General features: G+C 44.2%; 3 protein-coding genes across 8 annotated transcripts in view; 2 read left to right on the forward strand and 1 right to left on the reverse strand.

Annotated features, from left to right (window-relative positions):
* Positions 1-739, forward strand: part of MAVS (mitochondrial antiviral signaling protein) — a 12,710-nt gene extending 11,971 nt beyond the window's left edge. For all 5 annotated transcript variants that reach the window (XM_039223944.1, XM_039223973.1, XM_039223966.1 and 2 more), the window contains one exon: positions 1-739. This exon is cut by the window's left edge and continues 774 nt beyond it. The gene's annotated coding sequence lies outside the window, so the exon portion shown is untranslated.
* Positions 740-24,645: 23,906 nt separating this feature from the next.
* Positions 24,646-58,415, forward strand: PANK2 (pantothenate kinase 2). The gene is given in 8 exon segments (XM_039224102.1): positions 24,646-24,843; positions 24,845-25,361; positions 41,029-41,381; positions 45,798-46,051; positions 47,105-47,281; positions 49,426-49,549; positions 51,165-51,290; positions 54,641-58,415. Coding segments are annotated over 8 exon segments (1,800 nt in total). The 3' UTR covers positions 54,692-58,415.
* A 5,066-nt stretch (positions 58,416-63,481) lies between these two features.
* RNF24 (ring finger protein 24) overlaps positions 63,482-71,336 on the reverse strand; it is a 74,515-nt gene continuing 66,660 nt past the window's right edge. For both annotated transcript variants that reach the window (XM_039224408.1, XM_039224411.1), the window contains exons 5-6: positions 65,170-65,249; positions 63,482-64,121 (exon numbers count right to left, since the gene is read on the reverse strand). In XM_039224408.1, the coding sequence (XP_039080339.1) occupies positions 63,983-64,121; positions 65,170-65,249 (219 nt within the window). In that variant the 3' untranslated portion in view covers positions 63,482-63,982. The remainder of the gene's footprint in view (positions 64,122-65,169; positions 65,250-71,336) is intronic.

A 71,336-nucleotide genomic window follows, 5' to 3' on the forward strand; every position in this document is an offset into this window, starting at 1 on the left:
GCCCTGTGCCTGGCAGCCAGCAGATGTGCAGGGTGGGGGACCCCCCAGGACCTTGCTCGAGACCCTAAAAGCCTCAGGAACGTCAGCACAATCCATCTCCAGGGATCCGGCTGCTTGAGGTCCCCCAAGAAGTGGGGGACGTTCAGAGGTTCCCCTGGACCCCTGGGGAACCTAAGGCAGCTGCTAGGCCTGAGGACTGTCTCTGAAGCCCCTCTCCAGCCTTCTCACCCCCGTCTTCCCTTTCCCTCCCTCTGGTCTCCATGGTCTTTAGCTTGGTGGTGGTGGGGAAGGGGGTTTGGGGAGGAGACGCCTGCCAGGGTGAGCTCAGGCCAAGGTTTGGATTTCAGCTCCACCCCTTCCTGTGCTGTGTGGCCTTAACAGGATGATCAGACTTCTCTGGTTTTGCTTCCCCACATGGCCAGTGAGTATCATGGCTCATTTCCACTGAGCTCTTCTGAGATTGAAGCACGCAAGTTGTTTGTCAAGTGCCTGCCTTCCGCCAGAGTAGGTGACTGCTGATAGCTTCCCGTACCTCTCCCCTGCTCAGCCCGGGAGACATGAGGGTGTAAGAGGCAGAATGGCTGGTGGGTAAGGGTGCAACTCTGTAGTGTGGGATGGCCTGGGCCTGCACCCACTTGAAATTTCACTCTGTGCTCTGTCACTGTGCTCTCTATTAACTTCTCTGTGCCTCAGTTTCCTCAGCTGTCAAACGAGGATGAATAGTAAAATTTTATATGTAGATGAAAATAAATTTTCTAGTGTGATGAGGATTAAATGAGTTTATCTATATGAACCTTAGAATGGTTCCTGGCATTTATTAAGTGTTGGATGCATGTTGCTGTAAATGTGGAGGGGCTGGAGAGCTTGGCTACACCTTATGAGGCAGATTCAGACCCTGCTACCTTCTCTCACCCTCTTTATATTTGCTCCTTACTCATCCCGTGCATTGAGGAGTCGGGGAGTGGGGAGGGAGTCATGTCTACAGGCGAAGCTGTGCAGGGTGGGGGTTGGGGCCCCAGCATATCTTCATGGGTTCTTTTCAGGCAGTCCTCTCTGGATAAGAAGCAGGCATAGGAGCCCCAGAAGCCACTTCCAGTCCTGTGCTCTGCAAGAGACAGACAGCACCCTGGGGAGATGCTGGGGTAGTAGCTGTGTAATTCCCCCTCCCCAAACTGTCAGCTGGTAAGTTTTGTACCAGACTTTGGCTAGTATGGTCTTTTTTTGTACTGCCCTAGGGGGCTTCAGTGACCTCTACCTTAAATGACCTGTCCCTTTCCCTCTGAATTTCTTTTCAACCCTCCCGCCCTGCACCCTAAAATCAGGAGAGGTCCCTACCCAAGCTGTCTGCACCACTCCCCATCACCCTTCCTCTCAACCAGCCCTCTGTGCCCTCCTTCATTATCAGATACCCAGGTCAGTAAGCAATTCATGGACAGGTACCAGTTTTAGTATTTTTTAAATTTTCATTCATTCATTCATTCATTCATTCATTCATTCATTCATTCAGAGTAATCTCTACACCCAACATGAGGCTCCAACTCATAATCCCAAGATCAAGAGTCACATGCTCTACTGACTAAGCCAGCCAGACATCACCCCCGGTACTAGTTTTGATGTGTAACCGTCCCAGGGTAGTTTTGGAAAAGAGTATCTCAAGAAAGTAACGTGTAGTCCCAAAGGATTCTACTCAGCTGGTGGAATTTCAAGCACAATGACCAGCCACATGGGAGATACCTTTGCATAAGGTGTGTAGGAATCATTCAGGGACCTACCAGGCAATTTTCAGATTTTTAAAAAATTTTTTGAGAGATTGAGAGCACATGAGCCAGGGGAGAGGGGCAGAGGGAGGGAGAGAGAAAGAGAGAGAGAATCTTAAGCTGATAGCCCAGAACCTGACATGAGGCTTAAGCCCAGGGCCCTGGGGAAATGACCAGAGCCAAAATCAGAGTCAGATGCTGAACTGAGTGGGGGGTTTTTCAAATGATGCTGCTGAGAAGCCCTAATCTGGCCTACATGGAACAGCATCCCTATTTTGGCTGCTGTCAACTGAAGGCCTCTAAAATGCCAACTTGAAGCAGGGTTGGGAATTGGCCAATGTAATGAAGCCTGTGGCCAGGAGAGGGCTTGGGATAGTTGGTAAGATGTGTGAGATGTCAGGAATCTTGGGTTTGAAGTGTGACTTTCAGCTGCAGGAGGATGACACAGGTTACTCCCACCACCATGGCCTGGACCATGTGGAGGTCAGACCCCCGGGAAGGGACAGAGAACCTCTACCCTCAGTGTCAGGCCCAGCCACCCATACTGGGAGACTTAGGAAAGCACACTTCACCTCAGGGTGAAGGCCGGGGTGGGGCCAGAGGCCCAGTGCCATCCTGATCCATTGGGGTGGACTCACCAGCTGTCAAAATACATTTATCAATCCTTCTCTACCTTGTCTCTCCTGCTAAAACATTTCCCTCAAAACCCATGAGCCACTATGGCTTCTCTCTCCTTGGGAGACACAGACCTTGCTTGATAACGTACTGAAACCAGACCAGTGCCATACCCTCCCCTTATTTTCCTTGCTGGATACACTCAGATTTCGTCGGATTTAGGGGGACTTTCTGGTCAGAGCCCAAGAAGATGCCCTTTACTCTGCCAGGCTTTAGATTATTCACAGCTTCTTTTAAGGAATGTTGTTTATGATGGAAAGCTTTCAAACACACAAAAATAGAATGTAAGAAATGTATATAAGAAGTATATATACGAGAAAACAGAAGGAGAACCTGCCATGTGCTTATCACCCAGCTTTAATAATTATGGACTCACAGCCAATCTTGTTCATCCCAGCCCGATTCCCCCTTTTCTGTACGGGCTCCTTTTGTAACTCAAAGTGAGGGGTTCAGAAAGCCAAGGGGCACACACGGGTTGGGAGAATTTTGTGGGAAAGGCCCTCTATTTTCTCCCAAGGCAGCATTGGGCATTCCCATGTTGGTTTCTTGGCCATGGGTGGCATCCCATTTGAACCAGTTCAAGGAGTGAGCAGAACTGGGTCCCTGTCTTAGTGAGGGGGGACCGATGGAGGTTCTTCCAGTGACCAGCTCCTTGGAGGCCTCTGCCTACTGCTCCTGTCCCAGGGAGTCAACAGTTGGGTGTGTCCAGTGGCAGCTTGCCCAATGCACCAGGGGCCTCCTCTAGGTTCTGACAGAGCCCTTCCAGCAGGCAGAAATTACCCAGCTGGGCCGATTCAGATTGCACAGCATGTCTTCTGGCCTAATAAGAGTCTCCTAGGAATGGAGTCACGTAGACCTTGAGGTCATTAGCTTTCCAGGAAGCACCGTCACTAAGCTGATGGCCAAGCACCGCCTCCCACCTCCTCACAGGAAAACTAATTGTTGGCATTCCTAGTCTAATCAGTGGTGGAAGTGATTATATGGATGAAGATCACACGCTCTCCCTGTGCTCAACTTCTGCTCTTTTCCTTGTAGCCTAGGGCCATGAAGTTCATGGTCACCCAGCCTTCCTCACTCCTGCAGCTGCTGTTAATAACAACAGCAGTAATAAAAAGGGCTACTGCTTACCCTGTACTTTGCTTTGTGCCAGGCACTGGGCTAAGCACTTCATATATGTTAACTCATTTAATCTCCAAACAACCCTATAAAGGGGTACCATTATGTCCCAATGTATAGCTAGTCTGCCTGACTGGGAAGGAGGAAGGACCAGAGGAGACAGTGCAAGGGAAAACTCTAACCTCCAAGCCCTAGAGCTAGATGTGGTCTATGCTCAGGCCCCACAGCTTATTGGATGCCTGGAGCCTGGACCCCGTTTGAAGTGAGCTTTCACACCAACACATTCCTGCCCAGTGTGCCAAGATCTGCCCCACGTTGTAATAGGGTAATAATGTGCCATATTTATAATTAATAGTCTCAGGGATATTGTAACAATTGGACTATAATCATCGTGTGTGTGTTCAGGCTTAATGGCCTGGGGCTGTGTGAGGCAGGGCAGTGGGCGGGAGCCTCAAACGCCAGGCCTCCAGAGGCCAGTCTGGTGTAGCATACACTGTTTATTAAACGATTCTCCAGTGCCAGGTCTAAGGCCTGCTATGAGTTAAGACCCTTGCTTGCCCTCCAGTGGTTGGGAATGGCTCACAAAATGGGGTGGAGACAAACGGATGGGCTTTCGTATCATACTTTCATGTATTTATACAATATTTTGCACCTCCTGTGTGCAGAGTATTGGGAAAGACCTTGGAGACATAGAATAACAAAGCAAAATCCCACCCTAAGCGTCCCCTTCCACCACCTATTGTTTCCAATACAATAGTGAGTGGTCGAAAGGGGCGTGCCTGAAGCAAAGGTGGGGGTAGGGAGGAGGGATAAGTGTTGTTTTGATCAGTTATGTACTATTAATCATTATAATAACTAGGGTTGCCTGGGTGGCTCAGGCAGTTAACTGTCCAGCTCTTGGTTTCAGCTCAGGTCATGATCTCACGGTTCGTGAGATAGAGCCCAGCGTGGGGCTCTGCACTGACAGTTCAGAGCCTGTTTGGGATTCTTTCTCTCCTCTCTCTCTTTCTCTCTGCCCTCTTGCACACATGTGTGTGAACTTGCATGCTCTCTCTTCCGCTCAAAAATAATAAATATTTTTTAAAAATTGCAATAACTAAACCCAGGAAAACAGTAACACTTAGAGCCTATAGGGAATAAGAAGAAAATGAAGTGTAAATATACAAAGACACTCAACAAGAAAGGCTACAGTGAAAATGTCTGACAAGATCAAGTGCTCTGGCCCCTGGATGGCTCAGTCAGTCAAGCATCCGACTTTGGCTCAGGTCATGATCTCACAGTGAGTTGGAGCTATGCGCAGGGCTCTCTGCTGGCAGCACCGAGCCTGCTTCGGATCCTTTGTCCGTCTCTCTCTCTCCTTCTCAAAAATTATAAATAAACAGGGCACCTGGGTGGCTCAGTCGGTTAAGCATCTGACTTCGGCTCAGGTCATGATCTCACAGTTTGTGGGTTTGAGCCCCGGGCCGGGCTCTGTGCTGACAGCTAGCTCAGAGCCTGGAGCCTGCTTCCGATTCTGTGTCTCCTCTTCTCTGACCTTCGCCTGCTCATGCTGTCTCTCTCTCTCTCTCAGAAATAAATAAAACATTAAAAAAATTTAAAATAAATAAATAAAAAACATTAAAAACAAGTGAAACAAGATCAAGTACTGATGAAAATCTAGAGCGACTGAAACTTTCACGGATGTTTGTGCATATATAAATTGGTAAAAGTATGTTGACAAACTGGCAGTACCGTACTGGCCATGATCATACGCATAACTTAGGATGTAGCAATTCCGCTTCTGGGCATGAACACAACAGAAACAAGAGCTTACGTCTACCGGAATATGTGCAAGAATGCTTCTTTTTTCTTTTCTTTCTTTTCTCCTCCCTTCGTTTTTTCTTCCTCCTCCCTCTCCCCTCCTTTCTCTTTTATTTGTGCAAGAATGTTTCTAACTGCACTGTTCATAATAGCCCCAAACTGGTATGAGTCCAAACGTCTCTCTGAGGCAGATCCGATAGGTAAGCTGTGGTAAAGTGACAAAGTAGAATACCAGCATGTAGCAAGCAGCACAAATGAGCATATTGCTCTACACAGCAACATGGATAAATCTCACAGACCTGATGTGGAGCAAAAGAAGTCAGTACATACCCAAAAAGTCATCGCTGTAGGATTCTAGTTCCATAAAAGTACAGAAGTTAGCAAAAATGATCCATGGCTTTGAACGTCAGGCTGGTTACCTTTGGGAGGGACAGGAAGGGACATTCTGGGGGGCTGCTCTACCTCCCGATGTGGAGGTACAGTATGATTCCTGAATATGTTCGGTTTGTATCCAGATTCCCTGCCGGAGATACAGAAATAAACCAAGATCACCCACATGAGAACAAACAGAGGCTGTTCATTCAGAGCTTGCAAAAGAGTCAGCCACTATCAGTTCCGTTTGGCAAGAAGGGACTCAAAGGCAGGGAGGTGGAAAGTGTTATGGTGGAAAAGAAAGGGAGCTCCAGGTGTGTTATATTGGAGGTTGTTCGTCCTGGATGCTGGAGGCTGGGGGCACCTGGGTGATTGGCTGGGGAGCATATTGGCTTCCTCTGGTTGCTCCTGAGTTGGAAGACTAGGGACTGGGAAGAAACTGGCAGGCACTGAGTCCTGATTGTTCTGAACCCCCTGCTGCAGGAATTGTGGTTTGGCTTCCCAGGCTGGTTACTACAGACGTTTGGGGTAAGAATGCTGGTGTCGTATATGGTCTGGCCATTGTCTGTTTGTATATTCAGTCTCTCAGGGCCCCTCTGAGAGGGGCCTCCGCTGCTGGAATAGGAGGAGGGCGGGCACGCACACATTACCCCCAGTTCCTTATCCCTCCCTGGGTTAGCTGCTACTGGAAGCCTTCTTTGGTTACACCCCTCTCATTTTTTAGGCATAAGTTCCCATGGCTTGCCTCAAACCCTGCAGTGTAAATTCCCATTTACTTGCCTGTATTTTATTTTATCTTTTCAAGTTTATTTATTTTGAGAGAGAGTGATTAGGGGCAGAGAGAGAATCTCAAGTAGGCTCTGCATTGTCAGCAGAGAGCCCGACTCGGGGTTTGAACTCACGAACCGTGACATCATGATCTGAGCTGAAATAAGGGTCGGATGCTTAACCACTTAACTGACCCAGCCACCCAGGCTCCCCTACTTGCCTATGTTTTAAAAACCTATACTGAATATCTTTTTTCTATGTACTCAATGCTGTATCTATAAAACAAAACAAAACAAAAACACACAAAAAACAGGGGCTCCTGGGGGCTCAGTCGGTTAAGCCTCTGACTCTTGATCTCAGCTCAGGTCTTGATCTCACGGTTGTGAGTTCAAGCTCCACATCAGGTTCCACGCTGGGCGTGAAGCTACTTAACAGCAACAGCAACAACAGCTCCCACCAAACACCGCTATTTATTGAAGTAAAACATACGTAGTGGAGAGTGTACTCAGCGAGGAGGCAGGGAGCTGCGGCAAGAAGGTGGAAGTGGGCAGAGAAAGCTGGTGAGGTGTGAACGGCGAGGCAGAGGAGGAGGCTCTGGCTTCTAGTTTTGGGTCCACAGCCAGCTCCTGTCATCCCTTATCATTCTGTACCCACAGACGTTGAGGCTGGACCAAGTGATGTCACCTCTTTCCTCCTCCAAGCCTCAGTCCCGTCTGCCCTTGACTGTCCTTGGCACGGATGGCTGTATGGGCCTCCTCCCCCTTCTGGTTTCTCGTCCCCCATCCCCAGGTGCCATTCCATGCCATCTGAATCGCTGATTTTCTAGCAATCAGACACTGTCTTCTATTTAATCAATTCACTTGTATTTAACATAAGAAGAAAGAAAAATCCTCTCATTATCACATGCAGCTGGAAATCGGCTTCTTGTAGGAGGCCGATCCAAAGGAACGGGGAAAGAGAGAAGCTGGTAATTGTTGAGAGAATGACTTTTTTCCCTACTTGCTGTCACAACGTCCTTAGAATAGTGAGTCCATGGACACCCGTCTGCAGTCATTCAGCTATCATTACTGCTAGAACTTCAGATCCTTGGGCGTTTCCTCCATTCAATCTGCAGTTATGGGGTCTACCATGGCCAGATGTCTGCTTGCAGCAAACCTACGGAAGTGAGCAGAAACAACTTTCAAGCTGGGGGGCTTGTCCAGGACCTCTCCACCTTTTCCCTCCTACCTTCATTCTCAGTTTTCCACTCAAGAGAGCTGCACCTCGGCTCTCTGGGTATGAGACAGCTGGTTTCCTCCTGGACTGGCTCTATGGACTCCTTCCTACCTAGTCCAGCAGGGGTCAGTCTCCTTCATGAATTTTCACCTTCTTTATTATCTAGTCTCTCTCTCTCTTTTTTTTTTTTAAATGTTTTTTATTTATTTCTAGGAGAGAGGGAGAGACAGCGTGAACAGGGGAGGGTCAGAGAGAGAGGGAGTCACAGACTGAAAGAGGCTCCAGGCTCTGAGCTGGCAGTCAGCACAGAGCCCGACGCGGGGCTCGAACTCACGAACCGCGAGGTCATGACCTAAGTGAAAGTCGGACGCTTAACCGACTAAGCCACCCAGGCGCCCCTTATCTAGTCTCTTTAAAACATCTTTTAATTACAAAGGTAATACATGAAAATGTGCTTGCTGTAAAAAATTAAAACTCCCAACCACACAGAGTTATGTAGGCCGGAGCTTCTCAAACTTCCGTGAGGACATAACTCGTCTGGAGATCTTATGAAAGGCAAGTGTGACTCATGGAGTCACTGCGTTTCTAAGGAGATTATTTTGAATAGACAAGGGACAGTAATTGAAAATGTCTTTCACTCCCCTACAAGTTTGAGAAATGTCATTCTTTGCCTTTGTCTATATGCTGTGCCATTTGGTAATCCTAACTTAATCTCACCCTTGGCTTGGGAGTGAGGACTCTCTGAGGTCCTGTTCATAGCAGTAAGGGTGTGGGGAGTTCTAGCATCTAGCTTCTTCTGTAATTCCTTGTATTATCCCACAAAGTAAAGCTGCCAAGCTTACTAGGTCTTTGTTGAATTGAATCTAGTTCATACAATAATCCAAACAATTTGGTCCTTGTTTCAGTTGGTTGAGGTTCCTTGGGTTGTGGATTTCCCCCCCAGCATGTGCAGGATGAGCCAAATCACTGATGAAATGGGGAATGGGGCAGAGCCAGAGCTAGAGCCCCACACAGTGCTACTCAAGACCGTTGGCCAACTGCCCTCATCAGTTGACCTCACTACTACTCAATTAATCATGACTCTACTCTCCCTACAGTCATCCAGCAACTAAGAGTATATACAAGGGGTGCCCGGGTAGTTCAGTGGATTAGGCGTCCAACTTCAGCTCAGGTCATGATCTCACAGTTCATGGTTTCAAGCCCCGTGTCAGGCTCTGTGCTGACAGCTCAGAGGCTGGAGCCTGTCTTCGGATTCTGTGTCTCCCTCTCTCTCTGACCCTCCCCTACTCATACTCTTCTCTCTCTCTCTCTCAAAAATAAATAAAACATTAAAAAATAAATAAAACACAACCTTTTACAAAAATAAGAGTATATACAACACAATTCCTGTAGGGATGTCTCTGCTAATGAATGCTGCATATAAGACATGACACCAAAATCGAGTCGCTTAAAACAACACATTTAGTATTTTGTGGTTTCTGTGGGTTAAGATTTCAGGTGCAGGCTCCATGGGTCATCTGGCTCAGGGTCTCGCAGGAAGCTGCCATTGAGGTGTTGGCTGGGGGCCGCAGACATCTTAGGGCTCAACCTGGAGAGGATTCACTTGCAAACTCACTCCTGTGGTTGTTGTAGGATTCAGTTCCTTGCTGAATTGTTGCTCTGTGGGCCTCACTTCCTTGCTGGCTGTTGGCCTGAGGCTGCCCCCCCATTCCTTGCTGCACCAGCCTCTCCGTAAAGCAGATCCCAACATAGTAGTTTGCTTCATTAGAGCATGCAGGAGAAAAGAGCTAGAGAGAGAGAACAAAACAGAAGTCATAGTCTTTTATAACTTACCATTGGAAAGGCTATCTCATAACTTGTAAATTGCACTCAATTTACCAGGGGCAATTTACCAGGACACGGGTGACGCTGGGAGCATTGCTGTAGAAGTTTTCTAATACAGAAGGGGAAGTTAGCTCTGACCTGCAGCAGGGCATATATATTAATTCTTTGACCCAACAATCCCATTTCTAGAAATCTAAGCCAAAGATACATTGGCAAAAATAAACAAAGATGTATGTACAGGGCTAATTATTGTGGCACATTTTGTAAATGGCAAAGATCTGGAAGTAACCCAGCTGTCCATTAGTAGGACACTGGCTGAATGAACCATGGTATCAGTGCTCTGCAGCTGTACATAAGAATAAGAAATATCCATATACTGCTGTGGAGTGAATTAAATGTTTAGTTAAATGAAAAAAAAGTGAAGGGGTACCTGGCTGGCTTAGTCAATAGAACATCTGACTCTTGATCTGAGGACCATGAGTTCAAGCCCCATGTTGGGCATGGAGCCTACTTAAAAAAAAGAGTGGTGACACCTGGGTGGCTCAGGTGGTTAAGCATCTGACTTTTGGTTTTAGCTCAGGTCATGATCTCATGGTTCATATGGAGCCCCACACTGGGCTCTATGCTGACTGTGCAGAGTCTGCTTAGAATTCTCTCTCTCCTTCTCTGCCCCCCGCCAAAATAAATAAACATTAAGAAAAAAGTGGGGCACCTGGGTGGCTCATTTGGCTGAGCATCTGACTCTTGATTCTGGCTCAGGCCATGATCTCACAGTTGTGAGCTTTAGCCCCACATTGGGCGCTGTGCTACGTGTGGAGCCTGCTTAAGAGTCTCTCCCTCTGCCCCTCCCACCTCAAGAAACTTGAAAAAAATGTATAATCTTTTATTTAAGAAAAAAAACAAAGCTTTTAGTGAAAGAATTGAGGCTTGGCATCCCATGTGACTTTAAAATCTTGGGCCTGGTTTCCTCTGGCCTCTTCTCCACACAGCTTTCCCTATGCTGATTTTGCTTTGCATGTTTTCCCTGTAATAAATCTTAGCCATGAGTGTTACCAAAACCAAAAGAATTTGGACTGGAATCTCTTATCTATTTTCATGAAAGGGTAAACAAAAGCTAATTGAAAAAATGGTTACCTGGGGTGCCTGGGTGGCTCAGTTGGTTACGTGTCCGGCTTTGGCTCAGGTCATGATCTTGTGGTTCATGATTTTGAGCCCCATATCAGGCTCTCTGCTGTTGGCATGAAGCCTGCTTTGAATCGTTTGTCTCCCCCTTGCTGCCCCTCCCCTGCTCATTCTCTCTCTCAAAATAAATAAATAAACATAAAAAAATTGGTCACTTATACAGAAAGGTCTGGAACAGAGAAGAGGGTTCAAGGATAGAAGCTAGACTTTTCTGGATGTGCCTTGTTTCGTAGATTAGATTTTGGAACCGTGTTACTATTTTACATAATTATATAACAAAGTTAAATTTAAAATTTTTTATATCTCTAAAAATTGAATCAAAATGGGGGAAAAAATAACTCAATTGTGTATGGAATTGATGCCTGAATCACACAGAGAGGAATTATTTCAACTTTAAAGCACAACAACTTGATTTTTTCATCCCTAGTGCAACATATCCCAAGGACAAAAAGAACTGCAATGAAATCTTAAATAGTATTTTAAGTAATCACATTGTTGGTAATGTTGATATTTTTATCCCGAAATCATTATCTCTAATGATAAAGCAAATAAGTAGTGAATGTTGTTAAGAATTTAGATTTTCAGGGTAAGATAAAACCAAAGAAATTAAGAACTCTATAACCTTAAAAAGAAATGGAAAAATATTAGTATAAATTTATGATACAGTTTTCTCTTTAAAATACATTTTCTTGGGGTGCCTGGGTGGCTCAGCCGGTTAGCATCTGACTTCGGCTCAGATCATGATCTCATGGTTCGTGGGTTCGAGCCCCGCGTTGGTCTCTGTCTGACAGCTAGCTCAGAGCCTGGAGCCTGTTTCGGATTCCGTGTCTCCCTCTCTCTCTGACCCTCCCCTCTTCATGCTGTCTCTCTCTTTCTCTCAGAAATAAATAAAAACATGAAAAAAACACATAAAAATATATTTTCTAGCTCTATCTGCTAAAAGGGCCTAGAAACAATGAACAACCCAGTAGTAATGTGCATGCCTAGTGTCCGAATTGTGGCCTCTAAACATCATTTTCCATGGATAGAAATAACTACTCCTTGGAGAAATGTCTGATTCAAGATCTGGGCAGGAAATTTACAGAGCTGAGGCTAGACTTCCCTGTCATACCAGAGAACAAAAAAGCTATTTAAGACTACTAGAGGGGCGCCTGGGTGGCTTAGTCGGTCAAGCGACCGACTTCAGCTCAGGTCATGATCTCACGGTTGGTGGGTTCCAGCCCCGCAGCGGGCTCTGTGCTGACAGCTAGTGAAGAGCCTGAAATTAGGTCCTCCATTCAGAGCAACCTCGGGCTGCATGTAGCCCAGTTCCAGGAAAAGCTTCAGCTGAAGCCACCCTCAGGACCACCCAGATCAGCCAATCAAAAGAAATGTGTAACATTCCTGTGTCTGAGTCAGGGCTGGGAACTGCAGGTAGTTACTCTGTACAAACTAGCCAATCACTCACTGCTTGCCTAAGCCCCAGGTAGGCCCTTTGAGCTCACCTTATAATTGGTCATTTTCAAAGAACTCTCAAAGGTCATGATTGGGTCCCGCCAAAAGTAACGGACGCCTCACGGATACTGAATGGTCAAAACTATAACCATGGGTGCTGTACAATTATGACTGGTGCTTATGTGATGATGCAAAACGTACAACGTGTGCACTGTAACACCCCCGTCCCTTACCCCATAAAAACCCTGCTCGCTATTGTTCGAGGCTTCTCCTTGCTGCCGCTGCGCCGGTAGACAGGCGAGCCCCTGCTCGAGCTTGTAATAAAGACCCTTATGTGCTTGCATCGGTGACAGCTCCTTAGTCTCAGGGGACTCACAATTCGGGCACAACACTAGCTGAGAGCCTGGAGCCTGTTTTAGAGTCTGTGACTCCCTCTCTCTCTGACCATCCCCTGCTCACGCTGTCTCTCTCTCTCCTAGAAATAAATAAAACATTAAAAAAAGAAATAAATAAAACGTTAAAAAAAAAAAGACTACTAGACTAGGGGCACCTGGGTGGCTCAGGCAGTTATGCATCCAACTCTCTCTCAAAATAAATAAGCTTATGGAAAAAAAACGACTACTAGAATCATGTTGAAATGACTACAGAATCAGTATGAAGACCTTCCATGGGCCAATTTGAACATCAAAAAGAATGACTCCAATGGATTGAAATTCATCAAATGTTTTTAAAATGCGTGAATTCATAACAATACTAAAAAGAAAAAAGATGCTAGAAAACCAATTCATTCTGAAAACTGGCCAATAAGGAGAAAGAATTAATCCTGCCTTAAAAAAAGACTGGGGAGAAGTGTGCCGGGCTGGGTCAGTCAGTATAGGATATGACTCTTGATCTGAGGGTCGTGAGCTTGAGCCCCATGTTGGGTATGGAGCCTACTTAAAATTTAAAAAAATTTTTTCAATTAAAAAATCAATCTTGCTTTTTCTATACAAGTTGTACTTCAGGATACCAAAGTGTTGAAGGTTCTTTATAAGAGAATTCCAGTTAATTAAGTGAAGAAGAGACAAAAGAATTAGAATATCACAATTTTGCAGCCTCTAATAAAATAATGGCTGTATCACCATTAGGCAATATCACCAGTAGTTGCTAAAACCGTAGGTAAAAAGCTGATGGAGAACCTTATAATGGATGGACCAATCTGATGAATGACCAATCTTAACATCTCAGAAAGAGATAATAATGCAAATCATTAGTTAATGTTAAGAAATAGGATTTTCCTGTTCTCCTGATCAAATGAGGAAGTAAAGAGTACCACCTATGATGAATTGTGTTTTTTTTTAATTTTTTAACATTTATTTATTTTTGAGAGACAGAGTATGAGCAGGGGAGGGACAGAGAGAGAAGGAGTCACAGAATTCAAAGCAGGCTCCAGGCTCTGAGCTGTCAGCACAGCACCTGATGTGGGGCTCGAACCCACGAACGGTGAGATTATGACCTGAGCTGAAGTTGGCCGCTTAACTGACTGAGCCACCCAGGCGCCCCATGAGTTGTTTTAAATAAAGCAAATCTCAATCTAATCAAGCTTTTAACACAAGGATTGAGTCCTCAAAATCTGGAATGAAGAAATTCTTCAGGACAAACAACCTGGCTTCTTCAATAAATACAGTGCAAGAAAAATAATGGAGAAAGAACTTACAGGTTAAAAAAGATTTAAGAGATGAAGCAGTGAAATGCAATACGTTGACCTTGTTTGGAAAATGAATTTGCCACAGCCATTATAAAAGCAAGATTGACGATCAGGGAAATTTAAATAATGTGATGGTTCATGATACTTGAGTTCTGTACATTTTTGTTTTCCATAATCAAAATGTAAGCCACATTTTTCTTTTGTGTCCCGATAGCATGAGACTTCGCTACGTGTGTTACTGAAACTACAGAGCCATGGCACCCACATCATTTTTTTGAGCTACCAGCTAGTAACTGCATCAACAAAGGAATAATAGCTGATATTTGTTAAACACTTGCTATGTGCCAGAAACAATTCTAACCCCTCCACATATCTTATTTAACTTTAACCCAAAGCCCACTACATTTTTTAATCTTTCTGTTAAAATAGACAATATATATTTTTTTCAGTGTATGCTGTGGGAATCACTCCACAGTATCTAAAGATGTTACAGATTCCTTTTGATGGCTTCACAGTTTTCCATTGTGTGGACCTGTCATCGGTTATTCAACTGAGGTTTAGCTAGGTTAAGCAGCTTGCCCCAAATTACTCAGCTGCTGCGGGTAGAGTTAGAACCGAGGTCTGGCTGGGCTGCCTGGGTGGCTCTGTCGTTAAGCGTCTATCTGACTTTGGCTCAGGTCATGATTTCATGGTTCATGAGTTCGAGTCCCACATTGGATGAGCTGGAGCCCTGCTTCTCTCTCTCTCTCTCACTTTCTCTCTGCCCCTTGCTCTCTTATACTCTCTCTCTCTCAAAGCAAAACAAAACAGAAACAAGGTCTGGCTGGAGCGCCTGGGTGGCTTAGTCGGTTAAGCGTCCGACTTTCGCTTAGGTCACCATCTCACGGTTCGTGGGTTCGGGCCCCGCGTCGGGCTCTGTGCTGACAGCCAGCTCAGAGCCTGGAGCCTATTTCCAGTTCTGTGTCTCCCTCTCTCTCTGACCCTCCCCTGCTCACGCTGTCTCTCTCTCCTAGAAATAGATAAAAACACTGAAAAAAAATTAAAAGAAAAAAAAAAAGAAACAAGGTCTGGCTGACTCCAAAGCCTGTATTCTAAACTAGTGCTCCCCCAAACTTTAATACATATATGAATCACCTGGGGTTTTTGCTAAACTTGCAGACTTTAGGTGGGTCTGGAGTGGGGCCAGAGAGTCTGCATTTCCTACAAACTACTAATTGTGCCAAAGTAAGGCCAGCCTAGAAAACTTAACCTGGGAATTAAAAACTACTGATGCCTGGGTCCCCCCCCACCCCCCTGCCCCAGAGAGGCCAACTTCATTTGCCTGGGATGTGGCCTGGCGTTCTTTACCCCCCAAAGTTCCCCAGGTGATTCTTGGGTATAGTCTGGACTGAGAACAACTATCTCAGAAGCCTGTTTGTTTTGAGGAATTCTTCCACCATTACTAATCTGCACCTTATCAAGCTGGCTCCTGGGCAGGAGTTGATTGGCATCAGGTGCTTTAAAGCAGCCTGGCGCCACACTGCAGCCTACTTCAATGACCTTATCTGGGGTTAGTTCTACTTTTACGTCTGATGGCCCACTGTGTGGCAACTACATATCTATTGGGCTAGGGGAGAGTACTGAAAAGTGATAAAGTCATGGCTCCTCCTCTCAAGGTGTTTACAACCCAGCTGTTTTTACCTGTGGGTAAGCCCCAGAAACAGTAGAAAGAAGAGAGAGTGTTGAGGTTTATGGGCCGAAAGCACCATACCTATCTGTGCTTCTCTGAAAGACTGATAGGAGTCAGATAGTGATCAAAAAACTTCAGAAGTTTTTCAACTTTTGAAGCTGTTTGGAGAATATGGTTTTAGGTCTATAGCTAGGTGCTTTAAGCCTTGAATTTGACAGTCTTGTCTACCTGTTCGTGGTGGTTCTGGGTACTTCAGGCGTCCCCTCGATCCCCACAGGGTAGGCTCTTCTGTGATTGCAGACAGCAGACCGGAGAGCCCACACCCCACAAGCCCCTGACACCCGCAGGGGAGGGAGTTAGGGCCCAGCCAAGCATGCCCACTTCCTTCTTTCAAATTTACCAATTAGATAATGCATTCATCTTCCTGTGGGGAGGGAAGAGTCCTTACCTTGAACCCAATAGGCGGCTGCTTTCTCTGGCCGCACTTACGGCCAGCCCCAGTGCCACATGATAGTTGTGCACATGAAAGGAGCTCAAGGGTGCTTTGGGTCTGTCAGGTTGATTCATTGGTTTCCCAGAACCCCAGCTGCTCCAACTTCTACAGTCTCCAAGGGAGTCAGGTCACTATGCATACCTTGTCATTCCGTACTGATAGGGTTGTTTTAAATTCCTTTGGGCTTACAGTTAAGGCTTCATTCATTTGGAGCCCTTTGATTTGAAGATATTTCAGGCAGGGAACAATATGATTTTTGTTTTATTCAGACGTATACTCGATCAAAAGTATTCAGTAAGAGCCCTGTGCTAGGCCCTCTGGGCACAGTGACAAACCAATGACACAGGGTCCCTGCATCATGCAATTGCAGTCCAGTGGAGAAATGGGTGTGAGAGGAGAAAATAAACAAGTATACAATAAAAAAGGTTTTGGGGCACCTGGGTGGCTCAGTTGGTTAAGCGTCAGACTTTGGCTTGGGTCATGATCTTGCAGTTTGTGAGTTTGAGCCCTGTGTCGGGCTATGTGCCGACAGCTCAGAGCCTGGAGCCAGCTTCGGATTCTGTGTCTCCCTCTCTTTCTGCCCCTCCCCCGCTCATGCTCTGCCTCTCTCTTTCAAAAAAAAAAAAAAACCACCAAAATAAATAAATAAAATAATAAAAAGGGATTGAGTTCCTTGAAGGGAACTATGGCAAAGAAGAAATGAGGGACATTTTCTTACAAAGTTCAGTAAACACTTACCATTTGACCCATTCCAATAGATGAGATCCTGTGTTCCCAGAGAGACATGTACACACATTTCAGAGCAGTTTTATTCGAGATAGCCAACAACTGTTAGTGACCCAAATGTCCACCAGCTGGCGAATGCATAAACGAAATAAGGTATTTCCATATAATGGAGAGCTATTCAGCAATAAAAAAAGAACAAACTCCTGAGACACCAACAGCCTGGATGAATCTCAAAAACATCATGCTGAAAGAAGCCAGATTCAAAAGAATATATACGAAATGATTCCATGTATATAAAACCCTGAAAAAGACAAATATAAGCTGTAGAGATAGAAATCGGGTCAGCGGCTGCTTGGGACCATGGCTGGCGAATGCTGGGGAAGAGGCACAGGGAACCTTTGGGATGATGGGGAAGTTCCGGATGTGGTGATGGTGCCCACATTTATCTACACTCCCCAAACTGTGTGCTTAAAATGGATGCATCTTATTATATATAGTAAATTGTGCATCGATAAAAGTTGATTAAAATGTAACTGGAGTAGAGACGAAGGAAATAAAAAATAGAAATGGGGACGAGCAGGAAGGAGAAGGCACATGTACTTAGAGAAGGTGGGGGGGGGTACGCTTGGAGCGAGAGGACATTAAGCTGAGGCCTACGCGTGGAGAGGGCCAGAGGAGGGAAGCGTGAAGATGGGTGGTGGGCTGGGGCCGGGGAAGCTCTCCAGGCAGTAGGAATAGCAGATACAAAGGCCCTGAGGTAAGGAAGAGCCGAGGAAAACTGCTTTTCCTATGATAGTTAACTGGATTGAGAAGGCTGACCTGGGGATTTTTGGCCTACCTAAAAGTAACAAAGTACCTTTGAAGAATTTGAGTAGCACCCCCCCACACAACCTGCAAACATTAATAACTAATAACTAGGCATCCTCTTCTATGCATTGGTCCAGGACCCATTATGACCTCTTGATGACACTTTATGAGCCATTCATTTAAGTCGATGTATGAGGGTATTGGTGCGTCATGCAGTGTTTCCCTGAAATGCCTAACTTCACACTTTCTTGAATGTATATTGGTGTTCTCTTTCAGTGAATCTGACCAGCGCCAGGGATTCTGAAAGGACAGCACAATACAGTTCTATGGTAGCCTCCATCTGCCACAATAAGATAGATAATTCTTCCTGTCTGCATTTGTCTTTTCAGCTGCATGAAATCTAAGGATCCTTGAGAAATGGGCTCTCAGCCCTTATGTTAGGAAAGTTATAGTTCAGGACGTTGGATCACGGGAGAGGACAGGATGAGTGGCCTTGATAATCAGGGCTTAGTTTCCATCATTATTGTTTTAAGACGCTGGTTCCAAGTAAGAGAAGACAATGTAAGCTTGATTAAGATAAAAAGGAGTGTTAAAAAATTGTTTTTAGTGTTTATTTATTTTGGGGGCAGAGGGGCAGAAAGAGAGGAAGACACATGATCCAAAGCAGGCTCCAGGGTCCGAGCTGTCAGCACAGAGCCCGATGCAGGGTTGGAATCCACAGACTACGAGATCATGACTTGAGCAGAAGTCAGATGCTTAACCGACTGAGACACCGGGTGCCCCTGAAATGTTTTTTAAAATTTAAATGTTTATTGGGGTGCCTGGGTGGCTCAGTTGGTTGGGCGTCCGACTTTGGCTCAGGTCATGAACTCACGGTTTGTGGGTTCGAGCCCCACGTTGGGCTCTGTGCTTGACAGCTAGCTCAGAGCCTGGAGGCTGCTCCAGATTCTGTGTCTCCCTCTCTCTCTAACCCTCCCCTGTTCATGCTGTCTCTCTCTCTCAGAAATAAATAAAAGCATTAAAAAAATTTAAATATTTATTTTGAATTTTTTTTTTTTACTGTTTTATTTATTTCTAGGAGAGACAGAGAGAGAGCGTGAGCAGGGGAGGGCCAGAGAGAGAGGGTGTCACAGACTGAAACAGGCTCCAGGCTCCGAGCTGGCAGTCAGCACAGAGCCCGACGTGGGGCTCGAACCCACGAACCGCGAGATCATGACCCAAGCGAAAGTCGGACGCTTAACCGACTAAGCCACCCAGGCGCCCCTATGTTTATTTATTTTGATAGAGATATGTGAGTGGGGTAGGGGCAGAGAGAAGAGGAGAGAGAGAATCTCAAGTAGGCTTCATACCATCAGCACAGAGCCCATTTCAGGGCTGGAACTCACCACAAGATCATGACCTGAGCCAAAATCAAGAGTCAAATGCTAGGGTGTCTGGGTGGCTCAGTCAGTTAAGTGTCTGACTTCAGCTCAGGTCATGATCTCATGGTTTGTGAGTTCAAGCCCCACATCGGGCTCTGTGCTGACAGCTTGGAGCCTGGAGCCTGCTTTGGATTCTGTGTTTCTCTCTCTCTCAAAAATAAACAAACACTAAAAAGAGAAAAGAGTCGGATGCTTAACTGACTGAGCCACCCAGGTGCCCCAAGAAATCTATTTTAATGTTACAGGAAGGGACCCAGAGACAGGAAAGTAATCAGCCCAGGAAAGGATGGAAATGAGCAGGCCTGAATGAAACAGGAAAGCACCCTCGTTTTCCTGTTTTGCTCAGTGCATCTGTCATTCTTGGGTGTCTCTGCAGACCAACTTTCTTGGTTCTTTTGCCTGCATGGGGGATGTGGGATCACACTTTGAGTCCCCACTCCAAGCTTGTGGGGTTATGCAGTACGAACATAGCTGTTGGGGCCTGATCTACAGGTGGGTAGAGGGATTTCTGGGAGGAGTGGTTGTGAGGTGGCAGGTACCAAACATTGTCTAGTACAAAGGTTTTAGTATTTTAAAGGATCCTGAAATTGATATTGCCACTGTAATCATTTGTTAACTTGTGTGTGTGTGTGTGTGGGTGGGTGTGCGCGTGTGTGCCTGTGTGCGTGTGTGTATTACACTGTGAAAGGCACTGTGGGGAATATGAAGATGCAAACTCTTATTCGAATACCTCTCATAATCTAGTTGAGATTATAAAACATGCATACCAAGGATGTTAAGGAAGTGATGTATGTCATTTAGGGTGACATAAAAGATTGGAAGGTTCATGCCCAACTGTGGTCGTCAGTGAAGGCTTTAAGGAGGTAAAACCATGGGCTAAACCATGGAAGTTGGGTTGGATTTGGATAAGCAGAAATGTGGTGGGAAGGAATTTCATGTAGGGATGAAGGATGAGGCTTACAGCTGGATAAGAGTCAAGTCTGTCTGGAGAACTAGGAGATTCATTTTGCTAGAACAAGCTACATAATGAGTGTGTTCTGTAATGAGGAAAAGTGGAAAGATGCTAAATGTGGGGCTCCTTGGATTTTTTTTTAAAGTTTATTTTGAGAGAGAGAAAGAGTGAGTGGGGGAAGGGTAGTGAGAGAATCCCAAGCAGGCTCTACACTGTCAGCAAAGAGCCCAACATGGAGCGCAAACCCACAAGCTGCAAGATCATGACATGAGTTGAAGTCAGACGCTTAACCAACTGAGCCACCCAGGAGCCCCAGATGTTCAGTGTTGTGGACTTTGTTCTATAGGCCAAGAAGCTATCAAACCCTTTTAAACAGAGAGGAGATTATACCAGAACAGTGGTTTAGTATGATTAACCTGGGAGCAGTGGGCCTGGAAAGTAAACCAGAGGCAGAACAAATGTTTAGGAGCCAATGGAACTAAGTTACTGAGTAGAGCTTTTTTTGGGTCTAATTTGATAGCTACTAGACATTTGTGGCTATTGATCACTTTTTTTTTTTTAGTTTATTTTTTTGAGGGTGGGCATCTGGGTGGCTCAGTCTGTTAAGTGTCTGACTTCAGCTCAGGTCATGATCTCATGGTTCGTGGGTTTGAGCCCTGCTTTGGGCTCTGTGCTGACAGCTCAGAGCCTGGAGCCTGCTAAGGACTGTGTCTCCGCCTCTCTCTGCCCCTCCTCTGCTCATGCTTTCTCTCTCTCTCTCAAAATAAAATTAAAAAAATAAAGATGGTGATTTTTATATATAGAAATGAATTTCCCAGTGTGTCTAAGGGAAAATTTCTGTGAAAAAAGGGTTCCAAGGTCAACTACATTTGGAAGATAGCTACATACCTCAGCTACCTCTTGGAGGTTCATCATGCCCTTCAGAATACTAAAGCTTTAAGAAAATGACTTAAGTTTGCCTTATATTTCCCAAACTTACTTGAGCACAGTGGTAAGCTATTCGTTGCTATCTGGTAATAGTATCCAAATCAGGGATATTTAGTTAAAGATAAGTAGGCCTTGAGCTTGAAAACAGAAAAAATGTTCAATCCTTTCAATATTTGGGAAAGTCTGAATTGTTCTAAATTCATTACATTTCTTCTTCGATTTTCTGTCTCTGTTCTCCTGAGACAAGTTGAGCTTTATTTCTGAAAGCAGGTAACATTCATATTGCCTGTGAACTCTGGTGAGACCAGAATGCCACATGCTAGCTATTCTCTGTGTGAATGTGCACATGCACATATAACACGCATCTCTATCCCTCTTCAGTAGTGGATTCTGGGCCAGGGGCCAAGCCTTGGAAGAATGTCTAGGGGCTTAACAACTTCATGTTCTTACAGTTTTTTGTCCTTTGGGAGAGATAATAGGCAAGGTTTTCCCAAATTCTCCATGCCATTATACTCTGGAAAAAAAGACCTGTGCCTGACAGGGGCCTGATCCTATGCTCTTCATTTCCCTGGCACCAATATAGCCCAGTGAAAGGAGAGAGAACTTGGTCTATAAACCTCTGTGGCTTGGGACTTTTGTGGTCACGCATTTAAGTTCTTTTACACTCCAGTTGCTCTACTTTAGCTGCACAAGACCTCACAGGCAACTCAGGGAGGGTCTGTCCCCTGGCTCTTAGAAAGCAGTAAAAGATGAGGATGTGAATCTACTCACATCCTCTGGGGTCCAGAGGGCAGACTGTGGGCCCTAAGATCGCCTCCAATGACTCTCTCCCTCCTGCTATTCATGTCCTTGTGTAGGGCCACTTTGAAGAGGGCTGATCTGCATAATAATAGGGTATTGGCTATTACAATAGGCTGTTGCAGAAACAATGGAAGTATGACTTCCCAGGCTAGATCTTAAAAGATATTGCAACTTGTGCATGTTTTTCCTTGAATCATTAGCTTTGGGATCCCTGGTGTCATGTTGTGAGGACATTCAAGCAACCCTATGAAGAGGCCCATGTTGTGGGAGCCGAGGGCTCTTGCCAACAGCCAGGACCAGCTTGCCAGTCATGTGAATAAGCCATCTTGGAAGTGGGTCCTTCAGACCGTATGCCCTCAGCTGACTGCAACTTCATGAAAGACCCGGAGCCAGAGCCACCCAGCTAAATCACTCCCAAACCCTTGACCTACAAAAACTGAGATAGTATATATTCATTACTGTTCTCAGCCACTAAGTTTTGGGGTTATTTCTGACCTAGCAGTAGGCACCTAATATGGTCGATGTGTATTCTGTATGATGTTTTGTCACTGAAATGGCACTACATTTGCAAATCATTACTTTAGAATTTGATTAGTTCCTCTGAAGCACTGTGCTTATTATGATCTCTGTGCTTATTCCGATGTGTATTCCAGAAAACTGGTTTCTCCCTACGGGTAAATAACAGACAAATGGTAAAAAACTTAATGATGCTGTCCCTCTAAATGATGCTGTGTGTTATAATAACTGCAGAGAAAGGAAACCTTTTTTTTTTTTTTAATTTTAATGTTTTTTATTTTTTGAGAGAGAGACAGAGTGCTAGCATGGGAGGAGCAGAGAAAGAAGGGGAGACACAGAATCCAAAGCAGGTTCCAGGCTCCGAGCTGTCAGCACAGAGCCTGAGGTGGTGCTCAGACCCACAAACGATGCTGAAGTTGGGCACTTACCCGACTTGAGCCGACCAGGTGCCCCAAAAAGGGAACCTCTTAATTGCTACTTTCACTGACTTTTGGGGGGAAAAATCTAAGCTTAATTATGGGCTTACTTTGCTCTAGGACAAATCTTCATTTTTTAAAATAAATGCTTTGTTAAGTATAAGACACATAGAGAAAAGTGCACAAGTGAACATCTGGATGAAATATTGCAAAGTGAACACACTCACGTAGCCATCACCTAGACCAAAGAACCTGAACAATACCAGCCTTACAGAAGTCTAATCTGTTGCCCTCTCCTGACCACTCTCTTCCCCTTCCCCCGGCCCCCAAACACCATCATTCTGACTTCTCACATTTATTAACGTTGAACTTCATGTCAATCACATGGTATGCATTCTTTAGCGTCTGGTTTCTTTTGCTCAGTTTGTTTGCATTTTTACTTTTAGGATTATAAACATCTTGCCTAACTGCCATTAGTATACGTTTCATCTGTTATTTTGCATAAGCTTTAATGATAGGCACACACTAAGTTTACACCAGGGAATGAAGAAACATACATTTATTTAAGATGACAAAAAGCCTTCCAGTAATTTATGGGAATTTTACTGAATCTGTGCCTTTTGGTAACTGTAATGCAGAGACTGGCTGAACTTCTCAGGAATCGGGGCTCTATCATTTTTTAAGCTGTGTGCCTCTGCTTAAGTTGCCTCATCATCCAAGTGTTGCTGGGAGGATGAGATGACATGTAAGGGCACTATGTACACGGCCAAACAAAAAAAACCAAAATACCACAACCCCCCCTCCAAAAAAAAACTACACCTATTTTGGTTGTTTTGATATTGGGGTTCATCTTGGCAGCCTTAGGTGATGATTCTTGATTCCTCGGGATGATCGATCAGAGCTCACAGACTTGGATGAAAGCTCCCTCAGGTCAAGGAGGACCAGTGTGGTGAGGTGTAGGCAGAAAGATAAGCAACACTAGGGACTGAGATTTTGAAGGCTAGGTACAGGTGTTCTTAGTTCTTGTAGGATCCATCTGGGGTGGCTTCTTGCAGGAGCAGGGATTTCCAGTTTTGGATGTAGGGTTTTCAGGGTTATTCCTACAATGAGGGGAACTAGTTTGGAGTGAGCATGGTTAATTCTATTCAACAGACAAGGGAGAAGCTCATCTTCCTCGTTCGTCAGCCGGCTACTAGCAGTTATTACGCGAAAAGTAAAGAAAATGAGGGCTATCACTCAAGGGACATTACAGTGTCCTGGGGGTGGGGTCGGGTGGGGAGGGGAGGCACTTATGAAACTCATAGTCCTGTTAAACTTCATGGAGAGAGTGCCTTGGGGTACAGAGCAAGGTGGGATCATTTGGAGAAGGGACGGTTGGAAGGGCCTTTGGTAGGTGTGAATGGTCAGTATCTCAGGCCTGGAGGGGACTGTGATCTCGCCCTCCAAAAGGGAATATTATTAGCGCGCGGAGACGCACTACCCCCCCCCCCCCGCCTCCAAACCCACGTTTCAAGGCAGTCACCAAATCCTCCATGTCCCCCGAGTGGACCGTGATCTCGCCCTCCAAAAGGGAATATTATTAGCGCGCGGAGACGCACTCCCCCCCCCCCCCCGCCTCCAAACCCACGTTTCAAGGCAGTCACCAAATCCTCCATGTCCCCCGAGTGGACCGCACAGAAAAGGAATCCAGAGTGTCCTTCAAAACGCCAACCCTACTCCTGGACTCTCACACCCCCTCCTTCAGCACTGGAGGGTGGCGTAGGATTTATAACCCACCTCTTTCTTCCAGTTGCCATGGAGACCAGCCCCAGACCTTTCTTTCCTTCTGGTACCGGGAACATTTCTCCAACGCAGGCGGAATGGAGGGGGCTTGGCCCAAATACGCCAGTGGCAGTGCTAAGGGAGAGGGTGGTAAAAAAGAGCGTGGAGGGCCTGGCGGTCTCGACGGCGGCGGCGGCGGCACCAGGCCGAGGGACAAAGGCTAAGGTCAGCCGCGGTTCAAACCCTTCTGTCTGCCAACAACTAGTGGCCAGACGCTTGGGGGACACACTGCTGGGCTGCAAGAGGGCGCGGGTAGAAGGAGAGGGATGCAGCAGCGGTGCGGGACTCTGAGGCCAGGTCCCCCCCCAGGGTCTTCCCCCCTCCCCCCGCCAGCCGTCAGCAAGTGCGGGCGGGTGCGCCGACCCCTCTACCCACACGTCCATTGGGCGGCGCCGCCATCGCTCTCCGCTCAGCAACACCGCCTTCTTCGCGGCCAAGCTCCGATCCCCTCCCCCGCCACTCTCCGCCCCTCCCCGTCCTGGGAGCCTTTCATTGGACGGGGGCGCGGTCGATCCGCCTCGAGTGAGGGAGACGATTGGACGCGAGGCCTTCGGGCCGCCCCCAGCCTATTTGGATTGGCTTGCGGCACGTTGGCGCAACGGAAGAGGCGGCCGGCGGAGGGGGCGCTTCAGCTTGCGCTGGACTGCCGCGGAGGAGGCGACGAGGGTTTCGGCGCTGGGGGACTGGCTGGCGCGGCAGCGGTGGCTGCTGCGGATGGGAGCGGCCCGGCTCGGCGTGCCCATGGAGCGCCACGGCAGAGCGGCCGACACCTCCGCCTCATCGGCGGGGGAGCCGGGGCCCGAAGGGCCTGATGGGCGGCGGCGGGAGCTGCGGCGCCGGGCGAGTAGCGCGTCGGAGCCCCCCGTCGGGTCCTCTGCCTCGGCTTCGGCAGGGGGCATTAGGCGAAACCGGCCCGGCTCCTACAGCGGCGCTCCCTCGGTCTCCCGCCAGCGTGTGGAAAGCCTCAGGAAGAAGCGGCAGCGTAAGTGCCCGGGGGGTCGTCCTCGCGGCTCGCCCTGCCCCCTTCCGGCGCGGCCGCCGTTTTTCCCGCGCGCTCGCGTGGGGACAGTGCCCCCGCACGGTGGTCCCAGGTTGGTGCACGGGCTGACACCCGGCTGGAGGCCTCGGGTCCAAGTTTGGGGGGTTGGGGTCGGGCCCCCGCCCAGACCTCGCGCGCAGTGGTCCGCTCTTGCGGGTGGTGGAAGTGGAGGGTCTTTACCCCGGACCCTTTCTCCCTCTCCTTAGCTCTTTGGGCATTCTTTGCCCGAGAATCACATGATTTTATCGTCGAGAAGGCTTCTTTTGACTCATTTCCACCGCCTCCCCTCCCCCCGAGTCCTTTGAATCCCCCATGTCTGTTTTCCGTGGGTCCCCAAGAGCTATGTCCAAGACGTTAAATCCCGTTAATCTGTAGATTTCGCCCTTCCTGGAAAATGGTTAAGTGGCCCTTGAGTTGCTGCAGGCCTAAAACTGGATTCCGTGTTCTGTGCACTTAACCTTTGTCTGCTTTTCCTACTGTGAGAATTCGGGTCATCTCTCGTCCAGATATCTTTATTTTCTTTGTACCTATTTGCTGATACTCACGATTCAGCCTGTAGCGTTCTGGGCATTAAGGCTTTTTCTTTTGAGGGAATCTCGCCTTGGCAGTTGCACATGCTCTTTGCGGAGGGAGAATCGGTTTCTCCATTTTCTTATCAGGCTGCTTTTTCCTGCGTTGTGACCTAGTCCAAATATTTTCAGCCCTTTAAAGGTGACATCCTCAGTCTAGTAGCTATTGCTATTGTTGAAAGTATCCACTGTCTTAATACTCTAATATAAGCTTTATCATTTAGTGACATTTTACATATGGTTAGGTTTTTTTTTTTTTTTTTGGTCTTGTTGCCAAATTCCTTTCAGGAAATCCGCTTGTTTTAAACGCAGGTTATGAGAGTGAGAGAAAGTGGCAGCATGAGTGTGAGGTCTTTATTGGATGGTCTTGTACCTCGGCCCAGCCACCTGGTTGCTTTACTTTCGTCTTAACATTATTTGGATGATTAAATGTTAAATGTAGCCCTGTTTTGCTGTGAAGAATTTGGGAGTCTGAATTATTTTGTCTTTTCCTGTCTTGAAAGAAATCTGGAAAACAGATTAACTGCTCTCAGTCTGTACCATTTTTAGAGCCAGTTACCTGGTTTGTGTTTTATTTGAGAAGCACCTGTTTTTTAGGTACTGCAAAACATTAGTTAATGGCTTTGTACTACATTATTAGAGATGGATGTAAATTCCAGAGATTCACAGCCATTTAGCCAGCTGTCTTTCAGCTGTTGGCAATAAGAATTCTAAGTAAGTATTGTAGTTTGGGTGTTTGTGGGGGGTCAGGCACTCTACTGAGAGCTTTAATAACTCAGTACTCATAACTTGTATTCCATTTTACAGATGAGAAAACGGTGGTCTATTTGCCCCTTGTCAAAAGACTTGTGAGTGGGTGGCATAGAAATGTAAATTCAGGAAGTCCAGCTTCATACATCTTCTCAACCACTATGCTTTATTGAACTGTGCATATCCTGTTAGCAGTTACTTCTTTGCTCTAAGGCCAAGCACAATCAGCATCTTTTGTGTTCAAGGCTTACTTGAGGTGAAAATTACTAACTACTGTGGAAGTACTTCCAAATTTTCAACATAAAAATGACCTTGGGAGTTAAAAATGCGAATTTCTTGGGTCCAACTCCCATCTTTTTGAGACAGAATCTGGAGAAGGTTCTAAGAAGCTGCGTTTTAACAAACTCCTTGTATCATTTATATAAAGGTGGCTCAGAGACACCTCTGGAAAACTCTGGTTTAGACTGTATTGGGGGTGGGTGGGGTGTGTAAGGTGGTTTTGAGGTATCATTTTACTTTTTTATCTTTTTTATTTTTTTAAAAAATATTTTTATTTCTAGGAGAGAGAGAGAGAGAGAGACAGCATGAGCAGGGGAGGGTCAGAGAGAGAGGGAGATACAGACTCTGAAATAGGTTCCAGGCTCCGAGCTGGCAGTCAGCACAGAGCCTGACGAGGGGCTCGACCCCATGAACTGCGAGATCCTGACCTAAGCGAAAGTCGGACGCATAACTGACTAAGCCACCCAGGCGCCCCTTACTTTTTTATTTTTAAAGAGAGTGCACGTGCAAGAAGGAGAGGGGAGAGAGAATCTCCAGCAGGCTCCATGTGGTGATCATGACCCGAGCCGAAATCAAGAATTGGCCGCAAAGGGGCACCTGGGTGGTTCAGTCGGTTAAGTCCCTGACTTTAGCTCAGGTCATGATCTCACAGCTGGTAAGTTTGTCGGGCTCGGTGCTAACAACTCAAAGCCTGGAGCCTGTTTTGGATTCTGTGTCCTTCTCTCTCTCTGCCCTTCCCCCACTTGCACTCACCCTCTCTCTGTCTTAAAAAAAAAAAAAAAGAATTGGGTGCTTAGACTGAGCCACGTAGGTGTCCCTGACATATTTTTTAAGGAACCAAGGCTAATCACATTGTTGGATTTATTTATTTATTTTGGTTTTCATGTCTGGTGTTTGTCACGGTAGCCTTTATTACTTTCTCTGATAAATCATGAATAGCCATCTCTCAGGTAATGAGATCTGTTAAAGAAATATACAGGGTATTTCTTCCTTCTGTTTGTTTTTTCTGTTACTATCCAGGGGTGCATCTGTTAGAGGGAGAGGCAGCCTGTTGATTTCTGAACCCTCCAAGAATGATTTCACCTTTGAGAGAATTAAATAAAGACTAAGTCTCTGTATTTATATTTGGCAAAGTTGGGTAGGGGGTGGTGCCATCGTTCTTTGGAGGTTAGAGAGCCTCGTTTAGATGTCCTTAAACTACTTGTTTAAAAGTAGGAAACTAGTTGCCATTTGAAACTAGAAGGAGCTATTCAGTTTATCTTAGGAATTCTTGTAGGCCCTGGTTATAGTCAAGTTCTGTCACACATGTTCATTAGAACAGTGTGATTCTCGAACCTGTTCCCATCCCAGACTTACAAAGGCATTAGGGATGAGGCTAGGCATGTCTGTGTCTAAGAAGTTCTTCAGAAGTTTTAGGTTAGATGGAGTATGTCTCACAGGACAGAGAAGTACCAAGTAAAGATTGATTTAAAATGATGGAAACAAAGATGCTAATGATGTAGTGCTTACTTGTTTGTGTTACACAGTGTCAGATATGTTAAAAACCTGTCTTGAAGTCTCACAGTTACCTGTGTGGTAGGTATTTTCTTATCCCCAGTTTCCAGATGAGGAAACTGTTAGTGAAATTTTTCTTTTGTTCAAGGGCATGTAGTGAGTTAATAATGGAACTGTGTTTTGATTCTAGGGGTCTGACTTTCAGACCAGTGTTCTTGACTTTCCCTATTTTTGAGTGGTGGGAAGGTACATGCAGTGTACCTTCCAGAACCCAGAACAGTGGTTCTCACATGGAATCACTTAGAAGCTTAAAAAAAGAAAATCAGGTCGGCAAACGGGTCTAAGAACATGCATCTGTTAATTTATAAAATTTTTTTTTAATGTTTTATTTATTTCTGAGAGAGAGACAGTGTGAGCAGGGGAGGGTCAGAGAAATGTTTTATTCATTTCTGAGAGAGAGAGAGAGAGAAAGACGGCGTGAGCAGGGGAGGGTCAGAGAGAGAGGGAGACACAGAATCTGAAACAGGCTCCAGGCTCTGAGCTAGCTGTCAGCACAGAGCCCGACGTGGGCCTCAAACCCATGAACCATGAGATCATGACCTGAGCCAAAGTTGGACGCTTAACCACCTGAGCCACCCAGGCGCCCCATAATGTTTATTTCTATTTGAGACAGAGCGTGAGTGGGGGAGGAGCAAAGAGAGAGGGGAGCAGAGGATCTGAAGCAGTCCTCATGCACACTGACAGCAGAGAGCCCAATGCAAGGATTGTACTCACAAACTGTGAGATCATGACCTGAGCTGAAGTTGGTCACTTAACCAGCTAAGCCACCTAGGTGGCCCCCCACCTTTTTTAATGCATCTGTTGAGTTTTAAAAATTTTTACTGAGGCATAATTACCTACAGCAAAATGTACATTTTGACAAATGCATACAGGCACTTCACAAGAGAACATGCATTTTAATCAAGGGTCTCAGATGTGCAGTAGATGTGTTGGAGGTGTGGGAACCTGAGATGAGAGTACTCCGTGTGTGTGTGCGCGCGCGTGCGTGTGTGCGTGCGTTGGGGGCGAATGACCTGGACTCTTGAAGGTGATTTCAAAGCATGAGGTATGTTGTAGCACTCCAGAGAGATCTTTGGGACATGTTGATTTTCAACTCATATTAGTCGTGGAATATCATTTCCATTGATCTAGAAAATAAAGCTTTTAGGGGAGCCTGGCTGGCTCAGTTGGTAGAACATGTGACTCTTGGGGTTGTGAGTTTGAGACTCACTGGGGCTGGGTGTTGAGATTACTAAAAAGAAAACCAAAAAACAAAAATGAAAAACTTAAAAAAAACCAAACACTTTTGTTTGTAGCCTGATAATGCCAGCCCAGCAAATGGATTGCTTTTCCTTGGCTTTTGGGGAGCATCAGTGTTGGCAGAAAGGAATTGATGCTGGGGCCCTGGGAGACTGTCCCTTACTAGGTGCAGTGTTTCATTTTCAGTTAGGGAATTAGGGAAGGCTGCCCATTAGGAGCTCAGTAAAAAGGATTTCTGTTGCTTTGTAGACTATGTTTGAGATACAGAATGGGAGAGAGGATGCTTTTTAACCTTTTTACTCAACTTTAAGTCGAAATGAAGTCAAAGTAAACCTGTCCCTTTACTTTGGTTGTTTAATGAATGTGAAGCATTAAGCAGGGCCCAAAAATAATGGAAGTATGCAGCAGTGCAAAATGGTACAGTATGATATTTTAGGGGCTATATATATATGAATCGTGCATTTAGGTAATATGATTGTTCAAACAGTGTTAGCATCCCCACCCTCTTTTGTCTAGGGGATACCATAAACGAGAAGTGATGTATGCTATTAATCTTTTGGGGCACCTGCGTGGCCTGGTCAGTTAATCATCTGACTTTTTTTTTTTTAATTGTTTTTATTTAGTTTTGAGAGAGAGAGAGAAGGAGGAGAGGAGAGGGGAGGGGAGAAAGACACACACAGAATGTGAGCTGTCAGCACAGAGCCTGATGTGGGGGTCAAACCCATGAACTGTGAGATCGTGACAGTCAGATGCTTAACCGTCTGAGCCACCCAGGCACCCCCATTGCCCAACTCTTTATTTCAGCTCAGGTCATGATCTCCCGGTTTGGTTGGTGAGTTTGAGGTTCTCACGTTTGAGCCCTGCATCAGGCTCTGTACTGATAGTGTGGAGCCTGCTTGGGATTCTCTCTCTGTCCTTCCCTCACTTGTGCTCTCTCTCTTTCAAAAGAAATAAGTAAACAAACAAAAAAATCTTTTAGGGGCACCTGGGTGGCTCAGTCCGTTAAGGGTCCAGCTTTGGTTCCCATCATGATCTCATGGTTCGTGAGTTTGAGCCCCACATCAGCACAGAGCCCGCCTGGGATCCTCTGTCCCTCCCCATCCTCTGCATATGCACAAATAAGTGCATTCTCTCTCTCTCTCTCTCTCTCTCTCTCTCTCTCTCTCTCAAAAATAAACATTAAAAAAAAATCTTTTGCTTAAACACATGTTAAAGGGAGAGAGAAAGAATAAGACAGGAATAGGCTGTTAGAGAGGACCTTAGGCAGAAAAGAATAGTTAACTTTGGTCATTTAGAAGAACAGTGATGTTTCTTAGGCTCAAATTTATAACCTGGTGAACATTTCTTAGGTTCATACTTTGGGATATTTTCAGGTACCTTTATCTTCAGGCACTTGTTCTTTCTCAGTTTATTCTGTTCTTTCTCAGTGTGTCTCCGTGAGACTGACCAGCATGTGAAAATTAAAGTTTGCTTTCTGAAAGTGGAAGCCATCTTTAGCTTTCTAGTAGTTTATTGGGTTTTGTGTGTTTATATTTCCTGAATGTAGAATTTATTATTGAGTCTACTGATTTGATAATGTACAATATTTTATAGGAATCTAGTTCCCAAGTTAAAACTATTTTGAGAATAAGAATAATTATTATTAAAGTATGTCTTTTAGTTGAGGCCAAGGATTGCTGCCTAGACCAGCCTAGAGATTTGGGTTTGCAGTATCTTTACCACATGTGGTCTGGTAAAGATGTGGTTCATAGTGTTGGAAAATTGAGCACATTCTTATAAACCATTTATTTCCCATTGGAAAGCATTTCAGTTGTTGAGACCTATTATGAGACAGACGTGGTACTACAGATGGTTTTACATAAATAACCTGTGAGGCAGAGTTTAAATTCTTAAGTCAATTATAGATTGTCTAGACTGAGTACTTTAGAGTTCTTAATATTAGGATATATGCTAAGGGTTGCAAACAGACTAGTATGTCTGTGAAAATTAATGGAATGACTCACTGATTAGAGGCGATAAATAGGTGTTGTGTTGGTGAGATATGAAGACTGTGATGGTATAGCAGAAGTTCCTTTTCCCGCGACTTTTCCCAGCAGAAACACAGTGTTTTGAACAAGTATTAGAAAGCTTATTCCAGTATTCATTATATTATAGTATATGGGGTAGTCTTGCAGTCAGTGATGGGAATCTGATCCCTTTGGACAGGCTGAATGTTTAGAAATAACAGAATTATATGGCCTGACACAGTTCTCTCAGCCATTAACAGAGAACATGTGTCTAATGGACCTCCTGTGCTTCTCAGTGTTCCTTGGTTCTTGGGTATGTAAATGGTTTGAGTAGTACAGAAAAAAATCCAGAAACTGTTAAAGTCTATATGAAGTGAGCTCTGCCTAAGACTCCTTATTTTTCTTTATATATTGTTGATCCTCCTAATTTTTTAAAGCACATGATTTTTATTAAATTCCTTTTAAATTTTATTTTCTTATTAACTCATGAGTGTGTGTTCTATGCTTTTAGGTTTGTATAGACACTTGTTGAAAATGCTTGTGAAAGGATTTAGGAAATCTGGGTTTGAGTCCCACTTCTGCCTTTTCTTGATTGTGACCTTTGACTCTTGTGCATTTCAGTTTCTTAATCTGTAAAGTGGGATGATTATAGTAGTTGTCTTATGTGGTCATTGCAAACATTAAATAAATTTATACAGTCAAGCGCCTAATAGAGTGCATGACTGTTAATAATCATTTAACACATAATGGCTATACATTAATGTTTAAATGTTTTAATCTAAGGAAATGAAAGTAAAGCTTAATTTGCTTTAAGCATTATAAAATCTTCCATTGGTCTTAGATATGTCAAGACCTTCAGATTCCAGTCCTATTTTTAAAAAGTTTGTTTTTTTGAGAGAGAGAGAGCGAGAGCAGGGGAGGGGGAGAGAGAATCCCAAGCATACTCCATGCTCCCAGCACAGACCCCTGTGCTGGGCTTGAACCCATGAACTGTTAGATCATGACCTAAGCTGAAATAAAGAGTTGGACTCATAACCACTGAGCCACCCAGATGCCCCAAGATTCTAATCCTATTGATGTACTATGTTTGTTGGTGGAGTGCTGTTTGTGCTAATTACAAGGTTAGTGGCTTCCTAAAGTTGATGGTTAAAGAATGGTACAGGGTGCCTGGGTGCTCTTGATTTGGTTCAGGTCATGATCTCACTGTTCATGAGAGAGAGCTTCGAGTTGGGCTCTGTGCTGACAATGCGGGGCCTGCTTGGAATTCTCTCTCTCTCTCTCTCTCTCTCTCTCTCTCTCTCTCTCTTTCTCTACCCCTCCCTGCTTGCCCAAGCATATGGTAACTCTCTTGCTCCCTCTCTCAAAATAAACATTAAAAAAAATGGCATTCAGGTTGGAAAATAGGAATTGACCTCCTTGCTTCAGTCCTATTTAGTACTGTTGCTTTCTAGAGTGAATAAACTTTTTTTTTTTTAATGTTTTATTTATTTCTAGGAGACAGAGAGAGACAGCATGAGCAGGGGAGGGTCAGAGAGAGAGGGAGACACAGAATCTGAAGCAGGGTCCAGGCTCTGAGCTGGCAGTCAGCACGGAGCCCGACGCGGGGCTCGAACCCACGAACCGCGCGCGAGATCATGACCTAAGCGAAAGTCGACGCTTAACCGACTAAGCCACCCAGGCGCCCCAGAATAAACTTTTTTAATAGATGCCAGGGACAGATTTTTCATGCTTTTTGCCAGGTTGGGTCAGTCCTGTCATTGGGAATGAAATTTTTGTAGGTGTAAAAAAGATTCAGGAATGGGGCGCCTGGGTGGCTTAGTCGGTTAAGCGTCCGACTTTCGCTTAGGTCATGATCTCGCGGTTCGTGGGTTCGAGCCCTGCGTCGGGCTCTGTGCTGACTGCCAGCTCAGAGCCTGGAGCCTATTTCAGAGTCTGTGTCTCCCTCTTTCTCTGACCCTCCCCTGTTCACGCTGTCTCTCTCTCTCTTCTAGAAATAAATAAAGATATTTAAAAAAAAAAAAAAGATTCAGGACTGTCCCTGGGACTGAGGTGGAATGGCTGCTGGTGAGTCAGCTCTGTAGACTTGCATTGACATTGTTAGGTTAACTTGGGGAGAATTGACATTTTAATAATACTCAATGTTTCCTGGAACAGGAATCTTTCCACTGCTGTGATTTTCAGCACACTATTTTAATAGCTATTGTACATATTTAGTATTAAGATTTATTTCTACGTATTGTTATGTGTGACATTTTTGCTTGATATTTTCTTGTTGGGTTTTGCTTATTGTATAGGAAAAGCTATTAGTATTTGTATGTTTCTTTTTTCCCCCACATACTTAAATTTTTGTTTATTTATTTTAAAGTTTATCCATTTATTTTGAGAGAGAGAGAGAGCGAGAGAGAGAGAGAGCGCACGTGAGTGGGGCAGAGAGAGAAACCCAAGTAGTCTCTGCAGTGTCAGCTGGGAGCCCAGTGGAGCCCAGTGCAGGGTTCGAACCCACCAACCTTGAGATCATGACCTGAGGCAAAATCAAGAGTCAGATGCCTGACTAATAAGCCACCCAGGTGCCCCTTATTCTGTTACTTAATTGATTCTCTTAATTTGTATTTTTTGGAATCTAATGTGAAAACCATCTTTTTGCATTCCTGAGAAGAATTTCTCTTGACTATGGTTAATTACTCTTACTGCACAACTGGACATTGTTTAATAATTTAATGCATTTTGTTGTGAGATATTTCTTTTCTGGTTTTATTTTTTTCTGAGAGTGTGAGTGGAGGGGGGTGGGGAGAGGGAGGGAGGGAGAGAATCTTAAGCAGGCACCACTCATTGCAGAGTCCAGCATGGGGCTTGATCCCACAAACTGTGACAACATGACCTGAGCCAGAATCAAGGGTGGGACGCTCAACCGACTGAGCTGCTCAGGTGCCCCTCGTTTTTAGTTTTTGATATGAGGTTAGAATGACCTTAGATTTTTCTGTAACCTAGAAGCTTTGAGAGGTTTGCCTGGAAACCATTAGGGCCTGGTGCTTTTTTGTTCTTGTTTGGGTGGTAGATCTTTCACATCTTTTTAAAAAATTTCAGTGCTTTTGATTTGTGTTTATGATCTTATTTTGAGCCACTTTTTGTACTCTTTTTTCTTGCTAATTCTCTAGTGTACATTTTTATTTCTTATTAAAAAATTTTTTTAATGTTTTATTTGTTTCTGAGAGAGAGAGACAGCATGAACAGTGGAGGGTCAGAGAGAGAGGGAGACACAGAATCCGAAACAGGCTCTAGGCTCTGAGCCAGTTGTCAGCACAGAGCCCGACGCGGGGATCGAACCCACGAACTGTGAGATCATGACCTGAGCCGAAGTTGGACACTTAATTGACTGAGCCACCCAGGCGCCCCTCTAGTGTACATTTTAAACTTATAAAATAAATTGTATACTCGTGTAGTCTCTAGTTACATACTCCTTTTTTTAAAGCTGTATTGTCCGACTTCGGCTCGGGTCATGATTTTATGGTTCAAAACTCACGGTTTGTGAGTTCCAGCCCCAGGTTGGGCTCTGTGTTGGCATCCTGGAGCCCGCTTCAGATTTTGTGTTTCCCTTTCTCTCTGCCCCTCCCCTGCCCATGTTCTGTTTCTGTCTCAGAAAATCTCAAAAATAAGCATTAAAGAAAAGCATTAAAGAACATAAAAAAAAGCTATATGTTGTTTATTTTTCTTGGATATACTTATCAGAAATTTGTCTGTTTTTAATGGCTTTTTCAAAGCTTGATTTTATTGATCAGCTCTCCTGTGGCATTGTTCATGATGATGATGATGTTGTTTTTCTAATTTCATTTACATCTTTTTAAAGCATTTTTTTCTTTCTGTAATGTTTAGCTTTGAGAGAGACAGAACATGAGTGTGAGAGGGGCAGAGAGAGAGGGAGACACAGAATCTGAAGCAGGCTCCAGGCTCTGAGCTGTCAGCGCAGAAGTTGGACATAAAACCGACTGAGCCACCCAGGCACCCCTACATCTTGCTTTTATTTTTAATAATTCCTTTCTGCTTATTTTGGGTCTATTTTATTCTTTTTCTAGCCTTTCAGATAGTATGTGACATTTCCCTTTTTATTTAGTTTTCTTTTTTGAATCCGTTTGGTAAACATTTGAGGCCAGAAATTTCCCTTTGGGTACCACCAAGGGTATATCTTATTAGTTTTGATACATAGTGTTCTTATTGTCATTCATCTAAAAATAAATTTTGTTTTGATTTCCTCTTTAATTTGAATTAAAAGGGTTTAAAAATTCTTAGGTGGACATGGGGCGCCTGGGTGGCTTAGTCGGTTAAGCGTCCGACTTTCGCTTAGGTCATGATCTCGCGGTTCGTGGGTTCGAGCCCCGCGTCGGGCTCTGTGCTGACTGCCTGCTCAGAGCCTGGAGCCTGTTTCAGTCTGTGACTCCCTCTCTCTCTGACCCTCCCCTGCTCAGGCTGTCTCTCTCTCTCTCATAGAAATAAATGAAAAAAACATTAAAAAAAAAATTTAAAAATTCTTAGGTGGACAGATTTATTTCTTTGTTTTGTTGGATTAGTTTATAATGTTGAGTTATTGTGGAAAGTGAATGTGGTTTGTTTTTGTTCTTTGGAATTTGAGGTTCTTTAAGCTTGTGCAGTTAATTTGTATGGTTTGTAGATATTTAAAAGGAAGGTGTATTTGTTTTTTTGGTAGAGTTATTTATGTTTCATAGATTCACCTTATTAGCTTAGTATTCAAATCTTCTGTATACTGTTATTGTGTGTGTGTGTGAGTACAAATTTCTGATACCTGTGTCATTATCACGTTGTATATATTTGTCAGTTTCTCCTTGTTTTTAATATTTTTGAAGCATTTGTTAGGATCACCAGTTTTCCTTCTTTTATGCTCATTATATAATTTCTTTTTATTCCCTTTTAATGGTTTTTGTTTGAATTTTATTTAGTCTGCTAGTATTGTACTTAATTTCTGTTATTAACATTTGCTTAATACAGCGGAGTAGCATTGTTCAGGCATTCATTTTGCCTCCCCAAATTCAAGTATAGAAATGTTTCAAGTCAGTTAGATAAATGGTGCCAGTGATTCTACCCACCAAATTGGTCAGTGAATATGTGATGGCAAGTGAGTGTAAGATGGGAGTTGTGAATCCTATTTCCTTGGTAGTTAACTGTTTGGAGGGGCACCTCTCATGTGAGCCAAGTAGTCTCTGTTAAATGCATTGCTGGTCTTGATACATAATGTTGGACTTTAACTATACCATGGTTCCTAAGTGTATCACCTGCTGTGTCTGGTATATCAGTCTCCAGTGAGGTGTTTAAGATTTTGATTTGAGTACTTTTGACTGAATGTTGTTTTCATCTTAAAGCATCCAACTCTTTATGATAGGACTCTCTTGTATATGTTTTGCCATGTATTTACCTTCAGTCTACTTGTGTTATCTTAAATGTATATATAGTATATAAGCATATAATCGACTTAATTTGAAGGGTAATTTGACCTATTTGTGATTATTGATACGTTTGTGTTCATTCCTGCCCTTTTTTTTGTTTTGTATTTGCCATATTTTTTCTTTGTTTTTGAACTGATTTTTTTCCATAGTTGTTTGAAGGTCATATGTTTATTTTCTTTTAGTTACCTGTAAATTTTTTAAGCATTAAAATTTTAATGTTTTATTTATTTTTGAGAGAGAGATAGAGACAGCATGAGTAGGGGAGGGTCAGAGAGAGAGGGAGACACAGAGTCTGAAGATAGGCTCCAGGCTCTGAGCGCCCCACCCCCCCATGCGGGGCTCGAACCCATGAACCATGAGATCATGGGATTGGACGCTTAGCTGACTGAGCCACGCAGGTACCCCGTTATGTGTTTAAACACCATCACTTTTTTCTTATTTAGAATTAATCAAAATTTGTATCTTCTTTTCCCTTCAAGACAGAACTACTGTTTGCTTTGCTTGTCTCCTTTTTCTTCCCTTTTTAACTTCCTGTGTTGAAATCATGTATTTTAGTTCCAGATTGCTGATTTTTCAGGTCACATGCATTGTTTCCTTTGCTGATTATTGGAAATCTACTTAAAGCACGTATCTTCTTGGATGCTTTAAAAATTATATTGGAATACATTTACTAATTATTTCAGAGAAGGTCTTTGAGTAGTAAACGTGTGAAAATTTCTTTTGGACTCCTCCTTGAAAGCTGATTTGGCTGGATATGTTTCAAAATCTTTTTCCTTATAACTTTGAAGCCAGTGTTCTTCTGTCTTCTAGCATCTATGTTACTGATGAAAAAAATCTACTTCACCTTTATGTAATTTATGTATCTTTGTAGGAATTGTTTTTTTTTTTTTTTATCTTTGGAAGCTTTTAGGATTTCTTGACATTTCAATAGGATGTGTCTAAGTCTGTCTGTTTGCCACTAATTGGTTCCGCTTGACACTTAGTGAACCTGATGACTTAGTCTTTCCTCCTCTGCTTTCCCCAGGAAATTTCTCAGACTCACAGAAGGTAGATGTTGGACTTTATGGTTCTGTATTTTTATATATACTTTTCCTTCATACCTGAGAGGATTTGGGGAGAATTTCTTAGTTTTGTTTTCCATTTTTTTTCTTTGTCCATTTTGCTGTTAAATACATGTAGTGAGCTTTATTTTGGAAATCAATTTTTCCTTTTTTTCTTTTATAAAACTCTTTATTGAGGTATAATTTTCATAAAAGCACCTGCTTTTAAACTAAAAGTGTTTAATTCCATGCATTTTGACAGGTATATAGAAACCCTGTAGCTCGCTCCCCTCACTTCCAACAGTCAAGATTTGGGTTACTACAAAATGTCCATCAACTGATGAATGGATAAAGAAGATGTGGTATACATGCATTTATATGTATGCACATATGTATACAAACAATGGAGTACTACTCAGCAATGAAAAAGAATGAAATTGTGCCATTTGCAACAATGTGGATGGAACTGGAGGGTATTTTGCTAAGTGAAACAAGTCAGAGAAAGATAGATATCCTGTGTTTTCACTCATGTAGAAGTTGAGAAACTTAACAGAAGACTATTGGGGAAGGGAAAGAAAAAAATATAGTTACAAACAGAGGCAAACCATAGAGACTTTTAAATACAGAGAACAACTGAGGGTGTAAGGGAGTTGGGGAGCTGGGGTGCTGGGAAAATGGGTGATGGGCATTGAGCACTTGTTGGGATGAGCACTGGGTGTTGTATGTAAGTGATGAATCACGGAATCTAGTCCCAAAGCCAAGAGCACACTGTACATACTGTATGTTAGCTAGCTAATGTGACAATTATATACATATGTATTATATATATATAAATACATATATATGTATGTATTTCCTATCAGATGCAGAAATGATTGTTTTGCATTTTCTGGAGTTTCATATACGTGGAATCATATACTATGTAGCCTTTGTGTGAGGCTTCTTTTACTCAGCCCGTTTTTGAGATTAATCTCTGTTAAGTATATAGTAGTTTGTCCCCTTCCTCCTTTTTCTTGGTTTCCAAAGCTTCACAACCCCCAACTAAGAAATTAACATTGATACAGTTCACAGACTTGACTTAGACTTCACCAGTTTTACATAAATTCTTTTGTGTATGCATATTTAGTTCTATATAATTTTATCACGTGTAGATTCTTGTGGTCACAACCACAGTGGCAATCATTTCTCAATTTCTGATTTTTCCTTGTGGTAGCTTATTTATTTTTCATGGATGAGATCTCATTTTACCTCTGAAGATATTTATGATTCTTTTTAAATCTCCTATTTGTTTCTGAAACTCTTTCTAAAGATGTTTCTCGTTTTTGTGATGTGATTTCCCTTTTGGTGATTCTAATTTGTAAAGTGATCATCTCTATTTTGAGGATTGCTTTTCTGTCAGTGGATGCAGTATCTCCTTTCCAGTTTATCAGGATGGGTTGTATTCCTGGACATGTAGGAATATATGTCCAGATACATGTCTCCTCATTTCTTCTGGATGATAGTAGCTGCTTGGGTGCCATCTTGAGTCTTTGGCACTTAAGTCTAAATGCTTGTGATTAATGAAGACTTTGCCTCTGGAGGGGTGGAGGTGTGGGGAGTGGTTCTCAGGAGAGGGAAGTTGTTGGTCTGTTCAGTTGTGCCAAATGCATTCCCCACCAGATCACCCTGTCTTTTCCTGTTTCCCCGTGACAGCCAACCCTGTGTATAGCTTGATGGAGCACCCCTGTGTTCTCCCAGTCTTCATAGCTGCTCCCAATTTTCATTTTGCTTTATTTTATTTTAGAGAGATTTTGAGAGCTTGAGTTGGGGAGGGGGTAGAGGGAGAGAAAGAGAATCTCAGTCAGGCTCCCCGCTCAATGTGGACTCAAAGGGCTCAGTCCCTAGGATCGTGAGTTGGATGTCCAGCTAATTGAGCCACCAGGCACTGTTTCTTTATTTCCAGTTTTTATAACATTCTTCTTTTAAGGATTCAGGACAATTATTGCCCCTAATCAACTAAGTTCTTCTGATTCTATAATTTCTTGTTTCCCAGAATTGTTTTGGAAAATAATACATCAATAAATCCAGATCTGTAGTCATTTCTGTGATCTAAGCTTGGAAGGCAAGGCATGTATGTCTGTGCAATCTGTTTTGATTCGATCTGAAGCCATTTGTTGGGAAGGATTTTTTTGGGAACAGATATTAACTCTGAAATATGTTACATTAGAGTCCTTTGAAATCTTTTATTTTTGGGACATCAGGTTTTGAGAGAAAAATTGACCACTGGAGCTTACATGTTACATAGGGTTGTGAATTTCCTCTATTTCTAGTTTGCATATGAACCAGAGCTCTGAAGAGTTTCAGTGTTTCTTCTTTGAGCCAAGGGGAAGGATGTAGATTTTCATTCTGAATCCTTTTTTTCTTTTTTTTTAAGTTGAGGTTCATGGGTAGTCATTTTGTTATTTTTTAATATTTCATTGTATAGTTTGGGCTTATTTGTGCAAGGGGGTGGGTTGACTCAATATTCTGATATTTCTGATATTTTTCTTAATCTTTGTGACTTTTTCTTTTTTTTAAGATTTTTCCAAATCAGACAGAATCCTGTTTCTTTTCCCAACCCCCTTTCGGTTTCTCTAGTCCTTGGAAACCTCAGGTATGAATAAATTGCTAATCTAGTATGTGTATGTTTAGTTTTCAGAAAAAAGTTGTTCTGACTTTTATTTTTTTTCTTTCCCATTTAGTTTTTCCATGGTTTGGCTTGGATATTGGTGGAACCCTGGTTAAGCTGGTTTATTTTGAACCCAAAGACATCACTGCTGAAGAAGAGGAGGAAGAGGTGGAAAGTCTTAAAAGCATTCGGAAGTACTTGACCTCCAATGTGGCTTATGGGTCCACAGGTATTCGGGACGTGCACCTGGAGCTGAAGGACCTGACTCTGTGTGGACGCAAGGGCAATCTGCACTTTATACGCTTCCCCACTCATGACATGCCTGCTTTTATTCAGATGGGCAGAGATAAAAACTTCTCGAGTCTCCACACTGTCTTTTGTGCCACTGGAGGTGGAGCGTACAAATTTGAGCAGGATTTTCTCACAGTATGTATTTTTTGTTTTTAGCTTACATACAATTTATGGTAATCTGATCATTAAAAATAATACCAGTGGCAAGTGGTGGAATCATTTCCAATTCTAATGGAAGTAAGAGTAGATGTAAATGAATGGTAGTCCGGAGTTGCCATCTAGAGATTATAATAAAGCTGTGATAAGTACACTGAGGAACTACCTACAGGGAGCATGTCATTAGATCTGCAACTATGAGGGGCATCTGGCTGGCTCATTTGGAAGAGTGTGTGACTCTTGATCTTGGGGTCATGAGTTCGAGCCCCCATGTTGTGAAAAGAAATTCCTGTTAAAAAAAACTTGGCACCCGAGTGGCTCAATTGGTTGAGTGTCTGACTCTTGATTTAGTCTTAGATCACGATCCCAGGGTTGTGGGATCAAGCCCATGTCAGGCTCCATGCTTAGCGTGGAGCCCATTTGGGATTCTCATTTTCTCTCTCTTTCTCCCTTCCCCTTTTCCCTGCTTTCCTTCTCCCCCACTCACTCACTCATTCACTCACTCTAAATTAAAAAATACTAAATCTTGAACGATGAGATTGAAAAATAATTTTGGGGCACTTGGCTGTCTGAATTGGTGTAACATGTGGCTCTTGATCTCAGGGTCATGAGTTCAAGCCCTACATTGGGCATGGAGCCTCTTTGAAAAAATGTCATTTCATGTCATAAAATTTTTTCCAGGGGCGCCTGGGTGACTCAGTCGTTAAGCATCTGATTTGGGCTAAGGTCATGATCTTACAGTTCATGAGTTCAAGTCCCACATTGGGTGAGCTCGAGTCTTGCTTCGGGTGAGTTTATGCCCTGCTTTGGGTGAGCTTGTGCCCTGCTTCGGATGAGCCCTGTTTCTCTTTTTCTTTCTCTCTCCCTTGTTGGAGCCTCTCTCTCCCTTTCTCCCCACCCCTTGCTCACTTGCGCCCCCCTAAATTGTTTCTGGTTTTCTCTACCACATAATTTCTCCTGTCCCCCTTAGTTGTTTCTTGGCAAGTTTACGATTATAAAAACAAGGAACTCTGGTCTAAAGCAGTGGCTTTTTGGTGTCAGGGCTAGTCGGAAATGGTTAACAGCAGACCTTTTCTCTCCAAATGCCTTCTGATGTGTACTGTTGTGCCCTCCTGTTATGTGTCTTTGAATCATGTCTGGATGCTGGGAGTGCCCGGTGGGTGCCTGACTTTGTTTTCATTTAGTGAACACTGTGTGCAAGGCCTTGAGGCTAGGTCCAGTGAGGGAGGATGACCGGATGAGTAGGTGGGAGAGTGGACAAGTGAATTGGCCAAGACTCTGACCTTCAGGGTCAGTATAGATTGAAAATATCTTCAGTAACTATGGTTTTTTTTTTTTTAAATGTTTACTTACTTTTTGAGAGAGACTGAGGCATGAGTGGAGGAGGGGCAGAGAGAGAGAGAGAGATAGACATACAGAATCTGAAGCAGGCTTCAGGCTCTGAGCTGTCAACACAGAGCCCGACACGGGGCCTGAACTTATGGACCACAAGATCATGATCTAAGTTGAAGTTGGATGCTTAACCGACTGAGCCACCCAGGCACCCCCAGTGACTGTGTTTTTAATGTCACTAATGAGAATGTTATTCCGGAGATTCTGCCTTTGCCTTTGTTATTTTATCTTTCTTTTTTTCTCCATGTGTCATTGTGTGGTTTGTGACATCCTCTTTCTTTGTCTTCTGTCTCCTGACTTTCTCCTATTACTGACCATAGTCATAATATAGAATTGATGTGAATTTTTATCAAGTTTTTATATTCTTTGCCTGAATTTCTTTTGGTTGTTGGTTTTCAGTGGTTTCTCTTCCAGCAGTGAGGAAAGAAGAAGTTTAGCTGGAGTAGAGACGGTTCCCTTCCTTTGTGGAAGCCTCACAGTGGACTCTGGATCATAACTGATTGGTAAAGGAGAAAACCTTTTGCAGGACCCTGTAGAGATGCCCTTTGGAACGTATTTGAAAACCATTCAGGCTATTTCCAGAGGTTCAGCATTGTGTGGTAATTCAAGGGGAGGGTGCAAAGTGGTTTTTAGACCTCAGAAATCGGTTCTTAGGCTGCTGGGGTTTCTCATTTGAATGCACCGGTGCTGTCCTTGAAAATTGTGGGAAAATGAAATGCCTATCAAATGCTTTTTGTGCATTAGGAATAACTAGTGTTTATTAAACCACAGTGAAATATTTTTTAAAATACCGAGTTTATTTTGTTGTCCTCCCCCCTTTTTTTTTAAATTTGAGAGCAAGAGAGAGTGTAAGCTGGGGAGAGGGGCAGAGGGAGAGAATCTTCAGTAGGCTCCATGCTCAGTGTGGAGCCCGATATGGGGCTCTGTCTCACAACCAATCTCATGACTGAAATCATGACCTGAGTCGAAATCAAGAGTTGGCGCTTAACCGACTGAACCACCCAGGCGCCCCTCCTTTGTTGACTTTTAGTGTGAATTGAATTGCCTAACATACTGGGTTTGTTTGTTGGTGTAACACATACATTATACCTTGCATTATGAAATTAGCTATGCATTCATTTGTCTAATTGTATCATGTAGGGGCTGGGATTCTTAGCAGGACACTTCAGGATGACAGGAATTATAGGAAGGAAAAGGGGGATAAAACGGTAGAAAGAAAAGGGAGACCAAATGTTTGGGCTCCAGTAGGCCACCAGTGTAAAATGGTGAAATGAAAATGCAGAAGAGGCAATGCTGGCACTTCAGATTATTGTGTCAGGAAGTTGGTTTTGAATTCATCTCAACCGAGAGGGCATGAGCAGGTGCCATAGGGACAGCGATGAATACTTCAAAGGCTTGGGTTTGGTCAGAGGAGTAATTTAATATTCTTACTTAGGGATTAAGGATTAAGATGAAGTTACCAGTTAATTTCCCTCTTTGCTGTGGATCAGAATACATTGAGTGTAAATGTAATCAAGTGAAAGTTGACTTAAACAGGGAGGACTTGCAGGGCTGGACCTGCTTGTAAACAGAAGTAGGTGCTGTAAGGGGATTAGGAGGGAGTTTTTGCCTTCGTCACATACATGGAGTGTATGTGCCTGTAAACATTCCCGTGGGTTAGCAGTTCAGTGAGTAAAGTTGAGATTTTTTTTATTTTATTTTATTTTATTTTTTTTAAATATTTTTTATTTATTTCTAGGAGAGAGAGACAGACAGCGTGAGCAGGGGAGCGTCAGAGGGAGAGGGAGATACAGACTTTGAAATAGGCTCCAGGCTCTGAGCTGGCAATCAGCACAGAGCCCGACGCGGGGCTCGAACCCACGAACCGCGAGATCATGACCTAAGCGAAAGTCGGACGCTTAACCGACTAAGCCACCCAGGCGCCCCGAGATTTTTTTTTAAATGTTTATTTTTGAGACCGAGACCAGAGACAGAGTGTTGTGAGTAGGGGAGGGGCAGACACAGAATTGGAAGCAAGCTCCAGGCTCTGAGCTCTCAGCACAGAACCTGACACAGGGCTTCAACCCACGAACTGTGAGATAATGACCTGGGCTAAAGTCGGACGCTCAACCGACTGAGCCACCCAGGCGCCCCTCCTCGTCATTCTTAATTGCTGTATGTTGCTCCCTAATATGAATAGTAATTATGTTAGTTAAATGGATTTTGTTGGTAACACTTCTAAATTTTGATACTGCTAAAATCTTCTCATCCTCTAGGGACTATAGTTCGTTTATTTTTTACTTATTTAAAACAATTTTTAAAAAGGTTTATTTTTGAGAGAGATAGCATATGAATGGGGGAGGGACAGAGAGAGAGGAAGACACAAAGTCTGAAGCAGGCTCTGAGCTGTCAGCAGAGCCTGATACAGGGCTCAAACTCCTAAAACCACGAGATCATGACCTGAGCCAAAGTCGGACATGTGTGCGACTGAGCCACCCTGAAGCCCTGTGATTGGTTTAGATAGTGAAAAACCTTACCTTCTAATTGTATCCTTTGCAGGCTTTTGATGTGTATTGATTAATAAAGTGAGGCTTAGTTTGATACTGCTCTATAGTCTTGAAGATGGTTGTTCGGAGGGCAGATGTCTGAGTCCTTGTGGCTCCTGTCATGTGTCACCAGGTGTTTGAATCACTTGAATTTCTTGGAGTCCACTTTCTGATAGGGCTGTGATCTCAGCTGTGCTCCTGACTCATGGTCCCTGTGAGTTTTCTTGTTTTCTGCTTGGGTTTTGGGCACATTTCTCTGGCTGCTGCAGTGGTTTGTAGTTGGGAGTGTATTTAGGTCTGTCTAATCAGATCGTCCCTATGTTTGTTATTTCCAGCTTTGCTCTGTAAATCTTGCACAAATAGTATACATCTGTGAGCACTTCTGTGGTTTGTTTAACGTAGAGGGGTGCCTTCTTAAGCAGAGTTTTTATTTGTTTGGTTTGTTAGAAAGTCTGAATACATTTTTATTTCATTACAGATAGGTGACCTTCAGCTTTGCAAACTTGATGAACTAGATTGTTTAATAAAAGGAATTTTATACATTGACTCAGTTGGATTCAATGGACGGTCACAGTGCTATTACTTTGAAAACCCTGCTGATGCTGAGAAATGTCAGAAGTTACCATTTGATTTGAAAAATCCATACCCTCTGCTTCTGGTGAACATTGGCTCTGGGGTTAGCATTTTAGCAGTATATTCCAAAGATAATTACAAGCGGGTCACGGGTACCAGGTAGGTCTTTTATATAAAGGTCGTTGTTTGCTCTTGATATTGTGATGAGTTAAAACTAAGTTTTCAGGTATTGCGTACAAGTAAACCTTTAAGAATCTGTTAAAATTATGTGAAAAGTGTTTTTTTCCCCCTGGAATTATGCAAACATTTCTCTTGAAAATTCTGATTTCTTGACTTACTTTTCTTTAATTTGTATTGTTCAGTACTTCATTATCATAGTTTGATAAAGTATTTCATTGGCAGATTCACTGAAGCCCGCAGTGTCTGCCCTCAGATAGTGTATGATGTGTATATACCATAAAGTTACCAAAGCTACTAGATAGCATCTGTAAGCAGAAGGCAAGCAAGATCCCAGCTTTGAAACGAGCCTGGATTTTATACATACATGTGGACTGTGCACACACACACTCACACACCCATGAGATGGTCTGAGATCTAGAAGGTGAGGTACTGAGTGACAGAAGCATGATTGGAGGAGGGTAGGCCGATGAGGTGATAGGTGAGAATGAATGTGTTGTGATTTAAGGATTAGAGATCATTAGATGCAAAACAAGGAGCTGGAGTTTGGGATAAACAAGGTTTTTTAACAGGTGTGAATTGAAGAATGGGAGGAGTAATTTGGGGGGAGAAAACACATTAATGGAGGAGTTCTTTGTGGGGTGGGGGTGGGGACTGATGAGCCAGGGTGACAAGGGGCTTGGAGGGAAGAAGGGAGGAGGTGTTAACATGGCCTGGGGGTGTGGTGGGCAGATCTGCGCCCAAAGCTCCTCACACTCAGCAGATGCCCACACTCCCTGGGGGCACGGGCAGGGAGGTGGGCCTGTGGTTTGCCTCTGCTTGATTGCTCACATGAGTATGTATCTTTAAGGTATAGATCAGGTGCCCTGTTTTTATCTTTCCACAGACTTGTCTACCAGTGGCATCTGCAGGATTGGGTTAGGGCAAGAGGGGGTTGATGTATGGATATGGTTTTCCGTTCATAAATAATCATCTTCCTGTTGATGATTCTTATTTTTAAAATGTTATAATACTGTGTTGTTTGTTCTTAATCAGTCTTGGAGGAGGAACTTTTTTTGGTCTCTGCTGTCTTCTCACTGGCTGCAGCACTTTTGAAGAGGCTCTGGAAATGGCATCTCGTGGAGATAGCACCAAAGTGGATAAACTAGTTCGAGACATTTATGGAGGGGACTATGAGCGGTTTGGACTGCCGGGCTGGGCTGTGGCATCGAGGTAAGGGGACGTGTGTGTTCTATGAAAGACAGGAATAAGATAGTAAATATTGGATATATCTTCTTCCTTTTAAACAGTTTTTATCTAGCTGTAATTTATGTACTATAAAGTCACCTGTTTAAAGTATAAAATATAGTGGTTTCTAGTATATTTACACAATTGTGCAGTCATCACCATAGTCTAATTTCAGTACATTTTTCGTCATCCCAGAAAGAAATCTTCTATCCATTAGCTGTCACTTCCCATTTCCCCACCTCAGTCCTTGGTAAACACTCATATATTTTCTGTCTGTAGATTTGCTTGTTCCGGACACTTTATAAAAAATGGTGTCCTATTATGAGATTTTTTGTGACTGGCTTCTTTTCACTTAGCATGTTTTCAGTGTTTATCCTCTGGGCTCTGAGCTGTCAGCACAGAGCCTGACGTGGGGCTTGAACTGGTGAATTGCAAGATCATGACCCGAGCTGAAGTTGGATGCTTAACCAACTAAGCCACCTACGAGCCCCTCCATATGAATTTTAGTGTCCCCTTGTCAGTGGCTGCAAAAAAGGCATCAAGGATTTTGATAGGGATCATGTTGAATTTGTAGGTTACGTTGGGATAGTATTGCCATCCTAACATTGTCAAGTCTTCTGATCCAAGATAAAGTGTCTTTCTGTTTATTTAGAGTTTTGCTTTGTTTTTAAAAAATGTTTATTTAGGGGCGCCTGGGTGGCTTAGTCGGTTGAGCGTCCGACTTTCGCTTAGGTCATGATCTCGCGGTTCTTGGGTTCGGGCCCCGCGTCGGGCTCTGTGCTGACTGCCAGCTCAGAGCCTGGAGCCTGTTTCAGTCTGTGACTCCCTCTCTCTCTGACCCTCCCCTGCTCACGCTGTCTCTCTCTCTCTCTCAGAAATAAATTTTTTTTTAATTAAAAGAAAAATTAAAAAAAAAATGTTTATTTATTTTGAGGGGAGGGGCAGAGAGAGAGGGAGAGAATCTCAAACAGGCTCTGCACTGATAGTGGGGTTGATCTTACAAACTGTGAGATCATGACTTGAGCTGAAATCGAGTCAGGTGCGTAACTGAGCCACCCAGTTGCCCCTAGAGTTTTGCTTTCTTTTGCTGAAGTTATAGTTGTAGTTTTCAGTGTACAGTTGTTATGCTACTTTTGTTAAATATATTTTTAAGCATTTCTATTTGATGCTACTGTAAATGGAATTTTTAAAACTTTTGTTTTCAGTTATTTAGAAACTTTTTTTTTTAGTATTGGGACACATTAAAAAATTTTTTTTAAATGTTTATTTTTGAGAGAGAGAGATACAGTGTTAGCAGGGGAGGGGCAAAGAGAGAGGGAGACAACAGGATCTGAAGCAGGCTCGAGGCTCTGCTGTCAGCACAGGGCCCAACGTGGGGCTTGAACTCACGAACTGCTAGATCATGAACCGTGCTTAACCGACCGGGCCACCCAGGCGCCTCCACATGAGTTTTTAAAATAATAGTAAAGGACCAAATATATACGTGCTTGTGAGCTAATTTCAGGGACTTTGTAAATGCTGCGCATTTCATGTTTTGAGTTTGTAGTTTTTGTGCACTGTTAATCACTTCCTTTTCTGATTGGGTTTGACCAAACACAGTTTTGATCAGTTATTACTGTAGCAATTCTGCTGTACAAGTACTTTATCTTCTAGGGAAGTCTGACACTCTTGCATGGTTTACTCTGGGCTGCCACTGCCTGCGCTTCGCTTTAGTCTGATAAAGCAGTTTCCCAGTTTCGAACATGACCAGCTGAGTGGAGTGGTTGGGGCTGAATGGGACTGAATTGCTAATAGAGTTGGCTCCCTGGAGCTGTCCCCTGGCTGCAGAAGGCACAGTGTGTCCTAAAGTAGCTCTGATGAGATCCTAACTGGATGTACAAAGATCTGTTCTTGATGCTGGTTGTCACTGGGAGCTGAGGGGAAAGGCATTGGCTTATTCAGAATGCTTGAAGGATTTTTTCCAAGTTGCATTTCTCTTTAAACAGATGCTCTGTTATTTTGTAATAAAAAGTTTGAAGATGTGAACAGTGTTGCCCTCAAAGTCACATTTATCTTTGAGTAACTTTCAAGTTCTGTTGGGCTGTATTGCCTTTGGTTCAGTGGCCGGAATTTTTTTTTTTCCTTCACAGCTTTGGAAACATGATAAGCAAGGAGAAGCGAGAGGCTGTCAGTAAAGAGGACCTCGCCAGAGCGACGTTGGTCACCATCACCAACAACATTGGCTCAATAGCAAGAATGTGTGCCCTTAATGAAGTAAGGGGACCTGGATTTCTTTAGATGCTCAGAGGAGAATACAGAACTTACTGAGTGGGCCTCACCTTGTGTACAACGTCTGTCTTGTCTGCACAGTGCCCTAGTATAGTTGTATGGGGCGGAGTTGTTTCATTGGCTGTGTTGAAGCTCTTCAAGTGTAGACTGATCTTAACTAATGTTTTTCTCTAAGTGAAGATAAATATTGCCACTAAGTAGAAGTAAAATCACGTGTTTTGAGGAGAAAGTAGGAAGGTTGGAAGTCAGTCAGAATCCAGGTGACGGGGGCTGTGGCTGGTGGGGTGGGGTGGGGTGGGGGTGGGGGGCAGCAGCCCCGTCGAGCCCCGGAGTCCCTGGGAAGGCATCGAGAGGAGTCGCCCGGAGAAGAGCGGGCAGCTGAGGAGCGCTGCCGCCGAGCGAGCTGTCTTTGTGCTTTCAGCTTCTTTACAGTGCTGCCTTGTAGCATTCGGGTCAAGCAGCATTGTACAGGGCTATGAAAGAACCGAGAGCGGCCTTCCCCGGGGTCCCGATGGTGCGGCTCCGCCACTTGGCCCTACTCACACGGTTTTGTTTAAAATTATTCTGTTCAGTGGATCACGTAGGCATACGGCTTAAAAAAGAAACTTCGAAAGGCACCAAAGGGGAATTGTCTCATTTTTTAATTGAAAAGCTGCTGTATCAGCAATCAAGTAATTAAAAACATTCTTCATTTGAATATGTTAAAGCTACTGTTTTCTTTATCGCTTGTTCCTTTTCCTGTGTTTATGTATTTTAAGGTCTATGAGTTGGTGTCGGTGTACATGCCCTTTTACATTTTTACTCAAGTATTTAAGATTTCACAGCTGTGTTCCTGCTTTGTTTCTGTGTCCTAAGGCAGCCCCGCAGAGCTGGGCGTTGGCTTGCACGCCCCGCAGAGCTGGGCGTTGGCTTGCACGCCCCGCGATCGCGTTCTGCAGTAAGGCATTTTTAAATGTGAAGCTTTTCTTTGGTTTTTACTCTTGACGAGGGACTTACTCTGGAGCGAGGTCTCTCACGTAGAGAATACAACCGTGCTTATGCGGTTCGCTAGGAGCCGCCCAGATGCTTTGCACCGGGCTGCACTAACTTAGATCTCTTAGGCAGTGAAGGAATGGATCGGTGTTACCACAACCTGGCTCCCGCTGGGGGTGGAATGTTCTAGTTAGTTGTTCTGCCAGCTTTTAGTAGGTTTAAAATGTTATTTTCTTTGATTACTGTTGAGGTTGAAGTTTTGACTCTTATATTTCATGTATAATTTGCCTATTTGTGTCACTTTCCTTCATTTGAAATGGGGTCTTTTTTTACTTCTCTGTATAAGATTTCTAATAGGAGTTATTTGTCATATTTAATACAAATGTTTTCCCTAATTTGTATTCTCTTGTGACATTTTCTGACATGGTTTGAAGTGGGTCCAGAGTTGTCTGGGTTCTAATTTAAGTAGCCTTGGACCAACTGGATTAAATGTAAATACTTTAAAAATTTTTTGCTCAGCAGTCAAGTTGCTGCTAAAATCTATGCACATGGTGCTCTGTTTGGGGTAGCTTTTACGAGAGAACAGAAATTAAGATGAAAACTAATTACCTTTTTTTAATGTGCTCAGAATATTAACCAGGTGGTATTTGTTGGAAATTTCTTGAGAATTAATACGATCGCCATGCGACTTTTGGCATATGCTTTGGATTATTGGTCCAAGGGGCAGTTGAAAGCACTTTTTTCGGAACACGAGGTAAGCAAATTTATTTCTTGTGATGTGTTACAAGTGTAAAGGGCATGCAGTTCCCACCGCATTGGAACTTGAAGTAGATGTGAAGTGGACTGCAGTGCAGTTCTTGCGTAATTTTTTGTAGATGTATGAAACAGGGTTTACTTTGTAACGTTCAAAAGCAACTTCTTACCTGATTTAATGCAAGGGAAATTTTTGGTTAACTGTGAATGTCAGCAGTTTTTTTAAAGACTAAAAAAAAATGTTTATTTCATTATTTTAAGACAGCAAGCGAGTGCACACACAAGTTGGGGAGGGACAGAGTGGGAGAGAGAGAATCCCAAGCAGCAGGCTCTGTGCTATCAACACAGAGCCCGCCATGGGGCTCAGTCTCATGAACTGTGAGATCATGACCTGAGCTGAAATCAAGAGTCAGATGCTTAACTGACTGGGCCACCCAGGTGCCCCTGAATGTCAGCAATTTTAAAGAAAAAAAAAAAACACCTTGATGAACATTCACCTATATTTCTAATGTTACTTTTTTCTGAGCCATCCTTTATGTTTTTCCCATTGCACTTTGTAAACGCACTTACTCTGTGTTCTGCTTTTTTCATTTTGATATCGGCTTTTGTGTATTGATACAGTTCACGTGCCACTTAAGATGTATGTTCTAAAAACAAACAGAAAAATACGTTCCAAGATAGAACCACACTGTTATAAGAACTTAACACCTAGACAGGCTAGAAATGACAGAATGGAAGAGAATCATTGAATTGTTCAACTTGAAATTCTCTATGGGAAAGTGCCTTTCTGTTTTTCCAGTTTGGGGAAAAAAATAGAATCATAGCTGTGGAGGGGAACCTCTTTTGTCCTCTTGGTTGTGGGGCATTTGAACTATTTATTTCCAATGTTGTTGCATCTTAGTGCTGTCACAAACATTTTTCAGAATTGGTTGTGCATATTTACCTAACAGCATTTCTAGGAATCGGCAGAATAAGATTTGAAGTGCTGTAGGGATTGCTTTTTCCTTTCAGGTTGCTCTAGGTTTTTCCTGTTTAAGTACCCTTAAGTTCATTGTTAAAATTTAAGGTGCACAAATTACCTTTATCACAGCTTAAAGTTTAGTCATCTGTTTATTAAACAAATTTTAATTGAATAGATTTGACATGGAACATTGCGTAAGTTTAAGGTTTACAGCGAGGCACTTTGATACATTTATGTGCCGTGAGGTGGTCGCTGGCGCAGCCACACTTCTGGCCTGGTGTAATGATGTGCGTTATTACTGGCTCTGCTGTCCTGCTGTGCATGAGATCTCTCTGGCTTATTTGCTGCCTGTAAATTTGCACGCTTAAACAGTTCTTACTTTTAATGTTATTAATAAATTGGTACCAAATTATCATTAAGTTTCTTATACCGTTTATATGTATCTTGGTTTTTATGATTCTTGACCTGTTTTATTTTGCTTTATGTTAGAATAGAAACCCTATTTACTGTTGTATCGTAGCATAACTTTCCTCCTGTTCTTTCTGTCTATCTCTTGAACCTATTCCTAGGCAGAACGTGGAGATTCATTTTCTTAGGTTAACTTTTCTTTTAATCTTCACACCATAAAAGTTATAATTTGAACACTTTATAGAATCCTGGTTTTACATTTTGTCATTCTTACTGACCGCTGGCTTCATTTTCTTCTCGTTCGGCTTGCTGGCTGTGCTGGCCCTTTTCCAGTTGCATCGACGCCTCTGACCCCCTCTGGCCCCAGTGTTGATCGCTGCACTTGTGGAACTTTGATGTGTTAGGCTCTCTGAGTCTTGGAATCTGCTTTTAACACTGAAGTGGGTTTAACTATTATGAAAGTTTTAATATAGATTCCTCTCTACCTTCTGTCGCCTTTGCTGTTCTCATCTTAGCATTTTGTAGCTTGTAACAACTTACACCTTCTGCTTGGGTCTTGGGTCTTCAGTGGAGCTCATTAAAACCGTTAACTTCATCTCTTCTTTTGGTGCAAAATAAAAGATACAGAAGGCCACCTGAAACCGCGCATAGCCAGCTCCTAAAGTGAGCGCCTACCCTCTGCCTGCTCTGCATTTGTGGGCGCCCTCTGAGGATACTCATCATGTGGCTGCCTGTTTTTAAAACCAAGAAACAGTGAGGAGAGGCTTAAGCTTCTCTTTTGTGTGGCCACATGTGTCTTGAAGAAGCTCTCCTTGGAAAATGGAGTGGACCTCAGTGATTTATGATATTTAGAGACCGTTAGCATGTTCTTTGCAATCTGTAAGCAAGTTTTCCAGGATCTTCCCACTTTCCTTTTCAGTCATTTTTGTCTTTCTTAAAGGACTCTGCTGTGTCATCTCATCCTTTGGAGATCTTGACGGATTCTGTACCATGGTAGGACTGTTCTCTGATGCCCGCTGGCACTCTCTTCTTACCAGTGTGGGTTTTGTCTCATTTTTCTGTTACAGTCAATCCTTTTCTTTTTCTTGTCTGTTTTTGGGTTTTAATGTCTTGGTTGTATTTGATCTCAACTGCTTAACTTCTGGAGATGGTCCCACATTGTCCTTCAGCTGCTGTCGCGCGCTCTCATGCCTCTGCTCTCCCTCAGGGTTCTCCTGTTGCTCTTCACATGGTGCTCTTCTGTCTGTGCTCCCCTCTTCATGTCACATTAGGGCACGATTGTCCACTCCTCTGCTGCCCAGATACAGACATCCAGTTACTTCCTGGGTGTGGCTGCTTGGCTGCCTGGTGCACCCTGGCCTTGCACGTGCTGTATGGGAGCCCTCCTTGCTTGCCACATCTCTTGCTCCTGTATCCTTGTGGCTCTCCCCAGATGCGTGGGGGATACCTAAGCCTCCCTGCTGCCCCCTTCCCCTTCCCCTTCCGGCCGGCAGGTCTGGAGTCCGTCCCACTCTCTTCTTGGTCTCCCTTCCATGCCCAGCCCAATCAGGCCCTCGCCCTCTGTGACCTGCCCCTGCCCCCCCAGCTCTTTCTGCTCTGCTGATCTTCAGGTCCTATCTTGCCTTCTTTCCTTAGTTTCTGGAAATGCTCCGGGCCTCTGCTGCTTCTCAGGTCCTCCTCCTGCAGGAGACAGCCCAGAGGGAACGGAGCCACCAGCAGCCTCATAGCCCCTGCAGCCCTTACCGTGGGTTTTGGTGCCCCATGTAGACATTCCTTGGGTGTTTTGTACATCTAGCCCTCGTCCCCAGCCCGGGAGCTCCTCGGAGCTTCCCTGCTCCTGTGCTAGCCTTGGGCTCAGTGGTATAGGTGCTCAGTATCAGGAATTAAGGGCACTGTTGGCTTTAACACTAGTGATCATATTTATGGTAATTTAAATAAGTCTACGGAAAATTGCTCTCATTTTTGGTGTACTTTTTTTCCAGGGTTATTTTGGAGCCGTTGGAGCACTCCTTGAGCTGTTGAAGATCCCCTGATCACCTGGGGAGGGGTTCCTGGAACATGGCACAATGGGATCTGTGAACTTTTGTTTCTTAAGAGACTTACTCGATTTTGATTGTGTACTACCCAAATCAAAGCAAGGAAGGATGAGTGTATTTTTCTAAGTCCTCGAGATAAATCCTTAAGAATTCAGTCTAAACTAGTAACCAGTAAGGAAGGATACATATACAAAAAGCTGGCCATGTCCACGGCAGTGAGCATTTGCTGTATTTAAGTTGCTCTTCAGTATAGCTTTGTTAAACCTGCCATGTGTTTTTGAAATTCAGTGTCACTTACTGGGAGCCACTTCAGGGGAGAGCTGTTCTGTGTTCAGCTGACTGGTTTTGTGTCCTGTTGAACTTGCTAAATGTAAGGCAAGTACTGTATGTTGTAATCTAATCACAATGTTGTCACTATGGCCTTGGAGATCATTATCTGTGCATTAACTCTGGTGTTCATTTCGCCTTTGTGTGAACATACCGAAAAACATGTTTTATTTAAGGTTCCGCAAACTTGATTGGGGAGAGTAATTCTGTACTTGTAATTTTGGCAACTGAGCAAGCAACTTGTAGAAGGTCAGTTCCAGGTTACCCAACACTACAGATTCTGGGAAGGTGTATCTGGAAAGATGGGACTTCATCTACCCTGGGAAGAATTTCCTTGGTGGAGGTGGGTGGGTAGGAGGTAATTTTGACAGAAGTGAATTAAGCTAGAAGAAAAAGTGCACCTGGAAGACTAAAACCAGACCTCTCGAATGGACATTTTCAGGGAATCAGGGAGACTGTGGTTGTTTCGGGTTGGTAGAAAGTGAGGAATTGAAGTCTGTTGATTAACTCCTGGGGGTGCAGGGTGTGGTACTTCTGCCTTCCCCTCCCGCTCGGGTTTTGCTTGCCAGAAGCTGCCAGGCCGGGAGGCTCTGAGCGTGTGTGGCTCAGAAGGTGGCTTGAGGAGTCTTGGTAGAGATTTAAGATGGAGTCTTGGTAGGATTGACATAAACTATTTTCTTTCTGCTGTGCAGAATAAATTTAAAAACCCTTCCCCTTGCAGATAGAGCATTGTTTGAGTCTTATTTTGTGTATTTTTGTGCCTGCATCTCTGTTGAAGGACATGAAGAGTCTGTATAAAGCAGCCTTTGAACTAGAAGGAAACCCCCAGGCTCTGTAGCCTCCTTGCGCCTGGCGGGGACCTGGAGGGAAAGGTTCTCAGGGTGCAGGGCAAGGCTGGGTCACCAAAGGAGGAGGTCAGATCCCTCGGCACCCTTTGTGTTGGCCACGTGGGGGCAGCAGAGGCACGTGCCATCTCTGGGACCGAGGGCAGGGAGTGGCCATTTCTCAAAGGCGCCCCTTAATGCCCATGGGCACCATTGGGTTATGTGCGCTGTCAATCCGGTGCAGGCCAGCAGAGCTGGAGGGAACTGTGGGAATGGGACTTGTGGCTCCCAGGAGCCAGTCAGCCTCTCTTCTGCTGCTGGCCCTTGTCCTCAGCTTGAGTCATCTCTAATCTTGTCCCTCAGCGCTTGGTGGCTTCACCTTCCCTACGGCCATGAAAGACCATGTCACTACCCAGCCGCTGATATACAGTCGTGCTCCTGGGAGCCCTTGGTGCATTCCCCCCCCCCCCCCCCGCTCTTCTCCAGAGAAGGAAGGGGAGGGAGGGAGCCTCCTTCTCCGTTGGAGACCCAGCCTCCTGTGCTGGGGTCCCCTGCTCTCCCCACACGTACTGTGCTCATGAGGCTGTGACCAGTGCTTACATGGCTGGTTTCATGCAGCGTTTGTTTACCCTGCAGTTTAACAGGAACAAACCTGCCCGAGGTCACACAGTTAAGACCTGGGCAGAGCCCCTTCCCGCCTAATGTTCACCTTCCGTTTCTGCATCCCTGCCACTTCCTGCTCTTGAGAGGCCGCCTCTGTGACTCCTCTGCACTTTGTGCCCAGCCCACACTGTCACTACCTGGGAGGGTGCCTCATCAGTCACCAGTGGGTCATTACTAAGTCTAATGGACATTTCAGGTCCTCCTCTTCAGTTCTAACACAGCAGACCTCTCTTGCTGTTCTTTCGCCTCCCAGGCCACTGCTTCTCTGAGGACAGATCTTGCCAGCCCCCGGGTGTAATTCTGGACCTCCCTAAGCGGTTGTCAGCCCTGGACATTGATTTCCAAGGCAGCGGCCCCTCTCAGCCCTTGCCTTTGAGTTGTAGCCCCAGGGCAGTGACTGCCTTCCCATCTTAACAGTGTGTGTCCCCAAGGCCATCTCTGCACAGGAGTTGCCCACATTCTCTTCCCGGAGCCTGATCCCAGTTTACTTCACTACCTCTGGCTTGTGAGATGCATGTAAACTCCGTCTCCTGGCACCACTGCCAGCCCCTGGTGGAAGCTACTGTCCCCTCCCAGCAGCGTCCCTTCCAGTCTGCCCTCCATGAGGTAGCCTGAGGGTCTCCCCACACCCCCTTCCTCCCACACTAGAGGCAGTGTGTGTCTGTGTGGGTGGCTGTGGTTATGGCCCAGCTGGGAAAGGAAGGTGGCCTAAACCAAGATCGGAGCAGTAGCCAAAGGCTTAGAGGACTGGGATGTGGTGACTGGATAGTGGGGAGGGGAGTCTAAGGCACCCAGGCTTGTTGGGAGGCTTGGTTTTGGACTGTGATTTTGATACCAAAAAGGCAGCTGAATATTTGGGTTGGAGATTACAGACCTGCAAATGAAGTGTAGCTAGGTGGGAATTTAGTGACACTGAAGGTGGAGTGAGAATAACGAGATGGGCAGAGAAGGAAGAGGCTGCAGACAGTGGTCTGAGAAGGGGCTAGTGGGGCCTGAGGGAGAGGATTTCTCTAGGGATCTGCGTTCAGAGGAGGTTTAAGAAGTTGTCCAGGTTTGTTGCAGGGTCATGGATGGCCTTGAGGGGACAGTTCCCCCAAGCTATGGGGCCAGAGCTGACCTGCAGGGGTCCTCGTGAGGGGTGGTGAGGAGAAATAGTAGTCACCACAGGATGACTTTGGAGTCTAGTTGTTTTTTTCCTCCTAACAGAATAGTTGGTATTTCCAAGCCTGAGATGTAGCTAGAGGGTGGGAGGTGGGCTAGTTCCACCACTTGAACTCCCTGGAGCACTAGTTCCTGAATTTGTGAGACTGCTGGTGTGTCCAGTGGCATCTGCAGTGCTGAGGCCAGGGAACGGGGTGGGGGGGCGCGGGGGGGGGGTTGCGGGCAGGTGGGTCCTTGGCTGCCTCCTCCCTCAATGTGACCCGGTGCTCTGCTCCTCACCCCTGACCTGCACCCCACCCCACTGGAGGGTGCAGGCCAGAAGCTCCTTCATCACAATCACATGTTGCCATCGACCAGCTCATTTTGATCAGAGCCACTTACCTTGACTTTTCCATTGCTACACAGGCTTAAGAGGGGTGTAGGTGACCTCAGGCCCCTCCTGAGTTGAAGGGTACATGCTCAACACAAAGTATTTTCAAAACTTGCTTTTTACTTACATTTAGGTTAATTACATGCATATTTTGTTTTTAAAACAGGAGTAATTAGCAAAAAATGCATTAAAATTTTAAAATAGCAATTAAATATACAAAAATATAGCTTACAAAAAACTGCGAATGTTTAAAAATATTCTGCTGCAGAATTCTTAGTGTACAAACACGTCTATGAAACCCGAGGCTCAGAATTTCATAAACCTTTTTTTTTTTTTTTTTTTTTTTTTTGGGGGGGGAAGTTATACAATATCTAGTGAATCAACCCCAGTGCGCTAAACTACAAGACTAAACTACCCCTCCTTCCTGGCAATGATGTCAAGAAACCCAGATGACAGTTACCAGGAATACTCTTGGAAGACCAGGCTCTCTCCAGGAGGAGCTTCCCTAACACTGGCCCCACGTAGCCACCTGCTCAAGCGCGGCCTGGGAGGGGCAGTGTGCGGCTGGCCCAAATGCAGGCACAGGTTGCTGAGAGGAGCTTCACCAAAGTACAGACCGGTCCCTTGAAACTGGTGGGGACCACATTCTAGGTCCATGTCCCTAGAGCAGGGAGGGTAGTCTCCCTGCCCCAAAAGCCACAGAAGTGCGCACTGGATTGGTAAGCAAGGGTGCAATGCTTGGTCTAAAAGTGGAACAAAACTATCTGCATTTTGCAGCGAGTTGGGCTATAAAGGTGAACTAAATTTTTTGAACAAGCCTATTTTTCTCATGATATTCCCACTCAAATGGAAGCACAGCCCGTGACATGTGAGATCTTTCGTTGATCTACTAAAGAACGACTTCCAGTTAACAACTGCAGATTTCACCAGAATTTAGACGTGATTTTAGACACATTCATCTCTTTTACGTCAGAAACTAGTAATACCTGATATGAAAGACTTTCTATCCCAGGGCCAGATACTCAAGTGAGAAGGATGGCATTTCACATACACTTTCAAGTTTCAGCCCTGGGCTGCTGCTCTGGGAGTCAGGACACCAGGGAAATGGGTGAGAACCAGAATGCAGGAGTCTATGCCCCTCCCTCTAGGACTGCCTGAAAGAAGCAGCTTTGTAAGACATTTTTTTTCTTTAAAGAAAAGATGATTGACTGGTAGGGTAATTTCTGTTGCTGAATGGAAAGAATTCTGTGGCAAGCATTTTCTTTTTAAGGTGTGTATAAAGAGTGGGGAGCGAAAGGGAGCAGAGCCAGGACCTTGAACATGGACGCTGAAGTGTGTATATCTATGGTTAATTTTGAGGAGACCGACCACCTACCTGCTTAGCATCATCTGAGACATCTGTCCCCCAAACAGAAGGATGCCTCAGGCTTCAGTTGCTGCTGCTTATCAGACTCCTGCCTCAGAAACACAAGAATTCGTCTAAGAAATCATGGCAGTTGTAGCCAGATATCACCTCCTCGGATAGGGCTGGGCAGGGGGGGAAAGAGGGGGCAGAGGGTACAAAGGCTGCTGGATCTGGATGAGAGAGGCTTGCATTGCTGTTCTCAGCAACACAGCAGAGCCTGCTCTTGGGTGTCCTGTCACAGACCAGACTGTCCTTGTGCACAGTCTGGAAACTGGTTGTGCTCTCATACTATCTGAGTATCTGGCAAGGGTCAGGGAGGGATTGCTGTTTCTGCTTTGTATGGAAAACTAGAATTTTAGTATGCTGCAATCAATAAAAAATAATGCCTTATTCAAAAAGGAATGCGATTGCAAAAATAACTTCCAATTATGGGCTCACCTTTTACAGATATTCTGACTTCTGGGATGGCTCTTCCCCCATGAATAGAAATGCTCCTTGATATACTGGTCTGGTATCACATGAGTAAAAAAAGGAGAAAAGATGTATACACGTGTGTAATCCCTGTTTATGTATAAATGGAACATACTATAAGTGGGTGTTCAAGGGGCAATAAGTTGGGCTTGCTAGCTTAGGGATGCAAGTAAAAGTATGATTTGTGAATTATATGAAGGGATTACCTCTTCAAAAACTTAAGGAATAGCTGCCAAGGAGCATTATAGGGAAAGCTAAATAGATGGAGGGGACTATGCAAGATGAGGTGAGGAAAAGGAAGGGACCCAGGCAAACACAGGCCCCACCCCAAGGGAGCCCCTGTCTTTCAGGCGGCTCTTGCTGAGGTTTTGTTTCTACCTGAACTACAGAGGAGCCCTGCATAACTGCCATGATCCTGCTTATAATTAGGAGCTTCCACAACCCCAGGCCTACTGCCTACCAGGCTTTGGACAGTATGGTCCTCGCGAGAGCCAGCAAAAATGTTAGAATTCTTAGATGACAGATAAGGAAACCAGCTTCGGGAGGTTAACTTGCATAAAGACACATGGCTGGTGAATGGCAAGGGATGATTCAAATCACTCAGCACTTGTTCTGTCCAGAGCTCTGGGGATGCCTCCCTGTGTTCACTTCATAATTCTCAAAAAGCCTTTCAGAAAAATAGTTATTACGGTTCAGAACAGCTTAGAGCAGGACCAGGTCACACATGTGGCAGGCTTTGGAGTGGGGCTGTAGAAAGGGACAAATTGGTCCTCTGATAGGTCCAAGGGACTTGGCACTGGTGTAAAGGATCTTATATTGTCAAGATGTGTCAAGAACAGGCTAACAGGCAATGATGGAATGTTCCCTGTATTCCTCAGCTCAGACTTCCCCCATGGACCTTCTATCATCTGGCCATTTCTGTCTAGTCCTGCTCCCTGCATTGGTGGGCACAGGCTACGAGGACCTTACCTGCCAGGGACAGGTCCCACCAAGTCACACTGGCAAAGAGAAACGACAGATGACAATGTCTTATGCCTTCTTAATCAGAAATCAAGTCAGGCTGGTTTTGTTCCCTGTTTCTAAAGCCACCTGAATTCAGCTGTACCCTTAGCAACAACTAGATAATGACGCAGCTACCCCCTGGAATTTGGTTGGGGCGGAATTATGTTCTTTTAACCCACAGCATACAAGTAACATCCAATCTCTAAGCTGCTTAAGACACATTAAGACAAAGTAAAAAAAAAAACAAACCTGCCATGTCACCAGCCACTGGCCCAAGAGCACCAAAGTCCCCACGTGTCTACAGATTAACAGAAGTTCAACAACTTACCAACAAAAGAGAGACATGGCCAGGATGGCCTCAATGTAAGGTGTGAGCCTGTGGCAAGAGTATTAGGGGATCCTTAACTCATTCTTTAAGAAGTTCAGATGAAGATTTAACCTTGTCCACAGACAACTGTGTTTTAATCAGAATTAAAGGAAGATGTAAATTAAGCCCTTGCCATTCGCAGTAATGGCAGTGCAGCACAGAGTCCTGGAGGAGGACCCAGATGTGGGGAGCAAGTGCACTCAGGTTGTCCTGCTTAACCACTGAGCCACCCAGGTGTCCTACAGGTTGTCCTAAGAGTGGCAGGAACTGCTACTCTGAGTGACACTGGCTGAGCTGCAGTGGGACACTGAGCTAAGAGAGGAGATGATGGTGAGTGGAGTGAACACTCACCACTCCACCCTGGTGAAAGGGCTGCATTTAAAAAGCCCTCTGCATTCACAGGTGTTGAGATCATTCATGTTGGTGGCACCTTGTGGGGGTTGGTGCCCAATGCAGAGTGCACAGCATTCTGGAGCTTTCCTCTAATGGCCAGAGCTATGCACCAACCACATCAGCTTGCCCTTCCTGTGATATGGGGAAATGAACTAATCTACCTACACGTACAGGGACAGAAGAAAGCTGCAACTGACCAGTTATAATCCTGCCAAAGCCAGGAGCTGAGATCTTGCAGTTTTTAGAGCACGAGAATTCTTGAGGGGAAAAATTCTCTTTCCTGTTGGAACCCCATTAACAACAAGGTGAGGTTGGTTCCAAGGCCATTCCATGGAGAATGGTGAGTGTTGGCCACAAATGAGGCTAGTCCAGAAGCAGGCCTCCTTTTGATATTGGTCACTGGAAACTGGGTGACTTGCAGCATTCAACTCTATTGTGCTACCAACACAACGCCGAAATGGTGAAAGTAGAAGCATATGAAAAGTTCTCAAGATGCCCAACAGGCTGAGGCTTTCATATAAAAATACCCCACACTTCCTTGCCCCGTTGCAGCAGCAGCCAGTTGGCGTGCCATGAATAGGTCACGCGGAGGAAGGAAAACGGCCAATTCTGACCCACTGGATTTGTAATTTTCCCATCTGGATTTTGTCCAGCACTTTCCTAGGCTAATGGGAATTTTCCTCCTCATCTGACCCCAGCCATCTGAGCCAAGGACAGGTTCTATTGCCCATTCTAAGATGGTAGAGACGAATCCAGAAAAAAAGTCCCTGGAGACCTGCCATAAACAGAGTAGTAAAGCTTCATTCTCTCTCCATACCATGCAGGCCACATGTCCAATGAGAAACTGTCCTCACTCACACCTGGGGAATGGAGCAGGGGCAACGCTGCTGACAAGTCCACCCTATAACAGAAGGAGGTGGAAAAGCACAGTGCCGTGGAAAAGAACTTTCTATCTAACCCAAAGCCACTTCAGATAGCAAATTTATACAGTATTCATGAATCCAAATGGACTTGTCGCCCCTAGAAAAGTTGGACAGAAAGAGCCAAAGAGCAGCATGCATTTCTCTCCTATAAAGACACTTTCAATTACTTATCGCAAGTCTGGACACTGAGGCACACGCCAATGGGTGAACAGCCCTACAGGAGCTTCCTGAAACTACCTACAATTTCAAGTGGATCCCCGGCTTCAGAATTCTATAAAGATCTTATTTGGGATGCTTTAAATTGTTAAAAAGTCAATGACAGGCATTTTCCCTTAAGTAGAAACATGGCAAGAGGGGTAAGGGAACAGAGGGAAAGAGTGGGGAGAGTCAAGGGGTCAGCATCCTCTCAGCAGGGCCGTGAGGACTGGCCATTCTCAGGAAGAATCTTCCCTTGGGAGTGGTCTGAGGGGCTCACAGCAGCTCCTTACTGAGGCAGTGGGCGAAGACCAGCAGCTGCACTGGAACCCCACTGTATGGGGGTGTGGGCAGCACCCTGGGGCCCCATGGGTCACACAGGGACAAGTGGGACTCAGACCCAACCCCTGCTGGGGCTCCTGATGGGCGGCTTGGCTGGGCCTCACTGGGGAGTTGGGGGGGAAATAAGAGGAAATGACTTCTGACCAAGCCTTTCCAAGCACATCTAATGTGTTTAGATGATTTGATAAGCAAGTGTCGTGAACTTGAGGGAGGAGGAGTGGCGAGGGGGCACTGCTGCTCTGTGGTAACCAAAGCCCTTGGGTTCCAAGATGACCTTATCAAAGGAACATAATGTGAAAAGCCTTGTTGGCACTGCCTCACCAATCACTGGCAACCAGTCGTGCTTCAGCTGAGGTAACCGCTGGTTTTACTTGGCTCAGGGACTGCCGGGAGGGTCTGCTGCTGCAAAGGCATGCACGGTCTGCATAGAAGCTCATCTGTCCACAGGGTAGGGGGCGGGGATGGCTTTAAAGACCTGCCCTCAGTTCCCTTCTCTAACAGTTCTATCTTCCCTTCTGCTTCATAAAGATTCACCTTGACATGGAGAGAAGTATCTGGGAGACAGTAATGGCATCAGCAAGAGACCCTCGTGAAGTTTCTTGAACGTAACCAGAAGGGTTATCCATCATCTACTCCTCTCCTCTTGGCATGGGGTAGTGTCAGCGTGCTTTGGTTGTCACAAGACCCAGCAGTCTGGCTTCCCAGCTTAGCTGGCCCGAGTTCTTCATGAGGCAAAGGAAGTGGCAGCTGGTGCCCCAGGTAGAGCAGCCAACGCACAGACTGCTTGTGTTCCTCCTGGCTCCACATGGACGTTGGATCCCACAGCAGTTTGATCTTTGGGGGAACTATACAATGTTCTCTGCCCCGGGCAGGGGCCCCTGCGGGGGTCCACGGTCCTGCTTACTGTGCAGCTGGGCCAGCTGCAGAACTGGCATGTTGCACAGTGGACACACTTTCCGAACCTCCAGCCACTTAATAAGGCACCTGGAGGATGAGAAAACACAGGAGGAAGATGTCAGTCCCGGGCTTATGGCGCCCCCTGCCCAGATGCCTCATGGGTTAAACATATCTGCCCCTCTAGCGGGGTGGGGGCTGGTGTGATCAGATCCCAAGCAGCTCCATCAGCAGATGGAGAATGCCTTTTATTCTCTGGAGGAACCAGACCCTCTAATCTAAAAGGTGATATGAAGAAGCCACAGCATGCTATACCCGCAAATCATCCATGACTTCTTAAAGGATGAAGTACACTGAGGAGGATGGTGAGAAGTAGGGGAAATAAATTTTTAACAGAAAAGACGAAAAAGTTGTGATAGAAGGGGGAATATTAGTATGTTGGCATAAGAGATAGCCTCACACTACCATTTACATTCACACTTTATTTTGATTTAAAATAACTATGGTTTTGATTAAAATAAGTTTTTAGGAATAGAACCTCTCGGAAAATTCCACTGAAGTAGCTGTTTATAGCCTGAGCTCTAAGGAGTGAGCTCTAAGGAGGTGTGGGCTCATCTGGCCCTCTGCCCAAAGTCCTGCCTGGTGGTCATGTTCCACCACCCTGGTCCCTCCTAATGTCACGTACGTGTACGTACGTACACACACACACACGCGCGCGCGTGCACACAACCTACCTCACTCCCCCCGCCCCCCCAACACACACCTACCTCACCCCACAGGATGCATTCAGCTTGCTGCATTACAGACCAATCATGAAGCTGTCAAGCTTGTCTGGCACTGTTCCAAGCCCACAAATAAGTTGCTTGATGTGGCTCAAATTCAGGTCCCTTTAAATAATTCCACACCAGAAGCGCCTGGGTGGCTCAGTCGGTTAAACGTCCAACTTTGGCTCAGGTCATGATCATGCCATTCCTAAGTTCAAGCCCTGCCTGTGTTGGGCTCTGTGCTGACAGCTCAGAGCCTGAGCCTGCTTCGGGTTCTGTGTCTTCCTCTCTCTCTCTGCCCCTCCCCTGCTTGCACTCTGTCTCTCTCTCAAAAAAATAAACGCTAAAAAAAATAATTCCACACCAGTACTCACTTTCTGTGAAAGGCATGTTTACATGGACAAATGCCCAATTCATCTCGAGGCTTGAAGTCTTCTAGACACACTGCACAGAGCTGAAAGACAAATTCATATATTAGGTAAGGTGCTAAATACTCCCGCAGGCCGCAAAGTAAAGTGCAGGCCCCGGAAGCCAGCCATTTGAAGGGACTTACAAGGTCCCACAACTCCTTAAGTGAAAGAAGCAGGCTTGACTGGGCCAGGTCTTCTGAAGAAGAGTCTCCTGCTCTTCCTGTCACATACCTTCAAGATGGAGGGCAGACAGGAGAAGACAGCAAGAGGCAGCTTCCCTTACTTCAGTACTCAGAAGTCTGACTTAGGTCTATTCTCAGTACATAGGCTGAACATACAGCGATTTTCCTGTGGTGGGGGAGGGGCTGACTTTGCCAGGGAGTGCTGTGCCCGCTCAGCGCAGCCCCTGGAGCCCTCCTTTGGTCTTCACAACGTAGAAACTCTAAACCATGGCCTAGCCTGCAGTAACGTGCTTTTTATAGTTCCTGGGGCCCCTCACTTACGTGCTGCCGTGTCCACGTCTTTGTCATATATAAAGTCATAAAAGAGCTTCTATAGTTAAATTTATGAAAATACACAGATGGGGCCAGACTCACTTTCTGACAGGTGGCTAGGCTCCACTGCCTGGAAAGAGGCCTTCACTTCCAGCCATAGTCCTTGGGTACATACCAGTGTCCACGGACATCAAGTACTATTGCATATACCCACTTTACAGGTGAGAAAACAGGCTCAGAGCCACCCTGGTGAGTGGCCAGAGCTGGCTAGGGACCCAGGTGTGTTGCACTGATGTGCTGCTGTACTAGTCTGCCCGAAGTTTGAACTCCTCCCTGCTTGCTTCCCTGTCCATTTCCAGGGATCCTAATTCAACCATCACCATTTCTTGTCCATCCCACTGATGGCTTCCCTGTTGCCTATTTCTTAACCTATAATGTGTAACCCAGTGTCTTCTTAGGTTATGTTATAGGACACGTGGCTCTTGGTGCCCTGTCACTAGAGCTGTGAATGTTGGTTTTCCAACACCCTTCTATGGGGAGCTCTCAGGGGCCTTGTGTACGCAGCAGACAGGATCTTCAGGGAGGAGGAGAATGGATAACTATCTTCCCAGATTCAGACTTCCCATGAAGACAGCCAGAGAGCAGGGGACAAGGAAGGACAGACAGCTGGCCTTGGTTCAGACACCCACTAGCTTTGGAACCTCTGTCATCATGATACCCTTCAAGCTCTGTTCCTTCATCTGTATGGTGGGTACACCACCTGCCTCACTGTCATCAGTTCAGACTGGGCGCAGAGCTGAGGCGGCAGTAAGGCAGTCTACCAATATCAGTTGTTTTTATTTATGTTTAAATTTCGTGATGGAAGCACTATCGTTAAGCCCATCTTTGACCTCGGGAGGAAGACTGAGAACCAGCTCTGTGGGTCAAGATTAGAAACTAGCAGTTCCAGCCTTGGGGGTGATTTTTTGGTCCTCTGCTTAAAAGAGGAAATGATGTTCCCATCTGGTAGCCTATACAAATAGGCTCTCCTGTGGCCACACCCAGCTTCCCTCCCAGCACAGGGAGGGAAACAGGGTCAGGACTGCTTGCTGGCTCTGCCCTGTGGAGATTCAGCATTGATCCCACCAAAGGGCAAGAAGTTGGACAAGCCACTCATTTTAATTTGCTTATTTTTCTAGGATCCAAAATTAGATTTATAGCCTTTTTAAAATGGAGTTACAATTAATGGTTATAATGTGCTATTATGTTGTTAAACAAATTCTAAAACCATAGTCACCTGTAAAAAAAAAAAGATAAATTCTGAATTAAGTGCCAAAAGTGACCAAAAGCCAAGGGAGAAAAAGCCTTAGATCTGACTTTTTAGAGGTTCCATGAAGGGCTAAACTAATTTTACAACTTTATAGGTCCTATTTTGCACTTAACAGTATTTCAACAACAGACTGCTTGTCCACTGTAACTTCTCATACCTTTTTAATAATGGAGATATATTTCACATAATATTCATCCCTTTAAAGAATACAATTAAGCAGTTTTTAGTATATTCACAGAGTTGTGCGACCATCACCACTATCTAATTCCAGAGCATTTCATTCCATGCTCCCAAAGCCCACACCCATAAACAGTCACTCGCCATTCCATCTTCTCCAAAGTCCCTGGCAATCACTAATCAACTTTCTGTTTTGATGGATTTGTCTATTCTGGTCATTTCCAGAATGGAATGGAAATCATTAAACGGTATCATACAATAAGTGGTCTTTTTTGTCTGCCTTCTTTCACTTAGCACAATGCCTTCAAGGTTCATTCATGTACCATGAATCAATATTTTATTTACTTTTATGGCTAAATAGTATTATGGATATACCATATTTGTTTATCCATTCATTAGTTGATGGCTACTTGGATTGTTTCTACCTTTTAGCTCTTATGGATAATGTTGCTCTACTCTAAACAAGTAACATGAATTTTCAGTTCTCTGGGCATATATCTAGAAATAATTGTTAGGTCATATGGTAACTCTAATATTTAACTTTTTGAGGAATTACTAAACTCTTTGTTTCCCAGAATGGCTACATCATTTCATATTCCTACCAGCAGTGTATGAGGGTTCCATTCTCTATATCATCAGGTTATTTTTATTGTCTTTTTTATTATGGCCATCCTAGATGGTATTAAGCGGTAATCTCATTGTGGTTTTGATTTGCACTTTCCTAATGACTAATGATGTGCTTATTGGCCTGTTGTGTATCTTCTTTGGAGAAAGGTCTGTTCAAAATTCTTTGCCCATTTTTTTAGTTGGGTTATTTTTCTTTTTATTATAGAATTGTAAGAGTTCTTTATATATTCTAGACACAAATCCTTATCAGATAGCCAACTTATTTTGACAACGGTACAAAAGCATTTCAATGGCAAGAGGACAGCCTTTTCAACAAACGGTATTGGAGCAATCGGATATCCGTAGCTGGATATCACCAAAAGCACGATATCACTGCTAAAGCCTAAGCAACTGAAGGAAAAAAAAATCAATAAAATGGACTTGCTCAAACTTAAAAGCTTTTGTTCTGCAAAAGACCTTGTTAGGATAGAAAGGCTAATATAATAAAATATTTGTAGTTCTTTTTATTTTGTAGGCTTTTTATTATTGAGTTGTAATAGTTATTTCCATATTGTGGATACTACCTACTCTTTTCAGATACAAGATCTGCAAATATTTTCTCCCTGTGGGTTATCTTTTTACTTAATTGATAAGGGTTTTTAAATTTTGATGAAGTTCAATTTATTATTTTCCTTTGGTTGCTTGTGCTTTAGGTGTCATATCTAAGAAACCATCATTTAACCCAAAGCCACAAAAATTTATATCTATGTTTCTTTTTTTTTAATTTTTAAAAAAATTTTAATGTTTTATTTCTGAGAGAGAGAGAGAGAGACAGCATGAGCAGGGAAAGGTCAGACAGAGAGAGGGAGACACAGAATCTGAAGCAGGCTCCAGGCTCTGAGCCAGCCGTCAGCACAGAGCCCGACATGGGGCTTGAACCCACGAACCGTGAGATCATGACCTGAGCCGGTTAGATGCTTAACCGACTGAGCTACCAGGTGCCCCAGTCAATTGATTTTCAACAAGTGCACCAAGACAATTAAATAGGGAAAAAGTAGTTGACTGAACAAATGGTGCTGAGATAACCAAATTATGTAAAATAATGAAGTTAGAGCTCTGCTTCACACCACATATAAAAATTAACTCAAAAATGGAATAAAGACCCAGATTTAACAACTAAAATTACAAAACTCTTAGAAATAAACGTAGATATAGGGGCACCTAGGTGGCTTAGTCGGCTGGGTGTCCAACTTCTGCTCAGGCCATGATTGGATTCTGTGTCTCCCTCGCTCTCTGGCCCTCCCCTGCTCATACTGTCTCTCTTTCTCTCTCAACACTAAATTTTTAGAAAAGTTAAAAAAAAATCAATTGACCATAATTGTATAGATTTGTTTCTTAAATTAACTTTTTTTTTTAAGTTTGAGAGAGAGGAAAAAGTGCACATGCATGCATGTGTGAGTTGGGGAAGTGAAAGAGAGGGAGAGAGAGAATCCCAAGCAGGCTCCATGCTGTCAGCACAGAGGCCTGATACAGAGCTCGAATGCAAAAACTGTGAGATCATGACCTGAGCCAAAACAAAAAGTTGGATACTTAACCAACTGAGTCACCCAGGTGCCCCATGTAGGTTTGTTTCTGAACTCACAATTCTATTCCAGTGATTTGCACATCTCTCCAACTGTATCACACTGTCTTCATTATTGAAGCTTTGTGTAAATTCTAAAATTGGGAGGTGTGACTCCTCCAACTCTGTTCCTTTCATGATTGTTTTTGGCTATTCTGGGTCCCTTACATTTCCATGTGAATTTTAGGAACTGCTTGTCAATTTCTACCAAAAAAAAAAAAAAAAAAAAAAGACAGCTGTGATTTTGATAGGGACTGTGTTAATTCTATAAATATTTGGGGGAATACTGCCATTTTATCAATAGTAGGTCTTCCAAACCACAAACATGGTAGGTTTTTCCACTTATACAGGTCTTCTTTAATATCCTTCAATGATATTTTGTACTTTTCAGTGTATAAGTCTGAGCTTCTTTTGTTAAACTTATTCCTAGTTGCTCTTTTTGATGTTGCTGTAAATGGAGTAGTTTTCTTAATTTAACTTTTGGATTATTCATTGCCAGTGTATAGAAATACAGCTGGGTTTTGTATGTTGATCTTATATCCTGGACATTTGTTGCACTCATTTATTAGCTTTCCTGATTTTTGGTGGATTCTGTAGGGTTTTCTGTTTTTATAAATTCATGTCATATGAAAATATAGTTTTGATTTTCCCTTTCCAATCTGGATACCTTTTGTTACTTTTTCTCGCCTGACTGCTCTGGCTAGACCCTGCAGTACAATGTAGTACGACTGCAGTACAGTGCTGAATAAAAATGGTAAGAGCATGGGGCGCCTGGGTGGCTTAGTTGGTTGGGCATCCGACTTTCGCTTGGGTCGTGATCTCGCGGTTCGTGGGTTCGGGCCCCGCGTCAGGCTCTGTGCTGACTGCCAGCTCGGAGCCTGGAGCCTATTTCGGAGTCTGTGTCTCCCTCTCTCTCTGACCCTCCCCTGCTCGCGCTGTCTCTCTCTCTCTCTCCTAGAAATAAATAAAAAAATATTAAAAAAAAATGGTAAGAGCAGGCATCCTGGTCTTGTTCTGATCTCAGGGGAAAAAGCTTTCAGTTTTTCACTATGAAGCATGATGTTAGCTCTGTGTTTTCCATAAATCAACTTGAGGAAGTTCACTTATACTCCTAGTTTGATGAGAGTTTTTATCTTAAAAGAATGTTGAATTTTGTCAAGTCCTTTCTCTGCACGTGCTCAAGTGATCATGTGTTTTTTTTCTCCTTTTATTCCGTTAATAGGGTGTATTACATTGACGGTTTTTCCTTTGTTGAACCAACTTTGTATTCCTTGGGATAAATTCCATTTGATTATGGTTTATAATTCCTTTTATATGCTGGGGGATTTAGTATTTTTTCTATGTTCATAAGGGATATTGGTTTGGAGTTCTCTTTTTTTGTTATGTCTTTGGTCTTTACATTAGAGCCTAATAGGAGATGGGAAGAGTTCCTCATCATTAATGAGGACTTCCCTTTAATGACAACTTCATTTTTTGAAGTTAAAGAATGGATTCTATGATGATGTTATCCCTTCCAGAAGCTGGGATAGGAATATACGTTTACTGACTGGTTAGTCTATAGATACTTGAGTTTGCTTCTTTTACATGTTAAAGTCAGAAAAGTTCTTAACTGATGGCACCTGCAGAAAGCAGAAGGAAGCTGGGTCAAGTAGCTCCAAAGTAATTTTTGGCAGCCTGGGAACAGCAGAAACTTCAAGTCTGTGGGGGCAGTGGGGGCAGCATGATATGATGGCTCCAGACTCAAACAGCTAGGGTCACACTATTTTTGTTTTGTATCTAAAATGTGTTTATTGGGATGGTTTCCCACTCATCTTGATTCAAGTGCTTTTAGTGCTGCTTTTATCTGAAGGAGCATCCTTCTGTTAAGTCTTGCTTTTCCTTCTGTAGTTTGGCAGGGAACAGTGAAGTAGCTAACACACAAACT

The sequence above is a fragment of the Hyaena hyaena genome, unplaced genomic scaffold (assembly GCF_003009895.1).
Source record: "Hyaena hyaena isolate Hyena2069 unplaced genomic scaffold, ASM300989v1 scaffold_16, whole genome shotgun sequence".
NCBI classification, from domain to species: Eukaryota; Metazoa; Chordata; class Mammalia; order Carnivora; family Hyaenidae; genus Hyaena; species Hyaena hyaena.